Source organism: Arachis hypogaea, chromosome 17, assembly GCF_003086295.3.
Source record: "Arachis hypogaea cultivar Tifrunner chromosome 17, arahy.Tifrunner.gnm2.J5K5, whole genome shotgun sequence".
Taxonomy (NCBI): domain Eukaryota; kingdom Viridiplantae; phylum Streptophyta; class Magnoliopsida; order Fabales; family Fabaceae; genus Arachis; species Arachis hypogaea.
This window is the reverse complement of record NC_092052.1, coordinates 115,481,880-115,553,968: the sequence shown is the minus strand read 5'-3', so window position 1 is coordinate 115,553,968 and position 72,089 is coordinate 115,481,880. Positions and strand designations below refer to the sequence as shown.

General features: G+C 35.0%; 3 protein-coding genes and 2 long non-coding RNA genes across 7 annotated transcripts; 2 read left to right on the top strand and 3 right to left on the bottom strand.

Annotated features, from left to right (window-relative positions):
• Positions 1 to 19,076: 19,076 nt before the first annotated feature.
• LOC112764904 (uncharacterized) lies at positions 19,077 to 22,631 on the bottom strand. Its single transcript, XR_011874871.1, has 5 exons — positions 22,092 to 22,631; positions 21,877 to 21,931; positions 21,690 to 21,789; positions 20,055 to 20,185; positions 19,077 to 19,224 (listed from the first exon to the last, which is right to left on the bottom strand). It is a non-coding gene; the product is annotated as an uncharacterized lncRNA (long non-coding RNA).
• Positions 22,632 to 24,710: 2,079 nt separating this feature from the next.
• Positions 24,711 to 26,954, bottom strand: LOC112764903 (probable galacturonosyltransferase-like 1). The gene has a single exon (XM_025810729.3). The coding sequence runs from the start codon at positions 26,450 to 26,452 to the stop codon at positions 25,103 to 25,105; it is 1,350 nt and encodes a 449-aa protein (XP_025666514.1). The 5' UTR covers positions 26,453 to 26,954; the 3' UTR covers positions 24,711 to 25,102.
• A 19,827-nt stretch (positions 26,955 to 46,781) lies between these two features.
• LOC112763706 (uncharacterized) lies at positions 46,782 to 52,224 on the top strand. The gene is made up of 8 exons (XM_025809308.2): positions 46,782 to 47,237; positions 47,441 to 48,602; positions 48,669 to 48,726; positions 48,814 to 49,074; positions 49,149 to 49,496; positions 49,594 to 49,893; positions 50,039 to 50,114; positions 52,051 to 52,224. The coding sequence occupies exons 1-8, from the start codon at positions 46,782 to 46,784 to the stop codon at positions 52,222 to 52,224; spliced, it is 2,835 nt and encodes a 944-aa protein (XP_025665093.2).
• Positions 52,225 to 59,453: 7,229 nt separating this feature from the next.
• LOC140180848 (uncharacterized) lies at positions 59,454 to 60,266 on the top strand. Its single transcript, XR_011874870.1, has 2 exons — positions 59,454 to 59,671; positions 59,992 to 60,266. It is a non-coding gene; the product is annotated as an uncharacterized lncRNA (long non-coding RNA).
• A 699-nt stretch (positions 60,267 to 60,965) lies between these two features.
• On the bottom strand, positions 60,966 to 62,776 carry LOC112765340 (uncharacterized). 3 transcript variants are annotated; one of them, XM_072223353.1, is made up of 2 exons: positions 62,561 to 62,776; positions 60,966 to 61,959 (listed from the first exon to the last, which is right to left on the bottom strand). In XM_072223353.1, the coding sequence occupies exon 2, from the start codon at positions 61,917 to 61,919 to the stop codon at positions 61,224 to 61,226; it is 696 nt and encodes a 231-aa protein (XP_072079454.1). In that variant the 5' UTR covers positions 61,920 to 61,959; positions 62,561 to 62,776; the 3' UTR covers positions 60,966 to 61,223. The 3 variants fall into 3 exon arrangements, with proteins under 3 accessions (XP_072079454.1, XP_025667030.1, XP_025667031.1); XM_025811245.3 differs by having other exon boundaries at positions 60,966 to 61,919; positions 62,561 to 62,745; XM_025811246.3 differs by having other exon boundaries at positions 60,966 to 61,945; positions 62,561 to 62,735.
• Between the last annotated feature and the right edge of the window lie 9,313 nt (positions 62,777 to 72,089).

The following is a 72,089-nucleotide window of genomic DNA, read 5'->3' as shown; positions in this document are numbered from 1 at the left end:
TGATCAAAATAAATATATTTTGATGACTCTTTAACATTTTACTTTTTAATTGAGCCTTTAAAAATATTAATTTTTAAAATTATTGATTCTTTTCTAATAAAAATACAAAATTTTGTGAAAAGAAACATAAATTTTGTTTATAACAAACACAAATAAAATTTTGGAAAGAAAAAATAATTTTTTAATAAAAATACATTAAATTTTACATCATTTTTTTCCCTTCTCTTACGTTTTTTTTTTTTTTTGTTTCTTTTTCATTTACTTCTCCGTTAATAAAAAAAATAATAAACAAAAAAAAAAGGAAAAAGAAAAGAGGAGAAGAAAGAACAAGAAGAAGAAGGAAGAGGAGAAAAAAAAAAGAATGCAAATCATAAAGGAAGAAAGAAGATGAAATTGATTTTTTAGATGTATCTTTTTTTGTTTTTTGAGACATTTAAATGGGAGTTAAGTAAATTGAACAATGACTTATTTATTTAGTACTACTTAATACCAAAATAATAATAAAAAAAACTTAGAATGAAGTAGCACGCAGATAGAAGAACATATTAAATTTGGCAGCTGATGAATCTGCGTCAATTCACTCAGCAGGTTAAATGTTGTACTGCAAGTAGTTGGCAAATGCCGATCAAAGGTATTTGTGTTGTTTCTCCACAAGAAATGGCAGCAGCAGGATCAAATCGTGACATTATTTCTAACTTATTGTTTTTACAAAGACATGGACAGTGGTTAGGGATCTTCCTTAACTCAAAAGCAACACTGTGTGAGCTTAAAGCTACATACTTTGCTGACTAAATTAATTAATTAGCAACACATGGGTTCCCACCGCACCCTTAACGGTTTCTTAGTATTTGAGATTACAAATAAATTATTAAATCTATTCGTATCTCTTCTCCAAAAAGGGGCAGAAAGTTTTTCGTGTCTGCTATTTCTGTGTAATACTATTTATGTTCTAATTTCTTAAATAATGATGAATAATTAGGGAGTAGGACCATTAGTATTTCAAAGCCGGTGGATAATACAAGCTTTGTAGATTCATCAAATTGAAGAATTTCAGGAGGACCCAATGACTTTCCAGCTTGGAGCATCTTCATTCCTTTAATTCTTTCCATTATTTTTATATGCATTTATTTTCTTTCCCCGTACCTTCTTTGATTTATGTATAGCATTTAAATTTAAAAGGTATGTATATAGTATGGGCTACAGTCCAGTGACAATCACTTTGCTTCAAACTGTGGAAGTAGATATATGCATACAACATTCATATTAGGATGAAACATTTTCCTTTCATATGAAAAATGTGATATCAAAATCAGAACGGAAAAACTTACCACGTTGATTTTGTTTGAATTTTTTCTTTTCTTTTTAATTATTGAGAAATTTTATAATACTAATTGATCGAATTCAAAGTGGTGTAGTCAGAGTTAAGCTCCACTTTGGTCCCTGAGATTGGCAAGTTGCATTGATTTGGTCTTTGACTTTTTAATTGTTACAATTTGATCCTCCAAATTAAAAAAAGTACACTAATATAGTCCCTCCTCAACGCCGTTAGTGACGTAACTCAAGTCTTTTCACATTGGACATATTAAAATGACGTTGTACACATTTTGCCGGTAAAAAAGCACTAAATGATGTCATTTCAGGGTTTGAAACAATACCTAAAAGGGAGGGGTAAGGTTTTAGTATTGTTTAAACCCTCAAACGACGTCATTTAGTACCTTCTTTAGCATCAAAACGCATACGACGTCGTTTTAATATGTCTAGCGTGGCAAGACTTGAGCTACGTTACTAACAGTGTTGAGTTTTGGTGACGGAAGATAGACGAAGGACTACATTGGTGCATTTTTTTGAATATAGAGGACTAAATTATAGCAATTAGAAAATCAGGAACCAAATCAATGCAACTCGCCAATCTTAGGGACCATAGCGGGGCTTTACTCGGTTTAGTCGAAGAAATGGCGAGTGAGCAATACTAAAAAAGATTACATGTCCCATTTAAGCTAATTAAAATATATATATATACACGTTTTGCAAACTAGACGATGATATTGGTTTGTAGGACTTGCTTTATTCGAGGCTCAAAAATGCGTGATTCTAAAAATCGGACTGGATAGTCGCACCGTAAATCGAGAGCTTTTACTGTTCGAGTTGTCACATAAAACCGTTGTGCCAAAAATCGGACGCAAACCGTTGAACTGGTCGAAAATCGGTTGATCGGACTGGATCGAGAATTGGCCGGTTTTTATGAAACGACGTTTCGTGTGCTTGCCTTATGCACCCCACCCTTTCTCTAATCCCATCATTCCTTCAGACTTTCTTAAAGCAGAACAAGTCTCTAGCTGTCCAACTCAACTAAAGAAAAACTCTAGCCTCCACCACTGCCGCATGGAGTGAGCCACTGTCACCGTCCGTTTCAGTCAGAGGCTTCTCTCTTTGTCCTGTTGGCATTGTCCAAGTCCAACCCCTGTTTGCTCTCACCAGTTACAGGCATGCAGCTTCTTCCTTGAGCTTGGCATTCGTCATCTTTGTCTGGCCTCCCATCGCACTCAACCGCTCTCCGTGATACTCTACCCAGAAGGTTAGTGCTCACTTGTTCTTTGTTTTTTTATACTCTGTTCAGATTTCAAAAATCATTGAATGATTGTTGAATATTTTCTATTTTTATTTTTATTGAATGATTATTGATTAGCTTTGCCTGCTCTGCTGTATTGCTATTTTGTGTTTTGTGTTTTGTAATGGGTACTAGAATCAAAATCAAAATAAACATCGGGGCTCCCTTTATGCAACTTGTTTGTGAAAGTGGTTGAAAAACTTGTTTTCGATTGTGAAGTTGTGTCCCCTCCTATGTTGATAATTGGATTTTTGAGGGATCTATCCATTGATTTTGAAATCTAGATAATTGTATGCAAATATATTTAGTTATCTAGATAACTGAATGAGTATTACGAGAAATGATTGTTCAATGATTTGTTTTTCCTAGTGTTTAGTTAGAGTGGAGATTAGTAGATAAAAAAAGAGCGCAGAGCTCCTCAATTTCATCGGACGATAAGGCACCAGAAGTTGATAGCATACCCAACAGTTTTAGAGGATCTTGTCAAGTGTTTATGTAGCACATTTTTTAGAATTGGCACATTCAGAAATCAAATCTGCAAGGAAAAGGAACAGTTGAGTGATCCTTATGGTACTTGTTCAGATTCCAAAACAAGAAGAGATGCTGGTGCATACAATAATCTATTTGGATTAAAGGCTCTAATGTTGATCTCAACCAAACAACAAAGACCACTATAAGAAAAACGCTTAGTACCGTCGAAAAAACAAAAAAAATAGACATTAAGTTAATTATTGTCAAATTTACTGTTGGAAACAATCAGACGGTATAAAATTTGCCGGTAAATATTTACTGTCGAAATTTTTTGTCCGACGGTAATTACCATCAAATTCTTGGACAAATTACCAGATTACTGTCGAATTCTTTGACAGATTACCAGCTTAGAAAACCAATTGGTTACCGACAGATTTTTCTAACGGTATTGTTGGCACTAAAAAATGTTGTTTCGCGCACTATTACCATCGGATTATTCCTACAGTAATTTCGACGGTAATGTGAATTTCTTTTTTTTTTAATTTGAAATAAATGGTCAATTTTAATTTTAAATTTAAATTTTTTCACACAATTAGTGGTCAATTCATGAATGATGAAAAACTTTTATTTAAAATAAATACAATGTTCAAATAAATTAAAAGTCAAGTACATCAAATAAATATAACGAAACAATAAAAAGAAAAACTAATATCTACAGATCCAGGTAGTAGTAGTAGTAGTCGTCATTGTCGTCGGTCCCGTGGCCCTGAGTCAGCGGCGCAGAAGGTGGTGATGTCCGTGTGCCACCAGCAGGACCGTTGCCACCTGCAGTAGGACCGCTACCACCAGCAATGACAATGTCAGTGGCATGTATCTGGGCTTGGTACACCTCCATCTGAGCCTCCATACGCTGTATCTGCTCTAGCGACTCCCTCCATTCCAGCCTGAGCTCATCTGTAGACGTCATGGGGGTGAGGATCTCCTAATACCTCTCCCTTTAAGCTCCTGCACCTTCAGCCTCAAATCCACCCCTTCCTCGGGCTTGACGGCTCGACTGGTAGCGAAGCCTGACGATGTCCTCAACGTGGAGTAGCAGAGGCTATTGGCGAAGAACGACTCCATCTCGTATACGCGGTTCTTGTTTGGGGCTAAGGCGGTCTCATGCCAAATCGCATCGGGATCGATGATTGAAGTTGCAAAGCCATCGGCGGCGTCCTCCCCACTTTGCTGAGACTACTGAGTCACGGCCTCTAGTATCTGTGTGTAGGACTCCTGTGTAATTAACACAAGTTATTGTGATTAGTACAACAGATATACAATTTATAATCTCTAATAATTTTATAGCAGAAGATAATCAGATGTATGTTTACTCACATAATGGTCCTGAGACTGCTGATAAGCAAATATCTCTTTGTTCTCCTTCAGTGTGTGGGTGTACTTGAACGTCTTCGCCAATGTCACCTCGCGATCTAATGACTTAGACTACACATGTTGCATTGGAATACAAAATGATTAGGATGCCTAGTAATGATATGTAAAAGAATATAACGAAACTATTAACAAAATTAAATTCACTACATACCAGCCTAGCCTTGGTCTTCATGAAGGTCGCTGAGCCGCCTGTATATCTGGATGACCTGACCGATGCCTTGTTAGCTCTGTGGATGAGATGCCGATGCATGAACCCCTCATCGGTCTCCCAAAGAGCTAACAGAGCCTTCTTTATATCTGGTTAGAGCTAAGTCATCTGGTTGTCCCGCCCCTGACGAACATTATCCAGCATCTGCTGGAGCCGTCAACCCATTCTATGATTGAATATCTTCCGGATGGTCAGGTCATGCTCAACACTTAAAAACTTTAAAATTAATTAAGATAGATGATATAAACTAACTAAAAAGGTTTGAAATAGAAAAAAAGACCAATTACCGCCCATTTCTCAAACCAGCATTTTCTAGTCTCAGCGAGGATCTTCATATAGCTGGGCTAGGGCTGGTCGTACATTAGCTTGACATTGGTCATCTCCTAAGTACACGCGTTGTTGTTCGGCGCAAACTTAACAACAACCCACAAACAAGAATCAACCTAAATCCACTAAACTGGAATCATAATAATTGAAACTTAAAATAATAACCAGGCAACCAAATCAACCTAAATCCACTAAATAGGAATCAATGTTCAGGAACTTTCAACAACAATCATAATAATTGAAATAGAAAACACTAACCAGGCAACCAAATCAACCTAAATCCAATAGAAGAAAATCAATTTTCAGGAACTTTCAGCAATAAAGTTAATCATAATGATTGAAACTTAAAAACACTAACCAGCATTCAAACCTAAATCCACTAAACTATAATCAATTTTCAGGCACTTTTAGCGATAATCATAAGCAGGAAATACACGAGACTGAATGTGATACTTACCCCGTGACGCCATTAGGCCAAATAGTCAACCGTACGATAGGCGGTGATGGAGGGGCACGGCTGCTGCCTCACTTCCTTGGATGGACTCCGGGGCAACGACATCTGTCATTGGAGGCGGCGTCGCCGTGGATGCAGGCTACTGAGCGGTCGGAGGCGTCATCATCATAGTAAACGGAGGCACGTAATCGGGGGTACCGGAAGAAACCCTCGCTCTACCCCAACCACGGCTACAACCATGACCAGCAGCCTGATCCTCAGCACCTCTACCTGTCGTCATTTCTGCAAATATCAAATTATCAAACAATCTCAGCAAGAATTTCTCAGCAAAACAATCATCAACGCAACAATTAACACAATTAGACAATTTCAAACACTTCAACGATTCAAAACTGAATGTATTGAATCTAACCTAACTTAATCAACCTAAATCCACTAAGATTAGAAAACTAAATTGAACTAACTTTGAAATTAGTTCAAAATTAAAATTGAAATTCTAATCAAAGTTAAACTAAAATTAAACAATTATCAAACAATCTCAGCAACAATTTCTTAGCAAAACAATCATCAACGCAGCAATTAACACAATTAGACAATTCCAAACACTTTAACAATTCAAAATCAAATGTATTGAGTCTAATTGACAAACCCCAATTTGACGGTTTGTTTTGCATTGAATTTAGAGTATTTTGATAACCTTTTGTCACATTTAGCCTAGGAGTTAGCATGATTTTGTTATCTCCCCCATATTTGTGCTTAAGTGTAAAAACATGCTTTTTAAGCCTTATCTTGATGAATTCTAATTCTTCTTTGATTCCATAAAGATGCCTTGATGTGTTTGCTAGTAATTCCAGGATTGAAATAGGCTAGGCATGGATCAAAGGAAGCAAGGAAGGAAGCATACAAGTGGAGAGAAGCATAAAAAGTCAAAGAAGCAAAGTCAGCCATGCACGCGCACGCGCACAAGGCGCTCGCGCGCACATCGAAGAATTAGCCAGGGACGCGCACGCGTACCGTGCGCGCACGCGTCGATGAGGGCACATGACCTCACTAATGCAACACGTGCCTGGCGATTTGAGAGGGTTTCTGAACCCATTTTTGGCGCCAAATTGCTAAGGGAAAGGAATAAAAGGATGAAGGATTAAGGGGAAGGCATAAATCATCACCTTTTAACCAATAATCACTTTTAGTTTAGAGTTTTTAGAGAGAGAAGCTCTCTCTTCTCTCTAGAATTAGGATTAGGAATTAGGGTTAGATTAGGATCTCATAGTTCTAGGTTTAATTCAAGTCTCCTTCTACTTCTACCTTCAATGGATGATTGCTACACTTTGTTTCTTCTCTCTATCCCTATTCTCTTGTTGTAATTTCTCTTATTTTGTTTCTAGGTTTTGTAATTGAGATACTCTTGTTCTCTTTATTTCCTTTTAATAATGCAATTTGAGGTAATTCATGATAATTGTGATTTCCTTGGTTGTTGTTGTTGATCCTTTGTATTCAATTGTAATTAGAACTCATTCTTGTTGTGATTGACTATACTTTTCTTTTGTGCCTTCCAAGTGTTTGATGAAATGCTTGGTTGGATTTTAGTATAGATTTTGTTCCTCTTGGCTATGGTAGAGTAATTAGTGACACTTGAGTCATCTAATTCCTTTGTTGATTGATAATTGGAGAGATTGCTAATTGGTTTGGAGTGCACTAAAGCTAGTCTTTCCTTGGGAGTTGGCTAGGACTTGTGGCTCAAGTCAATTCATCCACTTGACTTTCCTTTAATTAGTAAGGGTTAACTAAGTGGTAGCAATGAACAATTCTCATCACAATTGAGAAGGATAACTAGGATAGAACTTCTAGTTCTCACACCTTACCAAGAGCCTTTTATAGTTGTTAGTTTATTTTCATTACCATTTACTTTTCATGCCTCTTATCCAAAACCCCAAAAATAACTCACAACCAATAACAAAACACTTCATTACAATTCCTAGGGAGAACGACCCGAGGTTTGAATACTTCGGTTATTAATTTTAGGGGTTTGTTACTTGTGACAAACAATCTTTTGTATGAAAGGATTATTGTTGGTTTAGAAACTATACTTGCAACGAGAATTCATTTGTGAAATTCTAAACCGTCAAAAATCCATTCGTCAAAATGGCGCCGTTGCCGGGGAGTTGCAATGGTGTTATGTTATTGGTTATTGTACATATGTGAATAGTGTAAATAGTTTGTCTTTTGCTTGTTTACTAGATTTTGTTAGTTTTATTTTGTTTTTCCATAATGAATTCTCACTTTGGCTATGAGTTTGGCTCTAATTGTGTTGTAGGGGATGTGAACTTCAATGCTAACATGTACCAAGGATGGAACACTCCAAGATGGGAGGAGCCTCAAGGAATTGATCACTCCTATTGGCACCAACCTCCGGACACTTATAGGTATAATTCTCATCCTAATGCATGTCAATTCAATGGCTATGGTGACTCCTTTTATGACAATCAACCACCACCATATGCCTATGAATCTTATCCTCAACATGATGCTCAACCATACTCACAAGCCCATTTCTACCAAGTACCTTTATGTGACCCTTATCCATCATATAACCAATCACCCATACCACATCCTTGTGATCATTATGAGCAAGAACCTTTAGAACCACCACAACCCTATCAAGATTACTACCATGAACCACCTCAACCATCACCATCTCCATACCTTTACCAAGAAGAACCACCTTCCTACCATGAACCCTCCCTCCAAAATAATGAACCTTCCTATTCACCCCAAGCCCCAATAGACGATCCTCTCACTTTGTTACTCCAAGGACAAGAAGCCATGAAGCGGGATACACTTGAGTTTGTGACCAATTTGACCAAGGTGGTGCACACTTTAGCCCACCAATGCTTGAATACTCAAGGTACTTCCGTGACCACATGTGGAAAGTCAAAAGAAGAGCAAAGCATGAGGGTGAAATTGGAAAATTTGGTGGAGAAAAAGGAGTCAAATTTTGTATTGGAGCAACTAGAGGAACCTATAATCATTGAAGAAAGGGGAGAAGTGGTTGAAGATCTCAGAGATGTTGAAAGTCCATGGGAATGTAGCATCATGGAGAACTCTTCCAAGAAGCTTGATATTGATGTTAAGGAGGGTACGCAATCTCCAAGACATATCATCGTTGGAGACTTGGAAGAGGTTTATCAAGAAATGGATTCAATCATGGATGAATTTCTCTCTACAATGGAATCCTCTCCCATTGGACATGGAGTTGAAAGTATAAAAGAGTGTGCACAAACTCCCATACCCTTGGTGAGCAATGAGAAAAAGAGCTACCAAGAGAAAAACGTTGACATGGTGTATATCGAAATTGAAGAATATGAAGAGGTTAACCAAGAAATGGATTTATTCATCAATGAATTTCTATCCAAAATTGAACCACCTCCCATTAGGCAAGAAATCAAAGTTCTTGAAGACAACACCATGCTATGTGATAAAAGGGAAAATGTTGAAATCAAGGAAGCCCGCAAAGAGGTGGAAATACACAAAGAAGAGTACAAGGAAGTAGACCTTGCATTGTCTAAGTGTGGGGAGGCCTCTCTCCCCAAATTACCATCCAATACAACTTTCAAGTGGGTAAAATTCTTATCCATAAGCTTTACTTTCTCGCTTGAATATGGTTTGCTTGAAAATGATGGTCAACTTAGAACTCTTTGTGGAATTAAACGTAAAAACGAGTTGTGTAGTGGTTGGAAAATAGGTGTTAAGCTTATCAAGGCCAAGGCCTCAAGGTATAGGGATGATGTTGGGACAAGGATTGCTTTATATGGATCTAGGAGGAAGCATTGGTGGAGTAAAGAGAATTCTCTGTGTCAATCACCTTTATGTCAACCGCTCATCCGACAAAACCATGAAACTCAACTAACGGATGGGTGTGAAGATAAGATATGGGATCCCGGTTCGCTATATGAAGACCAACTATGGGGACTCATATCTTGGGTAGAACTGTGCCCGAGCTTGATGAATATGGTTGGAAATTCTGTCAACCAATTGAGAAGCAAGGATCCTTGGAGATTCAAGGATGAGTACAAACATAAGCCACCATGACAATAAGCATCTCAAAATGTCCAACTTAAGGACTTAAACTAAAAGTGCTAGGTGGGAGACACCCCACCATGGTAAACTCTTTCCACTCTTCTAAATTTACTTAATAAGTGATTCGAGTTACCATTGTAGGTAGATGTTTCATACAAATTTGTTTGTACAACTTAATTGTTAGCTTAGTCACATGCATGTTGTGTTTAGTAGTAGATGAATAATACCAAAAATTGCATTTTTGTGAATTGTATGATGGTTGAGTGAATAAGAGTTGTGAACACTAAGGGGAGCAACCAGCATGATAAAAAAAAAATGGCATGGACGCGCGCGCACAACGTACGCGTATGCGTCCCGGTGCGGATGCACCACGAGTCCCACTCCCGAGAGTTGGGCCTCTCTTAGGCCAGCCTTGTGCCTCGAGCCCAATTCATTCCACGCTGACGCGCACCATACGCGTGCGCGCCTATAAAGCTATAGGGAAACGCACGCGTATGCGCATCTGCCGCGTACGCGTCGACTCGCTGCTAGAACTTCTGGGCCAATTTCCAGAGAGTTGCGCTGGATCTGGGCCTCTTTTACGCCCCCAGCTCAACTCCACTGACCCACGCGGACGCGCACCTGCCGCGTCCGCGCCGATTTTTTTGCTGCAATTGATCGGGCCAAACCCCAGAGGGTTAAGCCAATTCTGGGCTAGCTCTAGGCCCCAGGCCCAACCCGATCTGCGCGAGCGCATGCATCGCGCCAGCGCGCCATTTCACAATTCGTCAATGTACGCGGACGCGCACTCGCCGCGCGCGCGTCCTTGCGTGGTGCCACCAAACTAGGCCACGGACCAGAGAGTTGGGCGTGCCTCAAGCCCATTCTAGGCCTCAGGCCCAATCTCATGTACGCGTGCGCACAAGGTACGCGCACGCGCCCCAGCCTATTCTGCCATCCCATGCTAAAGCGCACTGCATGCTCACGCGTGGATTTCCATTCCCCTCCATGCACGCGGACGCGTACTTGCCGGGTGCGTGCAAATCTAGTGGCGCGACTCCCAGGCCATTCTCCAGAGAGTTAGGCCTGAGTTGGGCCAACTCTAAGCCCCTAGCCCAACTCCATGCACGCGTGCGCGCAGGGTACGCGCACGCGCCCTTCCCTATTTTGCTCACCCCCGCTTAAGCGCGTTGTACGCGCACGCGTAGGACCCACGTTTTTTTCAATGGACGCGGACGCGCAAGGTGCGCGCGCGCGCCGATTCAAAAATAGGGATAACCCTAGCACGCGATGCACACTGCGCAGTCGCGCACCCCATTTCCCCAACCTCCATCTTCTTCTTCTTCTCTCCCCCAACTGCCGTCGCAGCAGCGGTAACGGCCGCCGACCACCACCGTTCACCATAAATCCTCTCTCTCTCATCCATTCACTTCCTTTTCCCTTCTCACCACCACCCACCCGTCCTCTCTCTCCCTCTGACCTCCTCTCTCTCTCACCGTCCCTTTTCCCCTCAGTTTCTCACCGTCACCGCGCCACCATCTCCGCCGCCGCGCCATCATTACCGCCGGCAACTCGGCCTCAACCTCTCTCTCTCTCTCACCCACCCATTCCATCTCCGCTGCCGCAGCAACTCTCGCCGCCGCTCCTCTGCCATAACCGCCACCGTTGACGGCGGCGCAATTTCTGATTCTGTGGCCCCCTGCTCCCGAATTCCCTTTCCATTCTTAGTTCCCTTCTGCCCCCAGGTTCCTACGCAACTTACACCTTTCTGTTTTCCTTTTCATCATCTGTTTCTGTTCGTTAGTCTATTGCATGTTAGTTATTTAGGCTTAGAATTTTGTATGTCAGGTTAGATAGATATAATTGCTGTTAGGTAGCTAGGGCTGGATAGATGATTCTAGGCCTGATAATTGTTCCGTATGTGCATATCTGCTGCTTGCTTCCTTGAGTACGGTATGTTGGTTTTGGGTTGATATTCCATGCAATATGTGTTGCCAAATAGTATCTGTTTGCTGCTGTGCGTGATTGATGTCATTTTTGTGCTAATTGTGCTATTTTGCTATCCGGGAACGTCCAATTTTAAGCCGGAATGCTGTCCGATTTTCAAGGAAATTAGTTTCATCTTGATCTTTATTTCAGTTTTGGGCACATTTCCGTTTCCTTTTTGACTTCCCGGATTTGCACAATCATTGTGAACATGAACCGCAACTTCTCGTTCAAATTGAGCCTATATATCATCATATCACTAATCCACTTTTCTAACTTACTAATCCCTTAACCGTTTCACTTCCACTCACCTTTAACCCTCTTTAACGATTCTTTCACAAATATGATGATATTATTGCCTTTTGAATATGAGATGTTGCCTTTAATGAAAATTACAGTCTTGGTTCATTCACTTATGCTTACTTGTTCACTTTTACATATTCAGCGCAACATCATGATTGCTCTTTGATAATTGTATCCTGAACATGCCTTCTTTGTTACATGCTAAATGTTTTATATATTCTATCATATTTTTCAGGATGTCGGATAAAGGCAAAGCCATAGCCACCGCCTCTAAGAAGAGAAAACACTCTACCCCCTCCACTCCCTCCATCTACAAGAACTATGCTAAGAATCCATTGCATGACGAGGATAAAGAGAATCAGCAGTTGCCTTCTACCAATCCGGACAAATTCCCCAATCTCTACTGTGAGCTTCGGTTCTCTAGATATCGAACAACGAAGCTAAATATTGAGAAGAAGTTGCTCCTACCTAATGATGTGAGACGGCGCATTACCGGTCGGATCCTTGAGTTAGGTATTGACTTTGTTGACCGGGATTTGGGTGACATAAATATATCTTGGGTAAAGGAATTCTACTGCAACTTCTTCCGTCCGACCTTGGATTCAGTTCAGGTGCGGGGTAGAGAGATTATGGTCACCGAGACCGCCATTGGGGAGGCATTACATTGCCGACACATTCCGCATGACCAGTGTGCCCATCATCAGGCTGAGATAGCCATCCATACCATGACTTTTGATTATGAGGCGCTTCGGCGCGTGATTGGGATACCGGATGCTTCATGGGTTATGGATGCGGGCAACACCAAGCCAAAGGGGATGTTATTCACTCATTTGACTAGGGAGGCCAGGACTTGGCAGATGATCTTCGCCCACTACGTCCTGCCTACCACCCACTTTTCTGAGGTCCCCATGGAGATGCTTCTGCTGATCGGGTGTGTTATGGAGGGGAAGGATGTCTCTTTCCCTAGACTTATCCGACAGTGCATGTGGCGGGCGCATATTCGTGGCCTACTTCCATTTCCTACATTGGTCACGAGTATGGCAACCTTAGCTGATGTACCGTGGTCAGATGATGATGTGCGACCACCACCAGCTGATGCAGATGACAGGGAGGTTACTATCCCCTGGGGTGTTTGGGTGCACGAGAAGCCACCTGCTAGACGCCGCTCTCGGGCTAGAGCTGTCGTAGGGACACCTTCACCACCAGCCCCTACAGCTGGCCCATCATCTTCTACGACCGCAGCTCCTTCACCATCTACAGGCCCTCCAGCAGCACCTAAGCCTACCTATCTCCTGGTCCAGCGTCTCTTCCGGTTCTTAGAGCGAGAGTGACACCATGTCAGACGCCGTTTGGATCGGATGGACCAGGCACTTATCTCTCTGGGCGCTGAGCTACCTCCGCTTCCAGACTCCCCGACCTCTGATGAGCAGGATCATCAGGAGGAGGACGCGGAGGCACCGGTTCAGCAGGATGCCCCTGACACTACGGAGCCACCACAGACTCAAGAGAAGCCAGTCCCGCAGCCACAGTCAGAGCCAGAGCCTATCGTTGTACCTCCCACTGATCCTCCAGTTTAGCATCGAGGACGATGCTTGGTTTTAAGTGTGGGGAGGGCACCGGTAGCATTATTTGGGAACCGGTGAACTTTTTCGGCCTAGTTATCTCATTTTGCACATCTTTGTATATATTTTGATGCCATTTCTAGTTTGCTTTGGATACTTTTATTGCTTATTTTGGATCTTAGATATTTTGATGCTTTTGGATATTTTTAGATCTTTTGGATGATAGATTTCGTACTTTTAGTTGGATTCTTCTTTATACATTTTGTTTATCCTTGTTTTTAGTTTGCGGTTGTGATTAGAAATCATGTTTTAAGTGAAACTTAGGCACCCTTTTTGCATAATATATTGGTTCTAAGTGAAAAAGGAAAGGGTGAACTAAGAAAATTTTTGAACTTTTCAATCACAACAATGCTTAGTCAAACATTGAGGTTTTTCAAGAAGTTTAAATATAGGGCATTAACCCAATTGATTGAAGGAAACTTTTGGCGCAACTTGCTTGAATTTCATACTCTGTGAAGCATGTATTGAATTGAGAACACAAGCTTGTGAGACTTGAGCCTATTGATGTGGTTACATTTTATAACCACTTATTTTCCATTCTTGTGTGAAATTGTTCTCTTTCCATGATTGTGATCCTTGATTTGCTTGATTCTATATATCCGTTTATTTCTTGTGTTTGTGCATTTATATGATTGAGGCCATTCTTTCATTAGCCACTCACCCAAATAGCCAACCTTTTACTCTCCATTGCTAGCCAATTTTGAGCCTATGCTTAACCAACTTATTCTTATTCTAGCACATTACAAGCCTAAGGCGGAAAACCAATGAAAAGTCCTTGTTTGGATCTTTGATTGACCTAGGCTAGTGCGAGTGTTTTATTATTCAAAGTTGGTGAGGCTTGGGAACATTGGATGGGATAAAAAGGGGCAGTACACTTTATGTTTAAAGATTTGGGCACATATTCATGTATTGATTAAATGTAGAGACCTTATGCATTGATGTTCTCGTATTTAGTTTGAAAGAAGAAAAAGAAAAAAATATATATATGAAAAAAATGATGATGAAAAGAAAAGAAAAAAAAATGTATATAGAAAAAGAAAAAAAAAGAAAAAAAGAAAGAAAAGAGAAAAGCAATAAAGGGGACAAAATGCCCCAAAGTGAAGCTCAATAAGAGTCAATGCATAAGTGTTGTGAAATGAAAAGAAAATGCATGAGTATGTAAGAAAGAAAAAAAAAAGTGAAAAATGGGTAGTTAGAATAGCTCGCATTTGTATAGGTCATTAAATAGGTTAGGTGGGAAGGTCTATGCTAATCGAAGATTCAAATCCTAGTCCACTTGACCATAAATGATCCTACCTTGACCCTAACCCTATTACAACCTAAATGAAAGACCTCATGATGAATGTATGCATGCATTGAATAAATGTTGATTGTTAGAAGAAAATCAAATTTTGGAAAACATGATTAGAAGAGAATTGAGTGAATTAACCCTTAAACACTTGAGTGAATAGAGCGGACACACATCCGGTGAGGGTTCAAAAGTTCAATCACATGTGCTCACCCATATTATCTATATTCTTGCAAGTTTGAACTCCTTTTTGACAATTCAATACAATTGTGGTTTGGACTTAGTCCTTATTGCCTAGCTCTTGTGCTTACACATGCTCTCTTGGGAATTGATTTGTTTGAACTAAGCATTTCCAATTGCTTTAGAAAATTGCATTTAGGTAGGACTCATATAGTTTAGTTGCATTCAATAAATGTCATAACCCTTAGTTCCTTCTTATTTTAGCATGAGGACATGCTAAGGCTTAAGTGTGGGGAGGTTGACAAACCCCAATTTGACGGTTTGTTTTGCATTGAATTTAGAGTATTTTGATAACCTTTTGTCACATTTAGCCTAGGAGTTAGCATGATTTTGTTATCTCCCCCATATTTGTGCTTAAGTGTAAAAACATGCTTTTTAAGCCTTATCTTGATGAATTCTAATTCTTCTTTGATTCCATAAAGATGCCTTGATGTGTTTGCTAGTAATTCCAGGATTGAAATAGGCTAGGCATGGATCAAAGGAAGCAAGGAAGGAAGCATACAAGTGGAGAGAAGCATAAAAAGTCAAAGAAGCAAAGTCAGCCATGCACGCGCACGCGCACAAGGCGCTCGCGCGCACATCGAAGAATTAGCCAGGGACGCGCACGCGTACCGTGCGCGCACGCGTCGATGAGGGCACATGACCTCACTAATGCAACACGTGCCTGGCGATTTGAGAGGGTTTCTGAACCCATTTTTGGCGCCAAATTGCTAAGGGAAAGGAATAAAAGGATGAAGGATTAAGGGGAAGGCATAAATCATCACCTTTTAACCAATAATCACTTTTAGTTTAGAGTTTTTAGAGAGAGAAGCTCTCTCTTCTCTCTAGAATTAGGATTAGGAATTAGGGTTAGATTAGGATCTCATAGTTCTAGGTTTAATTCAAGTCTCCTTCTACTTCTACCTTCAATGGATGATTGCTACACTTTGTTTCTTCTCTCTATCCCTATTCTCTTGTTGTAATTTCTCTTATTTTGTTTCTAGGTTTTGTAATTGAGATACTCTTGTTCTCTTTATTTCCTTTTAATAATGCAATTTGAGGTAATTCATGATAATTGTGATTTCCTTGGTTGTTGTTGTTGATCCTTTGTATTCAATTGTAATTAGAACTCATTCTTGTTGTGATTGACTATACTTTTCTTTTGTGCCTTCCAAGTGTTTGATGAAATGCTTGGTTGGATTTTAGTATAGATTTTGTTCCTCTTGGCTATGGTAGAGTAATTAGTGACACTTGAGTCATCTAATTCCTTTGTTGATTGATAATTGGAGAGATTGCTAATTGGTTTGGAGTGCACTAAAGCTAGTCTTTCCTTGGGAGTTGGCTAGGACTTGTGGCTCAAGTCAATTCATCCACTTGACTTTCCTTTAATTAGTAAGGGTTAACTAAGTGGTAGCAATGAACAATTCTCATCACAATTGAGAAGGATAACTAGGATAGGACTTCTAGTTCTCACACCTTACCAAGAGCCTTTTATAGTTGTTAGTTTATTTTCATTACCATTTACTTTCCATGCCTCTTATCCAAAACCCCAAAAATAACTCACAACCAATAACAAAACACTTCATTACAATTCCTAGGGAGAACGACCCGAGGTTTGAATACTTCGGTTATTAATTTTAGGGGTTTGTTACTTGTGACAAACAATCTTTTGTATGAAAGGATTATTGTTGGTTTAGAAACTATACTTGCAACGAGAATTCATTTGTGAAATTCTAAACCGTCAAAAATCCATTCGTCACTAATCTAACTTAATCAACCTAAATCCACTCAGATTAGAAAACTAAACTAAACTAACTTTGAAAATGATTCAAAATTAAAATTGAAAATCTAATCAAAGCTAAACTAAATTAAACTAAAATTAAACAATTATCAAACAATCTCAGCAATAATTTCTCAGCAAAATAGCCATCAACACAACAATTAACATAATTAGATAATTTCAAACACTTCAACAATTCAAGACCGAATGTATTGAATCTAACCTAACTTAATCAACCTAAATCCACTAAGATTAGAAAACTAAACTGAACTAACTTTGAAACTGATTCAAAACTAAAATTGAAATTCTAATCAAACCTAAACTAAATTAAACTAAAATTAAATAGTTATCAAACAATCTCAACAATAACTTCTCGACAAAACAATCATCAACGCAACAATTAGACAATTCCAAACACTTCAACAAATTAAAACCTAATGTATTGAATCTAACCTAACTTAATCTACCTAAATCCACTAAGATTAGAAAACTAAACTGAACTAACTTTAAAACTGATTCAAAATTAAAATTGTAATTCTACTCAAACCTAAACTAAATTAAAGGAATTGAAAAAGAGTTGTTCAAGAACCTATAATGAAGAACAGAGCAAGAAATAAGAAAAGAGGTGGATGTTGCAGTGGTAGTCGCCAAAGTTGCAGTGGTGGCAGATGGTGGTGATGGCAGATGATGGTGACGACGAAGGAGAGAGATAGGGGGAGGGGAAGAATGAGAAGAAGGAGGGGTCGGCGTAAAGGGTTGACGGTGATAGAGAAGGGGTGGCAACTGCGGTGGTTTCTGCGGCAGCGACAAATGGTGGTGACGGCGAGAGAGAGAGAGAAAGAGATGATGGTAATGGTGGTGAGGGTTTGGATGAAGGGGAAGAGGGTTCGTGATTTGAATTTATGCCCCTTTTACCGTCGAATTTAACGTCAAAAAATTCTGACGGTAAACTATTGCGGGTCACCAAAACGCAGCGTTTCACTAATTGAAATTACTGTCATATTTTTCCGACGGTAAATTTGACAATAAAGGACGCGCCAATTTAATTTATTTTCCCTTTAAATATTATCATCGAATTTACTGTGAAAAAACAGAATTTATCGATAATTATTTAACCTTATGAATTCAATGTCGTTACCCGCTGGTAAATCCACCGCTAAATTCTATGGTATTCAAAATTTTTTTTTTGTAGTGAACGGTGTTTCTGATCCACAGATTAAAGTAAGTTATATAAAAGGTTATTACTTACTAGCTCTTCTTGGTTATTATGTTCCTCTAATATAATAAACTTGTTCATGTTTTTACTTGGAAAGCTTGTTTCTGTGAAATTAAAGGATCTTACTCATCAAGAGAAGCTTGTATTTTGGATAAACACATAATTATTCCTGCATACCGAATGTAAGATATATAATTTATTATCATTAATATCTTAGCCTATGTAACATGACGAGGATAATCAACATAATATTTTTTGGCTTGAATGTTGTGTAGCCATATTTAGAGCATGGCATACCACTACAACATTTTCAGGTTGAGGCAACATTTAAAAAGTGTTGCCTAAAAGCTGTTAAAATGTTGCTTTTGATCTATGACAACACTTTTGGACCTAAAGCAACGTTTTTGGGCGGTGTTGCATATGCAGCCGTTGCCTTAGATCAAGGCAACATTTTTTTGTTTCAAAAGCAACGCTTTTGAGAGCAACACTTGGTAAGTGTTGCCTTTGGTTGAAAAACAACACCACTTCAAAAGTGTTTGAGACAACATTTTTGCAGTGTTGTCTCTTCTCTCATATTTTGGTCACTACTAAAAAGTATTTTGGTCACTACTAAAAAGTATTTTGGTCACTACTAAAAAGTATTGCCTATTTGTAATAAAATGCAACTCTTTTACGTGTTGCTTATAAGTTAGAATTTGCAATCCTTTGAAGTGTTACCTATTAGTTTTGAATATGTAACCCTTTAAAATATTGCCTTTTCTTTAATTTTGTATATGCAACCTATACAAGTGTTATTTTTTTTTTTATATACAACCTATTCAAGTGTTGCTTTTTCTTTTGGATATGCAACCATACAAGTGTTGTCTAATATTCAAAATATGCAATTAATAAAAGGGTTGCCCTTTTGATAAAAATAAAAATTATTTTTGTAATAAAAATACAAAAATATAAAATTTACAATAAATTTTTTTGTTCATACATGTGTAATTATTTTAATTAATAAATAAATTTGTATACAATAGAAAAAAATTATAAGAGACAAAATAACTAATAATAAAATTCTAACTAAAATAGATATTAAAAAATTCAATTAGTATTTCAAATACATGTTCATCAATAATTCTCAACAAAATAATAAAATTCTTGTCTAACAATAATTGTCATAACAAAATAGTAATTAATATTTATTAAAAAGATGTCAATCTACTTGCATATTTTATATCCATCCATGCTTGACTTGTCCTATATGCTAAATCTGCAAATAATACACAACAAAAAATAAGTAACTTATCATTAAAATTAAAAAATTATAATAAGCAATTCATCAATGTAACTTGAATAAAGAGTATAATTGAGCATATCAAAGTATCAAGTTAAGAAACTTTTTCATCAGCTTCAAGAAGCTGTCTCTTCTCCATTGCTATTTTTTAACTAACAAGATCTTGCCGTGATAAAGGGCTGTAGAAATGAATGTAGGAGAGAAGGGAGATCATCATTATATCCAGTGCTATAGAAAATTCCAGACAGAAGGCAATAAATAAGGGCTAGCAGAAATAATAAAATTTTGACTTCAGCAATACTTGAAAATTATTTTTTTCAGACAATTTCAACAATGGAAACAAAGTATATAAGAATGGGATATTATAAAGCTTTTAATCCTTTTTAAGTGAATTTTATAATTTTAAATTTTCAAAAATAAAAATAAATGCATACATGACTTGTTTGCAAGTAAATTTTTCATTACAAAAAATATTTCCCAAAAGAGAATTGAAGGAGACAAGATCTTATGGATTGCTTTGACCAAGCACTATTGAACCGTTGGATTAGTCTTAGAATTGAGTAACAAAATTCATGGTATCAAACTATTTAGAAAGATTCATGATTCAGACTCAAAACTGGTTCCAATTTTTGTTGAAACTGTGCATGCAGTAGCACTTGGCATATTTTAGGTCTAGCATTGCATATTAAATAGTCATCAGTGGATTTTTCATACCCGACACCACCACAAAAGAAATATGAACAAGGAAAATCCAAATTCCAGAAATCGAGATCTGGATATGCCACTAGTGTATAAAAATCAGTTACCGGGTTCCAAAGAATCAGCATTGCGTCATTCTTCAACAGTACGAAGCCTCTGCATGAACCGATAATCCTAGTGCTTTCATGCTTACAAATTGCATGAAGATGAACCCTATAATCATGATGAATTGATGTTCCTGCTATTTTTACACGATAAGCGTTAGAATAATCACCGGATAAATCATGGGACAAATATAAGAGCTTATTATTAATATTGTTGGTAAGATCAAAATGCGATTTTGCAAAGTGGGAATCAGATAACAGAGAGAGCCATTGCTTAGAGACGCATTTGAATTGAAAAACGGACTTCACTGGTAACCTTAACAAAATTCCTCTTAACAATTTCGTTGGGAGATCCATAGGAGAAAGCTGCTGCTTCTTTTTAGTGTCCATTTATGGTTTGTTTCTGAAATGCAAATGAATATATACAGTCATACATATAGATGAAGACCAATGAGCCCTTAAATAGACATCAAATCTGTTGTGGATTAAATCAACAAGGAGCTGAAGTTTAATTAGATTTTGTTTTAGACAATTCAAATTACCTATTTTTTAATCCTTATAATTCATTTATATAATAGATTACCTATTTTTTAAAATTATTCTTTTCCAGACAATTCAAATTACCTACAATGATAGTGTGTTCAAATTTCACTTAATCCTCGTTTCAGTATAGATCCTAAGCTATTCATTTCACAGTAGCTTAGTAGCAAATGGATTATTATATATAGATTGTTAATTCTCCAATACAAAATCTTTTCAGAGACATTAAGAGAAGCTCAAAACTTTCATCTTCTATTTTTTCCTTTGCCCGGATTTAGTCACTACCATTATGCTTGAAAATTGAAACATTTCAAAATAAATAAATAGCATTAATGACAATTATGATAACTAATAAATAATAGTAATTACTAAAACAAAAAGCACATTGTTAGTGACAGAACAAAGTAAAACAGATTTCATTAGTAGTAAAGACCGCAAAAAGCACACACCTTGTTGAAGAAACACATCTCTTTTGCTACCAATTTTGTTCTTCTACAAACAGACCAGCATGAATTTCATAACTACCATTTTCTATAAATTTTATGTATAGCAAAATAGAGAAGGTCAGAGAGCTGAAGGTGGGAGAAAGGCTTGTATGAAGAGTAAAGACTTGTGAAAGAAAATACAAAAGTACAAGATCAGTAAGAAAATTGGAAGTGATCCTTCCATTATTTTTCTCAAATAAGTTCAAACTCACTACAACAAGTCACCAGTATTAGAATTAGGGATCAAATCACCAAAAACACTAAAACAAAAAAGGGAAAAGAAAGAGGCAGCATCATACCGACTGTGATGGCAGTATAGATGAATCCCACACAAGCCAAAATTTCAAAACTAGAAAAAACCAAGCCAATCCCACACAGTCAATTACTAAAAACAAAAACTCTTTAAGTAGACCAATTAAGTAGGAGCAAAATCCTCATAAGAAGAACCTCAGACCACAGAAAAATCCATTTCTTCTCTCCCTTCCTGTTGCAAAATCTCATTCTTCTTACCTTTATAATTACATTTATCTCCATTAAGCAAGGCTAATAACAATTCATTCTTCCCTAAAATTCTTTTACTATTTGCCAAATAATAATGCAAATTTCTAATTACCTGTATATCACAAAATTTAGCTTCTTCAACAATCAATTTGGATGTTATTTCTGCTACAATGTTTGTACTTCTCCTCATATTTCTTGCTTAACAACTCTGCCTATAAAATAGCAGCAACTGAGGGTTTATTCTTCTAATTTCTTAAACTTAAAATTAAATGACATATTTCAAGACAAAAGGAACATACCTCACATTTATCTGCAGATAGCATTTCTGTAATCTAATTGAGTTACATGAAATTCCTAAAATATTAAGGAAAAGAAAAACAAGGTCACATTTCTCACTATTTTTGCATAAGTAGCTACTTCTCCCAATTTAGAATACGGAGGAGTGGAGCAGAACTCAGCGCGAGAGAACGAAGAACAAGGTGCGAGCAAAAGAACATAGCGGAGCAGAGCAAACCTCGGCGCGAGCAGAAGAACATGGTGGAGCAAAGCAGAACTCGATGCGAGGAGAAGAACACGGCGGAGCAGAAGAACACGGTGGAGTAAAACAGAACTCGGCGGAGCAGAGAGAAACGCAGAATGCGCGCATCAGTGTTGTGAAATTGGGAAAATTGTGTTACAGATGGGATTAGGGATTAGGGATTTAGGGTTATTCATGATTTTGATTCTGAACGCCATCCAAGCGTTTGTCTGGGAGAGATTAGAGACCAACGCGCCTCCGCAATCAACCATGAAACTCACACGCGCCGCCCGAGCAAGCCTCCATGGAGCTGGCGCATCCACTCGAAAGAACCTTCCAGGACAATGGCGAGAGAAAGGAACGCAGAACGCGAGTCAATGTCGTCAAATTGAGAAACTGACCTAGGGTTGGGGTTAGGATTTTGATTCTAAAATAGTAGGATTTGAGTTCTGTTTCTAAGTAATAGACTAACAGGAGTGAGGAGGTGATGAATCAATTATCGCTTGTTTTCTTTCCTATTTTTGGTTTCAAGGGGAATTAAAATTTGGATGAAAAAAATTTAAGCAACGCTTTTCACCAGAAGTTTATTATATATTTAAAAGCAACTCTTATAAAGAGTAATATATAAATGTTATAAATGTTGTTTGTTTAATTTATTAAAGCAACTTTTTTTATATGTTTTTTAAATTGATCAAAAATAATACTTATTAACAAAGTGTTGTATTAGCCTTATTTTTTTACAATAAATTTTAAGTGATGCTTTTAATCGCTTTAGACAACACTTTTTAAGTGTTATATATTGCACATGTTGTAATAGCTCAAAAATATTGTAGTGTACCTGAAAGCCTAAAATAATTTATTTTTCGAATAGTATTCTATAGCATATTAAAGCATTGGTTTGATGACTTTGATCAAATTAACTAAGATTATGCAATGGTTAATTATATATTATGTTAGGCAAGAATAATAGTTGGGGACCAATTTGTTCAGCGAAATAACAATGGAGCACTTCACAATAGGCAACCAAATTTTTGCAGATTTTGATAATTGATGATAAATTTTTATATTATTATTTTGTGTTTAAATTTTTTTTTGTTAATTGACTTTTGTATTTGTATTTTAATAAAATCATAACACTTTAGTTTATATAGTATTTCAAATTTTGATTATATCTTAAAATTTATATTAGACTATAATTATATTTTAGTGTATTTATTTATATTTTATTTATTATTTTATTATAAAATAATTTTTTTAATTGAATCAACAGTTAAATTAGTTAGACCAATAAATCAATAATTAAAACAGTTTAATAATCAATCTAATTTTCAGAATATTGTAAAAATATATTACCACTACGTCTGATTTATTTGGAGATAAATAGACTTCATTTTAGACACACACACACACACACACATATATATATATATATATATATATATATATATATATATATATATATAACTAACAAGTCTTAACTTCAATTTATTTAAAAAAATACTAAAAAATTATCAAAATTTATTTTTTATTATTATTAATGATAAAAATATAAAATAAAATATATTATTAAATTATTAAATTAAAAAAATTAAACTAAAAAATTAAATTAATAATTAAATAATAATAAAAAATAATAAATTATGATCATTTTACGGGATTCTTCCATGCTTAATCTTTGTAAACTTGCTTCGCGTTGGTAGATATCTTGATGTCCTCCCAAGTTTTCGTTCATTATATTCCACCACCGACACTGCCTTTTCTTTTTGCAAATTTTCAAATAAAAAAGAACATATAAAATTAAGGTGGCTACTCCAATGAAGATTTAATGATTATCATCATGTGAAGATACATCATTTTGACCATTGGATGATAGATTGTAGGGCTTGATTTGATTTGAAGTAAAAGTGTTACTTTTATTTAAAATGTTGCTAAATAAATAAGTTACACTTTTTGAACAAGGATCATCATGAGAAGATGTTTTTGCCATCTTCATGGGAGTAGTTGCCTAAAATTAAAGCCTTTTTTGTGTAAAGGATATAAACAGTGGTTATTTTAAGGTTGGGAACGGGAATAAGGAAGAACAAGTGGGAATGAAATGAATTGGAAGAATAATAATATCTTACAGGTTGTCAAATGATGGATAGTCATGTTCAATAGTCATTGACCATGTTACTGTAATGTATTATTTGAGGATCTGGTGGTGCATACAAAATAATATACTAAAGTAAAAAAATAAGAATCTCATTATTATTAAATTTATTATTTTTATACATATGTAAATTTTATTATTTTGATTTAAAGTTGACTAAAATTTATTTTTTTTTATTTTATAAATCTCTTTATTTCAAAGAAGTTTGATATTTATTTATGATACATATGAATTTTTTTTTTCTTTTGAAATGCATATATACACAGCCACGTATTGAAACCATATCTCAGCTATAGCCAGGAATCGACCCATGTATGGTTGTCTCAGGAGCAATGTCATTGCCACTTTTGCACATAGCTTGGCCATATATAACAATTATCAGCAGCACAGCTAGCATGTATAATAACGATGATGGAAAAATAAAACGACTAAACGAGAAAAGAAAGCATAAAATTCAGGAAATAATATGAATAATTGTCTACACATTTCTTTATTTTATTATTATTTTTAAGAAGTATAATTCAGGCATCCAGCTTAAAAATAAGGAGCTCTTGAGAATTATTATGATATGCACAGTTATTGGATACAACAACAGTAATATAACAGAGTAGACAATTATTAATTGGATCAATTATCTATCCGTCACTGCTGGAAAATGAATATCATACTATCATCACTAGTCACCTTCACCTTTCATATCTGAATCTTTGTTACCCTCTCTGCACTCTTCCTCCTTCTTCAAATCGCATAATATGTACCTATATATGTATTTATGTATATCTGTATATATGTATAGATCGAATAATCCAAAATTTTATAAACACGTGAATGATAATCGAAGCATGTTAGATAGCTAGCTTCAAGAATCAAGAGAAAATGGAGTGAGCAACAGATCATAAGGTGCCCAAAGAGCATCCAAAGGGCAAGGCCTATTAGCGTCCAACCTCACCCATGGCTTACCTTTGCCACTCCAATGCAACAAACTCACAGGACCAGGGTGCAGATCTCTGCACAAACCACGAAAATTGTCACCACCCAAACCATGCTGGTTCCACCTATGATCCACAGTAGCAATATTTCCAGCGAAAACAAGAAGAAACGGTGGCAGAGAACCAAGCTCGTAGATCCTCGTCCTCTTCTGCACCTCCATCCACTCCTCGATCTTCCTCGTGTAATCTCCATGGCGCCACCGATCCAGATCGATCACCATGACCCCTGTGTTGAAGTAGCAAGGCTCTCTGTTCGCGAATGTAAGCGACAGAGAAGGATTCGACCAGAATGTTTGTGTGAAGTATGCTGTGAAATTCGCGTTGCAGTATTGCGGCGCTGCAAGAACCGCCGTTTGGCCTAGTGGGGTGGCTGCGAGTTTCGCAATGTCGTCGACGAGTATGAGGTCGGAGTCCAAGTAGACGACGCGGCGGACGCAGAGTGGAAGGAGATTGGCAAGGTAGCTGCGGGCGTAGTTAAGAGGGCAGTCAAGTGCGGAGCGGATTGAGGTGGAGATGAGGCCGGAGACGGTGGCGTTGTCGAAATGATAAAGGTGGAACTTGAGGTAAGGGAAGGAGTTGGAGATGGCGGCGCGTAGGAGTGACGCGTTGGAGGAGCAGACGAAGTGGAAGAAGATGTTTTGTGGGCAGGAAGAGTGTTGGAGGACTGAAAGGATTGCAGCCATGGATCCTCGGATGTATGTTGTGTCTAGAGTCATTGCCACGTGTACTGCTTCCTCCGAGCATATGTACGTGTCCGTGTCCGTATCGGTGTTAGTGTCATCGCTGTCGGTGTCCATGACGGAGGGGCAGTCCGGGGAGTTGTAGAATTGAGGTGCTTCCTTGAACTGATGGGGAATAATGGTGGCGTTTTTGGCTTTGTTGGTGGTGGAAGAGCATAAACATGAACATGGAAGCAATAAGAGACCTGTGAAGAAGAGTAGTAATGTTTTTGGTTTTGTTAATCTAGATTGCATAGTTTTGTTAATCTTTTGAGAATGGAAAATGGCGTGTGGGTGTGAGACTCTGAGCTGGGTTTGAATTTTGGGATCTATGAGGTGGCTTATAATTGGAGAATGTGGAGAATGAGGTTTCAAACACGCTTTTGGTCTCCCTCTAGTAATGAAAATATCAATTAAAAAATGTGGAGAAAAAAGAAAGAGTAGCTGGATGGGGTGCAGGGTTTGGGAGGCAAAGTCAAGAATATATGAAGGGTGGTACATGTGGGTAGGGTTCACATTGCTGGTTATGGACTTGTCGTGGATGGTTTGCTAGCATTTTCAGGTTTCGGATTGGGACCCTCATCTAAGCTTCTCTGTTTTCTTCGTCATGCCATCATTAACTCATCATCATTGATATGTCTATGTAGACTGCTATTCTAACTTGAATTTAAAATATTGAGGGTATACCTTTTACTTTACAGGGTAGTAGGGTACATATCCTTGTACCGTGATCCATGGAACGGCAGAGAATGTATCTCATTAATGTGGTAATAAAGTCAGTAAAAATAGCGTCGGTTGATGATAAAAATCAACTAACAATTTTTTTTAAAAAAAAAAACATTATACTTTTCTATGTAAATGTTCTTAAAGTTTGATTCTAGTCAATAATTTATTACATGCACAGTTCAGGAATAGCCAAATTGATTACGGAATAAAAATGTGTTTGGGAATTAAGAGAAGCTTCTCCCTTCCGTACAGAGTAAACATTACTTGAATGAGACACAAAACTGGAAAAGAGTATCGCTGATGTCCTCTCTTTATATTTGCTGGGTTTCTTTTTCTTCGCCATAGCAAGCGTTGTTTTTAAGGAGACTTCCCTCATAGGAACACGCATTCAATGTTGTTGAGGGTTCATGGTCATACCATTTATTTTCCTTTCAGTTTTTCTTCCTCTCTTGCATAGGCAAATGGTGAACAATCACATCTTCATCTGAAAACTATGTCCCATCAACCGAATCTTCCTCCAAGCACTGTGAATAAGTATAGCACATAAGCATTAACTAAATTAAAATGAAATCACCATAGAATTGGTTAAATCAAAGGATTTTGTTAGGAGTATTGACTGAAGAATTTTTAAGCTTTTTATAGCATAGATACCACATGGTGACCAGATTTTGTAGCTGTCGCCTGTAATCTACTACAATAAATACACAATAATAAACATTCACGCCGAAAATATTTGGTAACAAAAAATTATTAATTATGTTATATATAAAATTTTTTGGGAGCCTACTTAGATAAAGATGCTGAAAACGCCTTTTTATAAAGATGTTTTTTAATAATTAAAATTTAACACATATAATTGATTAAATCGTGTTATTTTTGTCAAAATTAGACTAGACAAATTGATTTGACCGAAAAATGGTGAATCAAATCTTGAACGAGTCTAAATTAATATTATTTTTTATAGAAAATGACTACAATACCCTATTATAGAAAATGACTAAAATACTTCTGTTCGTGTCTGAAAATAGATTCCGAGGTATAGCCTGTTATGTTAGGTAGAGTTTGTTTTCGGAAACAGGACACAGAGACATGGACAATACATATTTAAAATGTGTTTGGAAGTAGAGACATGGACATGGAACACATTGTCTTCGAGACAGTTTTTTATATTTTTGTGTCTACTTTTTTTACGAAGGACAATGATAGACACGAGATTTGGAAGAGTGGACACGGACTTTTTTATAAATTTTGTTTTCCTTTTTGTCCATAGATATTTTTTATTATTCCACTATTATCTCTTCTTATTTTTCCTATAATTAGTCTTGAAACTTTTGAAAGATAAATATTATTAGAGGTAAAATTGATCTTTTAAAATGCTAAAAAATAATTTATAAGTTGTAATTGATTTTATATAATTTAAAAATAAATCATTTTTTAGATAAAAAAATATTTTTCTAAATAAAAATAAATTTTTATGTGCAAAAATTATTTTTTTCATGTAAAAACAGATTCTTTTTTAAAACTGATTTTTTATTTAAAATTAATTTGGCTTATTAACCTAAACAAAATTTTTTATTAATCAAACTCAGATCTATTTTTTTATTAATCTTAACCATATGTATTCCTACATATTAATAATGAATTTAAAAAAAAATAAATATATTTATAATTTTTATTTTAATATAAATACTATTATATATTTTTTTATTAAAATTTTTGGTCTCTTCAAACATTTTTTCAAGTTTCGTCTGTATTCCTACGTACTCTCATTCTCTATTAAATTAGTTTGTACTTGATATAGAAAATTTGGAATCATATGGTTATTTTAGTCATTTCATATAATATTTTAGTCTTGTCCATGTGTATCCAAACATAATACTGGACATTACATTAGTGTTTTGTACATCGTATCCAAACACAATAGACAAACAATAATTCTTAGTGTCTCTATTGTCTCTATCTCAATGTCATGTGTCTTTGAAAACAAACGTAGCCTTAGTGCTTGAACTTGCTTTCCTTGGGAGTGAGAGGAAGGAACATCGTCTTCTTGTAAGGACGGCAGCGTTGGGCACCTACAAAGGGACTCCAACGCTGAAGTTAGTAAGAGTGTGAGTAATAGAGATCATATTCAAAGTGAATAACGTACCTCTTTCATATCAGGAGTGGATATATTTATAGAATTGCTGTGTTATAGGCGGTTACTTAGTGGGCCTAATTATGTGATAACTGCTCTTTAGTGAGCTTCTTTAGAGAGATTTGCGGAGAGATTCCTGTGCCCATTTGGGTTAGCACGTAGTTACTTGATTTTATGGGATAAGTCCGTTAGGAGAGCAAAACACGTACTCTCCACATACTCCTGATATAGCATGTGTGTATTTAGTTTTAACTAGATTCCGATTTATAGTTTGACCTGAGCCGAAGTATAGCCAATGGACGGAACATAGCCTCCAAGCTTGATCTGTGAAAATTTTCAATTAAACAGGTTGAGCTTCCGAAAAATGAAAAAAAAAATTGGTAGTGAAAAAGTGATATTGAAAGATTGTAAACGATCGAACAGATGAAATAGATAAACAAATAAATAAAGATGAATAAAAAAGATTAGAATGTGAGATAGTTATGGCTATTCAATGAGTGGTAGCCCCCAAACTTAGTCCGTTAGTCGATATTTATTAAAACTAATTGAATGGTAAGAGTTGTTCGAACAATATAATTATGTAGGGGGATACTTTTCTGCTTGAGAACAATTTTTCATAGATGACATATAGTATTTGATTGATGCGACTGAAAAGTTCAAAAATATGTATTCGTTGACCGAATCGATTGTATGATCCGAGGATGCAATGATCAATTGTCTTGAGAATTTTTCTAACCCACAGCAACTTATTGGCGAATTTCTTGCCCAAACAATTAATTATTGAATATTGAGTGAATAATAAAGATTTGTAACATAAATAAAATGGATTGAAAGTAAACATGCATAAATTATTGTAAAATAGAAAAATAAATTGAGATAATTACTAATTGAGTTTATTTTTTGATTGGTAAAAAGTCATTTTTTTCGGATTGATTAATAGCCAATTTTGTTTTCCGATGGATTGATTGATTGATTTTGATATATGAAATGATAAGATACATACATAATGTGAAGCAATTCGAATATATAGAGTAGTAGATGCCTCGTAGGAAGCTATGATGTATTGAAAGTTGACATAAAAGATTTATATGAGCAAATTAGATTATACATATACATAATTTTACCGAAGTAGAAATGTCAACGGTGACTTATAGGTAAGGTTCATAAGTTATAACTCGGTTTGAGTTGGAGGAGAAGGTGAAATTTGCTCGCGTACGATCGAGGTCCATTCTCATAAGTTGAAGGTGAAAAATTGAAGACACATTAAACATGTCCTGTTCCAATCGCCAATACATTAAGAATAAATTTTGTTAAATACATATTCTGAAATGGATAAGTACTTTTTTCGTCCCCAAGGTTTGGGGTCGAAATCAAAATCGTTCCCGACCTTTTTTTCTTATTAAAATCATTCTCAACATTCAAAAACGCTTTAAAATCATCTTTTCCCGAATTTTTGGACTAAAATATCCTCATCATCATCATTCTCCTCTTCACCTTCCTTACCCCACCACCTCCACTGCCACCAACATTACCACCACAACCACCATCAACAATTCAACACCAACACCACCACTACCACCACCACCACCACCACCAACACAAACACCACCACCAACACCAACCAACACCAACACCAAGACCACCAAACAACAGTAATAACACCAGACTACCACAACCACCATCAACACCAACACCACCACCACCACCACCATCAAGCCCCTCACTGTAACCCCCCACCACTCACCCTCTCACCCCCTCACCGTGACCCCCTACACCCTCACCCCACTTCCTCACCGTAACCCCCCACCCCTCACCCCACTCCCTCACCCTCTCACCGTAACCTTCCACAACTCACCCCCTCACCCCCTCACCGTAACCCCCCCACCCCACTCCCTCACCGTAACCCCCACCCCCTTCCTCATGCCCCTCTCTTCATGGTCATCATCATCATCATCAACAGATTTCATCAACAACAAATTTTTTCAAAATTCAGAAATTCAAATTTCAGCAATAACAAATTTCATCAACAACAACAGATTTCATCAAAAATCCAGTTCACAGAAGAAGAAGAAAAAAAAGAAGAAGAAGAAGCGGTGATGCGGTGCGATACGGTGCGGCAGGACGGTGGTGCGGTGGTGCGACGGTATGGAAAAGAAGAAGAAGAAGAAGAAGAGGAAGAAGAAGATGTTTGTGCGGTGGTGCGGTGCGGTGCGGCAAGACGGTAGGACGACGGTGCGGTGTGGTGCGGCAGGACGGCAAAGCAGCAGGGCAGGGCGGTGGTCCCCCTTCTCTCCCCCCTCCTCCCCCCAACTTTTCTCGCGGTCTCCCCCCCCCCCCCGCCCTTTTTTTCTCTCCCCAGTCCCCACCCCCTTTTCTTCTTTTTTATTTATTTATTTATTTTATATTTATTTTATTTTTTAATTTTTTAATAATAAAGGGTAATTTGGTAAAAAAAATAAAATTGAAGTAAAAAAGGACGATTTTATAGCGTTTTGTAACGTTGAGGATGATTTTAATAAGAAAAAAAAGTCAGGGACGATTTTGATTTCGACCCCAAACCTTGGGGACGAAAAAAGTACTTATCCCTATTCTGAAATTATTGGCTAATGTTAAAATTAAGCTCCGTCATTCCGAATAATTGGAAAAAATATGAATAAGACAGCATGAACATTGAGTAATTAGTTGAAGCAGTAATTGCTAATAATAATATTATAAACAACAAATAGAGAAGTTTTCAATAATATATGAAAACAATTGAAAAAGAATAAGAAAAAATGTAGCTTATTAACGTGTCAATAGGAATAAGTAATTATGTATTATGCTGTTTTGCTAAAAATCAATAAAAAAAAGTGTCATTACCATGGTAAGTCGCTTAAAATTTTTATAGTCAGCAACATAAGAAGAAAAAAGAAGAATTCGGCATAATAATAAATATTATTATTAGAGCAAAGCAATGTAAAATAAGGAATAAAGCGAATACTTATTCACGAGTAATACGTGAATTTAAAATGAACATAAAAAAATTCACTATCACCGAAAAGATAGAATAAATGATAAGTTAATAAATTGTAAAAGATTGTTAAATTTGGTTAAGAACTCGAATATAATTCCAAATTTATGAATTTCGGTGGAGCATAAATTAGTTTATTCAGCCCCTTTCTTATTTCTCTCGTTTTTGCTCCCGTCAGTCAGAAGATTGGCCATTTTCTTTGCCTCCACTTGGAGAGTGATGTTCATTGCCACCAGTTCATCATGAGTAAGTGGGGGAACAACATCATCAGCCGTGGACCTGCAAAAATAATAACAAAAGGTTGTCGTGGGGTTATTTAATTTCTGCCCCACGGTGGGTGCCAAATGTTCCTGTGTGAAAATAGACTCCGAGGTATAGCCTGTTCTATTAGTGCTTGAACTTGCTTTCCTTGGGAGTGAGAGGAAGGAACATCGTCTTCTTGTAAGGATGGCGGCGTTGGACACCTGCAAAGGGACTCCAACGCTCAAGTTAGTAAGAGTGTGAATAATAGAGATGATATTCAGAGTGAATAATATACCTCCTTCATGTCAAAAGTGATATTTATAGAATTGCTGTGCTACATGCAGTTACTTAGTGGGCCTAATTATGTGATAACTGCTCTTTAGTGAGCTTCTTTAGAGAGATTCCTGTGCCCATTTGGGTTGGCACGTAGTTACTTGATTTTATGGGATAAGTCCGTTAGGAGAGCAAAACACGTACTCTCCACGTACTCCTGATATAGCACGTGTGTATTTAGTTTTAACTAGATTCCGATTTATAGTTTGACCTGAGCTGAAGTATAGCCAACGGACGGAACAACTTCTATTATATATATTAATTTTGAGAATCCTAAATTTTAGTCCTTTATTTTTCTATCGTAGGATTAGGATTTAGAATTTTTAAAATTAATATATATATATATATATATATATATATATAATAAGAGTATTTTAATCATTTTCTATAATAAAGGTATTATAGTCATTTTTTATAAAAAAAATAATATTAATTTAGACCAGTTCAAGATTTGATTCACTATTTTTTCAATTAAATTAATTTGTCTAGCCTAATTTTAACAAAAATAACATGATTTAATCGATTATATATGTTAAATTTTAATTACTGAAAAATATTTTTAAAAAAAGAAGTTTTAGGCGTCTTTATGTAAGTGGCTCCCAAATTTTTTTGACAACTAAATTTAATTAAGTTGGTCTAAATCCAACAAAAATCAACTTTATAACAGAGAGAGTATACATACATGTTGGCGCCACTGCTCACTAACGCAACAAGACGTTTTGAAGTCGCCACATTAATATGAAAAATTGTTCCTTTCTCAAAACCACAACAAAGAAACTTCAAATGACGCTCAAAATCTCTCAAAAATCTATAAAAATTTCGCAAAAACTCAAGAAAATTTTGGAGCTACGTTCGAAATCTTCAACAAGAAACACCGAAAGAGAAGACGAAAGATCATTGAAGGTACTCAAAAACTAATCTTCCATATTTTTTCACTTTTCTCTTTTGCATTTTTTTTATCGCGAAACAATAAATAGTCTTATTTCTATGTATTTAATAGATTCAGTTTATGTTCTCGCAATAACATAGATATTACTGTTCTTTTTATACTGTTTATTTTGTGATAACTGTGTTAGGTCGGTGTACGAATGTTGTTGTAGTGCTTCTGGTATCATTTAACCTATATTAATCACTTTTTCTGATCCAAAATTGATTTGCATGTGTTTTTATACATGTTTGAGTGATTTGTATGCTTTGAACTGAGTTTGTGTCTAATAATCAGTAAGTACTTTTAGTACATTTTGACTGAATTGTGGTGGAATTTGTATTTTTGTCCTGAATTTGGTGTAGTTAGGGCATAAAATGTTGTTGTAGTGATTCTGTTGTCATTTTTGCATGTTTGAGTGATTTTCATGTACTTTTGTGCATATTTTTGTGATTTGCATGCTTTGAACTGAGTTTGTGTCTAGTAATCAAGAAGTACTTTTGGTGTGCATTTTGTCTGAATTGAGGTGTAATTAGTGTTGTTGTCCTGTATTTGGTGTAATTAGGCCATAGAAGGTTGCTGTAGTGCTTCTGGTGTCATATTTTGCATGTTTAAGTGATTTTTATGTGTTTTTATGCATGTTTGAGTGATTTACATGCCTTAAACTGAGTTTGTGTCTAGTAACCAATAAATACTTTTGGTGCATTTTGACTGAATTAAGGTATAATTGGTATTTTTGTCTTGGATTTGGTGTAATTAAGCCATAAAATGTTGTTGTAGTGATTCTGTTGTTATTTTGTGTATGTTTGAGTGATTTCATGTGTTTTTTGTGTATGTTTGAGTGATTTGCATACTTTGAATTGAGCTTGTGTCTAGTACTCAAGAAGTACTTTCGGTGCATTTTGACTAAATTGAGGTGTAATTGGTGTTGTTGTCCTGGATTTGGTGTAATTAGGCAATAGAAGGTTGTTGTAGTGCTTCTAGTATCATTTTGTGCATGTTTGAGTGTAGTAATCAAGAAGTACTTTCGGTGTAATTATGAGTTAACTATAGTGTTGTTATCTATTAACCTAATTTTTTATTTATCACAGCAAAAATGACAATAAAAAAAATTGTTGAGAAGAGCATCTTAAAAAAGAAGCCACCAATATATAATGTAAGTATATATATGTTAAAACAACTCTATTTTTGTTGTATAAACATAATTATATAACATAATTTTCATTTATTTACAGAAAACTCATGATTTATAGCACTTCACAAGATCGATATTAGATATACTCAACAAAATGAGTGATGAGAAGAAAGCTCTTGTGGATGAATTGGAATTTGGTGCGATAAGGCATATCCCGAGCTTGAATGTCATCAAACATAAACTGCTGAAAGAACTGACTAATTCCTTTCATTTGTATAATAGCTCTCTGGACATACAGTACAGGAAAATCAAAATCACCCCTGCCAAGACAAGAGATGCCCTTGACTTAAATGCAATCGGTAAAAATTCTTTTTGTAATCTATTGCATTAGTCAAATTTCGGTGTTGTTTTTATATTACTTTTGTGTTATTAAAATATTTTTGCTACTATTGTAGGGGATTTCTTTCCAAACAAAATTATCTATAAAAAAAATCAACGAAGAGCAAAAGAAAATTGTTGAAGGCTTTAAAAGTTCTTCTTTGTCATTTTTGACAAAGTCTTTAATTGAGATGAGTGTGGATGAACCAGAAAATCAATTAAAATTCAAGAGGACATTCATCCTATTTATCCAGAAGTGCTTCTTGTTGCCAACAACAATAAGCAAAATTTTTCTGGTTCACATGCTACTGATTCTTCATGTGGACACTATATAAGAATGGAATTGGGCTGCTCATGTGCTCAACTTCTTCATCAAAAGAATCAGAAGTCGCAAATTGAAAAACAAATACACAGTTGATGGTTGTCGCTTTACACTCATAATTATATATTTTCATGAGTCTAAATACATTAATAGTCTAGCAGATAGAACTCCCAGACTACCATGGGTGACACATTGGATAAGGGAGATGATGGTTAAGAGGATAGAATGTGAGACAAATGATGAAATGGTAATTTGAAAAAAATTATTTCCTTAAATTTTGGTGCAATTATTTAAAATATATTGTGCTAATTAAATAATTTTATGTTTTAGAGCCTCATAAGAAGAGCATAGCTGAGGGGAGAAGCAAAACAAGAAAAGACGAGAAAAAAGAAAAAAAAAGAAGCAAGAAAAGAAGAAACCTGTTATATTGAATTCTTTTTCAAAAAGAGGAAATAATTTTGAGTATCAGTTTGATTTTGAATCTGATTATGAGGAGATACCAAAGAGAAGAAAGCAACCACAAAGAATGATAAAGAAGTAAGTGTTATTTTTCAGTGTCATTTGTAAATATTTATTGTGTTTATTTATCTCGTGTGTTTGCAATTTTTTAGGATGGAATCCAAAAAGAGAAAATATGTTATTATGGATTCATCTTCACAAACAGAAACAGACTCTGATTTTGAGTAAGATTCAGAAGTTATTATCATAAAATTTTTATTTATTTTTTATCAACATTTTCTATATAAACAGAAATGTTTGTATGTATTTTGTCAAAAGCAAAGAAATCCAGGAAAAAATAGAAAGAAGGATGAAGAAAAAAAGTGATAAGCCTACAGAAGGGTATGTGTTACTTTTCGGTGTTATTTATAAATATTTATTGTGTTTATTTGCCTGATCATTCTTTATTTTTCTAGGATGTATGCCAAAAACAAAGATGTTCCAGGAAAGGCAACGCCACTGAAAAAAGAAAGCTTGTTCAATCTAAATAACCAAGAAGTGGTCACGATTCAACAGAAGTTCACTACGATTCTTCACAAACGTAAGATTCAATGTCTTATATTGTTTCTTTGTTAAAATTTCTTAAAAGCTGATATAATTAGTCTAGTTTTACTAAATAATGTTTATTTTGTCCTTAGAATACCACCTGTAAATCTCTCAAGTGAGAATAATCATGTGTTTCAAACACAGTCAAGTTTTCAAGGGTGCGTAAATGCACCAATTGATCCCATATAATTTTTTTTACCATTTCTTTATTTCTTGTCCTATCATAATGTGTTTTTTAATTTGATATCTTTTTTTAAAAAAATTCATTAAGATGTTTTTCAAGAAAAAAAAAAGACAAAAAAAAAAGGAAAAAAATGAGTTTGTAGCCTGCAACTATGTAAGTTCTCATACAACAAAAGTAGTGTTATTAATCAATGATTGAGGTGTTGTGTTGACATAATTTCAGTGCATTTCAGATTTAAAGTACAAGATGACTAGATGAAGCTAACCTTGTTCAAGGAGCTATACTAGTTAAACAAGCAAGAATAGAGAAGGAGTTGCAACTACAGGAAAGGATGGAAGATTCACCAAAATATGACAACTGAGTAAAGTATTCAGTTTAGTTCATAATAATAAGCTTTTATATTTCATTTAATTTTTTTGACTTAATTAACACCAAATTTTATTTATGAGTAACTCAACTATTAATATTGGGACTATCCCGAAGATCAAATGCTTGTGCTACGAAAACAAACTTAGTCCCAATCTAAACCATTGAATATGTGAGTTTTTCAATTTACTTTCCTGTTTTAATCTTTGCATTAATGATTTACCAAAATTTGTTAAGCATCGTACCTGTTTGTCTTCATTAGAGTGCCACTTCGAGCAATTACTCCTTTAGTAGAAACCTTTATCTCCATCCTTCCACATACTCAACAACAAACTACTACACAATCTCCCATAAATAAATATTTGCAAGAAGAAACTATTAAAGTGTAAGTTCTAGTTAAATTCATTTTCAAAGCATAATTCTTTTCGGTGTTTTATTAAACAATTTTATGTCTCATCCTGCAGTCCTCCACAATCTCATCAAGAAGCTCTTGAGGAAGCTCTTCCAGAGAAAACTCAGCACAAAGTCCCTCTTAATACATAAGTTTTAATTAATTTTTTTTTTAACAATTTCGGTGCATTCTTAAACAATATTATGTGTCATCCTACAGTCTTCCACTGACTCAAGATCTCAAAGCTAGATTACTGATGGTTGCAAATGCTGCATTGGATGATGACTTTGGTGCACCATTCTTTAACCTTGGCATAAGTCAATCAACCAATGAAGCTACAATTACCTAAGAGGATGAACCACCATGCGACAAGGGAAAATCTCCAAAAATTAAAAGTCAACAGAGCCCTATATTGGTTGATGAGTTAAAAAAGCTGGTAGAGGTTATGAATGTTGGGATTGCAACAACATTGTAATATGCCAAGGAGACAAGTCCACAACCAATATAAGATGTGTAGTCAAGTCTGAGCATTCTTGAAAAGTTCAAGACTCAAGTAAAGCAAAAGAAAATAACAGAAGAGCTTAATGACAAATGCTATCATTGGTCCACAAATATCAAGAATTTCAAATATGAGAATAGCAATGAATGGAACATCATATTCAGGTTGGACCATAAAAATCTATTGGAGGGAGCTAGATATTACTTCGCATCTTTAAGACCAAAAGAATTTATAGAAAATCTGGTAAATTCTTCTGCTATAACACTAATGCTTTTTTTATGAGTTATTGTGCTATATATGTAATAAATTTTGGTCCTTTGTTTTTATAGGTAGTTTCCGCAGTGTGTCTAATTTTCAGCAAGAAAAAATCTAAAAGATAGGATAGATATACTGTGTGCCATTGGATATTGTGGTAAGCTCTACTATTATTAAACTTTAACCTCAATTTCAATGCATTTTGTAGAATAATATGTTGATGAAGCATGGGCACAATTATATTGATCCAGCAACCAAGAAAGCCTACCACATTAGTGAATATAAGAAGTACCTATCTTTTCTTGACAAAAAAAGTTAGCATCCATCTATCTTTTCTTGACAAAAAAAGTTAGCATCCATCTATTTGTAAGTTTTCATTTCAAAAACTTCTTAAATAATTCTTTCATTCGGTGTCATTTAGACTAAAATATTGTCCTATTTTTTCAAACTTCAACTATTTGTCCCAATTTGCCATGGAGGACATTGGTGATTGTAACACCCTAACTACCAAAGCTCACGCTTCCGGCTGCGCGACTCTGATAGCTTGGACATTATGACGACTCTTATACTATTTAATACTAAAATATGAGCCTATTTAAAACTTTAAACCGCAACACCGCTCCAAAGTACTTTTATTATGTAACGTACATCCATACATACAATACAACTTACAAAAACTCTCAAAGAGTACATACATATATATACATAAATAACTTTACCAGCATTAGCCAATACAATTCCTATCCCTCTTACAGAATACATATAGATAAAGGCAAGGGAACAATAAGCAATAACTAAAGCAATACAAAACATCACAACGTCAACTAGATAAGCTCTTCGTGACTTCTGCGTCCATATCCTGAAAGGGAAAAATTGTAAAGGGGGTGAGAACATCATCCTCGAAAGGGTTCTCAGTAGATGGTTTTTGGGAATTACTGTAATATGATACGTGAAGGTAAACCGTACCAGTGATTAATAACCGTCTTATGCCTCTTTTTTCAAAAATAACGGTTTACAATAAAAGTAAAGTCTGAAATCTTTTCTGAAAGAGGGACTGTTCAATTATGAAAAACTCAAAAGCCTTTCAAAAGGGTTTATCTATGCTGAACCAAATTAGCGTTTCATACTTTTCCAAACCAAAAACACAAAAACGAAACCAACCATTGGTCCATCTCATTTCAACTGCGGCCCTAGGCCCAAACAATCCAACAGCAGCCAATCCACCACAATCCAACAGAGTTTCAGTCGCAAACACAAGTAGGAAGGTTCAAGCACAAACAAACAATTACAGCAAGTAGAACAATTAGCAGTTAATCACAAGAAATCACAAAGACAAACCAAGTACAATATGCACACCCAAACAATGTCATATAAATGCATATGATGCATGCCTGTCCTAGTGGCTGATGATATCATCTGTCGATTATATAGCCAACCCGACAAGTCCTGGTAGCTAACCATTGGACTGTCCCTCTATTGTGCATCCCAACTCGAGTTATTTCTCGATCATCATCATGATCATAATCATAATCCATATCCAACACCCTCACTGGTGTATATTCACGGGGGCGAGCTCATCCAAGTGCCCGGCCACACTTACGACATAGGGTCAGCAGAGTATCGAGTCTCCACCTGGAGCACATGGTGGCTAGCCACTGCTTTCTTCCAGGGAAACTCATGCCTCAGATAGTGGAAGTGCAAATTCACAATTATCAATATTTCAGCATATATACATTCATTCTCAGCCATGAATCAACATTCATCTCAGCCATCCGGCTTAAATTCATAATTCATAGTCAGCCATCCGGCTCATAACTTATTTTGCAATCAGCCATGATTCATTATCATACACGGCCATTCCGACTCATAACAAAATAGCACTTCCACCATTCAACATCATCAAATTCATAAAATCGGCATTTAAGCCATAAATCACTTTTTCTCAATCATTTCACTTTGAAATCGAATTTCAACTCTTTTCAGTCTTGGCTTTAAAGATCTCATTTCTCAAATCATCTCAGGCTCATAAGCCACTTTTACTCAAAGTAAGTTCCCTTTTTAAAACAAAGCCACCCTCGGCATTCTCTTTCCAAAACTTCCACAACCATGGCAAGTTAAGGATTCATTTTGAAATATTCACAATCATCCATCCAACAACAGGATTTTATAACAAAATTTTCTCGGCAGAGTCTCAAGTCTTTAGGGGAGAATAACATAACTCATTTCGTCAAATTCACTTAAAATCATTAAAACATTGGCTTCCTGATTTGAGTAATAAAATAGGATCTAAGCCAAACTGAGTCATGTAATCAATTACTCCTTTCAAAGCTGTTTCCTTTACTTAAGCAAAACCAGCTTCAACCCCATGATAAATTCTAAAGCACTTCAAACTGCTAAAAATTGTTTCTCTTGCAAAAATTCAAAATTCAAGGAGTACTTAAAACTTTTCCCAAAACGTTTTAAAATGAAACTTGTCAATAGACGTTCAAGTTCTTTCAAAGTCACTGAAACTCCTCTAATTGAAACCCTCCAGTCAAATCCAAAAACTTAGCCCTTTTTACATTTGAAACAGCTTTAAAACATAAGTTTCATCTAAATAACTTTTTCCCAAAGAGATACAATGCTTTTCTTAAGAAACAAGACTAAATCACAATTTCCTCTTTAATAATTCATTTTAAAAACATGAATCATCCTTTTCTTGATAATTCAAATAAAATGGTAGAAGTTTTTAACTCATAATTTTTCTAGACAACATTTCAATAAAGTCCCAGATTCTACCGGAATTTTGGCAAAACTTCCCCTAAAACTTGGACTTTGCCACCTGGTTTGGGTCCCAACTAAACTGTTCCACAATCCTTTTCAACAGTCCAGATCCAAAAATCAGTTCAAAAGCAAGCTAAATCCAACAGTCACCTCATTTTCATATTTCAAGGAAACTGTTTCAAAATCAATTCATTATCAGCCGATAAAAATCATTTCCAAAGCTTTAAAGAAATGGTTCAACAATTCATTTATCAAAATCAAATCAATTAAAGTTAACCAGGCTGAGTCCAAAAGTGTATTCTATTTTTCACATTACCTCACATCAATATCTATATGTAATAATTCTAATATATAAAATATAGTTTTCGGAATTTGCCCCTACCTCAAAATGCAAAACCATAGTCCAAACTCCTCATAAATTTCTTTTTGTCTCAACCCGAAATAATTGGCAATCAAAACTTTGGCTCTGCTTGCTCTCTCAAAAGCAGAAATAGCTACAAGCGGCACAAGCAAATCAGATTCTAACTCCTAGAACCATCAACATCGTAAGCACTTTATTACACGGAATAGAACACTAATGCAGGGCTTTCGAAACATAAATACTTACTGAAACTAAGAAAGAACGCTTGAATCAAAACAGCGGCGTTCTCCGAGCCAGTTCGGCGGCGGCCCGATAGCCACCTCAAGTGACAGCGGCGACGAATTCCGACCACGACAACTGAAACCAACATGCAGTGACTATAGTATTCTCGGAATTCAAAATGGACCAAAACTAATCACAAGACCCTTACCACGACTAAGAAGAAGTGACCGAGCCAATTAGCGGCATCCCCGGCGGTGGTTCCGGTGGCCACGACACTGCTCCTGGTGACCAGAACAGCGGCAAAGTTTCCTCCTCCTCCGGCTGCAACAGCAGCGGTGTGTTCCGGCAACTACAGACCTCCGGCAACAGTGCAGAAGCTTCAGCTAAGCACCGCAGAACAGCAGACCAGCAGTGGCGGAGGTAGGTGGCAATGAAAGGCAGTGGCAAAGGTAGACTTCTCCTCCATCGCGTTCTGGCCCTCCGGCGGCGCCGTACAGGGCGATGGCAACGACCCCCATTCACGGCAGTGGTGGCTTCACCCTCCCGAGCGCGTTCTTTCTTCTTCGTCTGTGGCTATGGGTCGCGCTCCCTTCAGTTCGCAGTTCTGTCTCTGACGCGGCGCAAGGATGATCGGCGACGACGGCCAGATCTCCAGCGACGGCACGAGGATGCATAGCGGTGGCTTCTGCAGCAGCTCCTCGCGAGCGCTCTCCCTTCTTTCCTCCATCGATGGTGACAACGACGGCGCTGGCAGCGAGGAAGACGATCGGCACGGTGACGGGCTCGACGGCTGCGTCGCCCTCCTCCCCTCTCGGATCTCCCTTCCTTGCTTCCCCCTTCTCCCCCTATCCCTTCCCTTCTTCGTTCCTTTCTTTTTGCAACTATTGCTGCTGTGTGTTGCGGCTGGGTTTGGGAGCTGAGTGTAGGTGGAAGGGAACCAGGTCGGGTAATGGGTCACTGGGTTAGGGTTTCATTATTTTGAAAATTAGGGTTAGGGGTAATTTGATAATTTCAAATAAAATTAGAAATAATATAATAACTAAAACCCAAATTAAATCCAACACTAATTGTATATAGAAAATACTATTTGCTCATCAATTTTATAAATTATTTTTAATAAAATGTCCAAATCAAATAATTAGAAATAATATAATTAAATCATTTATCTTTCCAAAACAGCAGTATCAATATTTTAAAATATTAATTATTTAGTCCAAGTCATATAAAATCCTTATTGTTTCATAACTATCAACTTTATAGTTTAAATATAGAAAATAATCTAATAATTGTAAAATTGGATAATAATCTAACTTATTCCAAATTCAATAAATCAAAACTTGCTTTAATTATCTTTAATAAAATAATTTCTGAAATTAAGACTCAAATAATTATATGATTTGAGACTTGATCATAATAAGACTTTTCAAAAGTTCTGGGTCTTACATTCTACCCACCTTACAAAAATTTTTGTCCTTGAAAATTAAGGTAATACATAAGATCGTACATAGTCTTAGTACTTTTAAATACTTTTAGAAAAGTAAGAAGTCTTAGCATTTATGTATAAATGCTCAATTACCGAATATCCATAAGATTTAAATATAGGGGTAAGGCATAGTGTAAGGCAGAAGATACCAGCTAGGCTCGATGCAAAAGGTCACATAATCTCAAGACTTTACAAAAACTTGAGGAAACAAAATAGGGTGTAAATCAAGGTAGGCTTTCACAAAACGAAGCTGTTAAAGGCTACAAAGCATGCTAGTATTATACGGCGGACATAACGTTCGCTCATAGACCTCGTACCCATTTCAGAACTTCAACTTCCCAACTCCACCAATCACTTTATAGCCTCATAGCTGATCATAAGCCTAACAGCCACAAGCTCATAACGTCGTACACCTACCGCTTCACCTTCTATATACAGATATCGCGTCTTAAAGAACTAACGCATCGTATTACTACGCCTACAGATCGCACATGACATCAAAATAATTCTCGAGTCTACCCAGAAGGATACAATGTTCTAGAAAGGAGAGACAATGTCAAGGATAATACTCATAGATCTGAGAAAATGTATCCAATTCCAAGTAAACAAAGATGCTTAACAATGAAGTATGCTAGAAATAAATCAATTGACAACTTCAAAGATAACCCTTAGATCAAAGAAATTTAATAGGATCAATAAGAAGAAAATCAACGCATTAGTTTGAAACAAATTCAAGTTGAGTCGAAGAAGTATGAGATTTATAGAAGAGAATATCTCAAACCCAAGACAAAGCTCACTGAACTCAAGAGCACGATTAAAATACTTCCGAATACATTGTTCATAAAAGAATAAAAAACTTGCGGAAGAATCACTTCGCAATCTAAAAGAAAAGTTAAGTAACAAATTTCTCAGTTCTTCAATTTCTCATCTCTTACTGATTTTGATCCAGATCTGAATCATGCATATGTAATTTCTTGCCTCTGGTTCATCCTCTCGTGGCCTGCACTGTCATTGCGTCATCCTCTTCTCGTCAGTTCCATCTTTTGCTCATACTATGGCTTGGTGAGTTCCAGTTCTCTTGTTCAGTTATTTTTTTGATCCTTCAATCCTCTTTAATCTTTACTTGATAATTAATCTATACTTAATTTTATGTATAGTTATTAGTTAATTTAGGTTTTTAATTGGTTATTTAATAGTTAGGTTTTGAATTTAACTTTGTTGTTTATTTGAACTTTAGGTTTTGAATTTAGGTATAAATGAGTTTAATTGCTCCTTTAATCCAAAGTATGTTGTATTGTATCTTCAAAACTGAAAGGATATTTTGTTGGTTCATAGCTATCATACGGAAAACGGTCTCCTTAGTATAGATTCAATACATCAAAGGTGGTAATTAGAAGCAAGTTAGTTTGCTAACATTTTCATCTCCTTTTGTCAGATTAGCCAATCTTCCTAAAGAAGTGAAAGAGGACTTTGAGGATCCTCATAGTAGGTAAGTTACTCAGTAGTTAAGACTTCTTAATTCTTACTAATAAATTTTCACTTCACATACATATTCTGCTTCATTCTATGACCTCGAATATATTGTTATATTTTTGCACTACTCCACTGCTCTGTACATGAAACTTTTAAAGCAACAAATGACTTGTTCTTCATCTATCCACCATGAATTATTAGGTACAATTTTACTTGGAGTCATGGGAAAGAGAAACTTGAAATTGGGAAGCCTGGTAGATCTTTCATCTATTTGATATAAGTTCTTCGATGGATTCTCTTTGAGAAGATATAAATTTGCGTTGGGATACAATTTTGCTTTTGGCTTCTTCCAGACATTTTTGTCGTATAAGTTATTTTCGTACTATGGAATTGTGAGTGCTGTGAAAGTAAGTGGAGTATGAAGCTTATTTCGTTTCATAATTCTTCAATTATAATAATAATAAGTTTTACTTAAGATTTGGTCGGGTAAATTTTTTATTTTTTAAAAATTTGTTTTTAAAATATAACTTTTAATTATCAAGTGTGTATATATTGGCAAAATTTTCTTATTTTAAAAACAAAAACCTGAACTAATCTAATTTAAATATTTTTATTGTTGATAACTCTGATTTATACTAACTTAAAAGTTAAAACAAATCAGCCTAGTATCTTTAGGATCTTTGACTCAAATTGCAACATATATATTGAGCGTTATAGATATCCCTAAGATCTTGTTAATTAATTTAAATTATCACAACATTAGATATCTCTTTTATTCATGGATGATGATTCATATGTAACTTTTAAATATTTAATTTGACTTAGTTTTATTTTAAATATTTAAAATAAATTTAATTTTATTTTTCTAATTAATATCTCTTTTGTTCATATGTAACTTTTGTTCATTAGATATCTCTTTTGTTCATGGATAATGATTCATATGTAACTTTTGTTCATGGGATATAAGGGAATAGTTCATTGTTTAGATATACGACATTCTCACTTTTAGATAATTTATACCTCAGTCAATAAGCTCTTTTTTCCTTATAACTTGTAATTCAGTTTAGGTTGATGCCTATCTATAGCTACACTCATAGATGCCAAGTTAAAAATAGAAGCATTGGCAATTCTGTATCCTATGATCATACACATTTCCTTAGATTTGTGTTTTCTGTAGGTATCCATCATATTGTGGATCAAATATATGGCCCAGCAGTGCACTACTAGAACTCGAAGTGGGTATGGCCTGAAATCCGAACATATTTTACATTTATAGTCTTTATTTTCTGATGCCTAGGTTTATAGATTGATGTGTTCATATAAATTTTCCTTTCCTGTGATTTTATCTGAATGAATGCATAGATGATTTGTAGAATATGAATTGTGTACATGCAACAAGCAACTTATATATTCTCATTTATTTTTATTTATCGTTTGCAGTTTTTTTTAATGGGTGTGTGGGCTCCTTTTAAATATACAGCAGATGTATCTTCTTTGGTTAATTTTTAATTTCTAAATAGTAGTGTGCTCATTTTATTTTTTTTTATCAAATTAAGTGGTTGTTGTAATTCATTTGGTTCAAAACAAGGGTATCATGGTTTTTCTAAATTGAGAGTCTGCTAATTGTGTAAATTCAAAATAATTAAAAAAATGAGGAGGAACTGAAGCTAAAAGCTCTTATTTACTACAATATTGGTTAATTAGTTCTGGATTCTGTTTAGGTTTTTCTTGAATGCTTTCTCTCACTTTCTAGTCTCTAGGTATTCTACATGATTAAGAATCTTTATCAATCCTATGATTCTGGTTTATAATAATTCAGGAACCAAGCAAGGCTACAGAAAAATCTAATGTACCTAGCAATAATAGTTGATTCTCAACCACAACCACATTTTGTTGGACTGCTCTCCAAATTTTGCTTGTTGCCGCTATCGTCAATCCCTATTTCAGCAATTGTTTGAGCTTCAAAACAAGTAGGATTTTCTTATCTATATCTTAATAAGTGAATGCATGTGTTAGATTATATGTTGTACTTGATTTTATGCATTATTGTCAAGAATTCTTTGATCTCTTTTTCTAATTGTTTGGTAGAAAGTTTGGAGAGATACTTCTCCTATATTTAGTCTTGAGAGTTTATCTTACATACCTTCTATAATTGTTATAGTGTTATGCAAATTATAATGCCTTGTTCTGCAACAATAGTTTAGTAAAATGCTCCTTATTTTAGTTTTTTTTCTTCTCATTTTGCAGACATTTTAAATTTTATAATATTAGTTAGTCATGGATAAGAGTTGGATGCTCACACTGTGAACTTCTAAGAAGTACTTAGATGGGTTAGATGAGTTTCTTGATTTTACATTTCATAATGTAGTTGAAGGAACTTAGATTCTATGCCCTTGTAAGAATTGCAATAATTGTTCTTGGAAAAATTGAGAGGATGTTTACGAGCATTTAGTTTGTGACGGGTTTGATAAGGGATACAATAAGTGGATATTTCACGGAGAATGTAGATCTTCAAAATATGCTGAGAAGGATGGATCTGAAATACAAGATAACTTGGATAAATTGTTGGAAGAGACCTTCATGATGTCGAGGAAATTTGAAACGAGTCAATTTGATTACGCATTGGATGAGGATGAAAATGAAGAAGAGCCTGATGAAGAAACTAAGAAGTTTTACAAGTTGATCCGTGATGCTCATCAAGAATTATATCCGAGCTATAAAGATTTTAAAAAGTTATCAACTATTATTTGTTTGCTCCACATAAAGAACCTTCATGGTTGGAGCAACGTATCATTTAATATGTTACTACAATTACTCAATGAATTACTTCCTAAAGGCTTGTGTCTACCATCAACATATGAAGAATGCAAGTACATCATCAAGGACTTAGATTTCAATTATGAAAAAATTGACACTTGTCCAAATGACTATATCTTATACTGGAAGAAGTTTAAGGAATACACTACTTGTCCAAAGTGTGGTGTTTCTAAGTATAAAATGAAAAAGGTCCAAAGTGCTAAAAGAAAATTTTCTTGCAAGGTAACTTCTCGACCAATTCCGCAAAGATTTTGAGGTATTTCCCTTTGAAACCGAGGATCAAGAAACTATATATATTTTCGAAAACCGCCGATTTGATGACGTGGCACAATAAAGGTCGTAAAAATGATGGAAAACTAAGGCATTCGGCAGACTCACCAGCTTGAAAAACTTTTGATTCGTTACATTCATATTTTGCATTGGAGCCTCGAAATGTGAGGATGGGTTTAGCAAGTGATGGTTTTAACTCATATAAAACAATGAGTATTAGATACAGTATTTGGCCAATGGTTCTGACGATATATAACTTGCTTCCATGGGATTGCATGAAACAACATTCTATGATGTTGTCTTTGCTTATTCCCAGTCCTTCTTCTCCTAATAGAAATATTGACATATATTTACAACCTTTAATCGATGAGTTAAAGGAGTTATGGGAGAATGACTTTGAGACATATGATGCTTCTAGTGGGAAGTTATTTCGTGTACATGCTGCCTTACTTTGGACTATAAGCGATTTGCCTAGTTACTCTATGTTATCTGGTTGGCATACAAGTAGAAAATTGGCATGTCCTATTTGTAATTATGACACATGCTCTAGATTCTTGAAACATAGTAAAAAAATGTGTTACATGGGACATCGAGAATTTTTAGCATCAAAGCATCAGTGGCGAAAGGACAAGAAGAGTTTTGACGGTATGACAGAGCTAAGAACAGTTCCTGTGCCACTATTAGGGCCTGATATATTAGAAAAATTAGGCAATAGGGAGAATTCGTTTGGGAAGACTATAAAGAGGAGAAGAAATGATGATGATCTCTGGACTAAGAAAAGCATATTTTTTGAGTTACCATATTGGAGTACTAATTTGCTTCGTCACAACTTGGATGTAATGCACATTGAAAAGAATATTTGTGAAAATATTGTTGGAACATTATTGAATTTAGAAGGAAAATCAAAAGATCATCTCAAAGCAAGGCTTGACTTGGTAGATATGGAGATACGACATGAACTTCATCCAAAAAATATAGGACTAAATAAGATATTTTTGCCACCAACACGTTTCACAATGTCTTCAAAGGAAAAAAGTGTCTTTTGTTGTGTTTTGAAAAATGTGAAGCTTCCTAAAGGGTATGGCTCCAATATTTCTAGGTGTGTTCAACTGGAACACCACAAACTTTTTGGTCTTAAGAGTCACGACTACCATATTTTGATGCAAGACTTGCTTAAAATAGTAATTCGAAGAGCCTTACCAAAAGAAGTTGTGAGAGTTCTACTCAAGTTTAGTTCATACTTCAAGACTTTATGCTCTAAAGTTATCAGAATTGATGTTTTTGAACAATTAGATATCGAAATTGCACAAATTCTTTGTGAATTATAAAGAATATTTCCACCATCATTCTTTGTGCTAATGATCCATTTGTCTATGCATCTAGCATATGAAGCAAGACTTGGTAGACCTGTCCAATACCGTTGGATGTACCCAATTGAGAGGTGATTTATTTTGAAACCGATATCAATTCCTATACTCTTTATTTGGTGATATTTATCCTTCTAAAACTTTATTACTAATATCTATAGGTTCTTACTCAAATTGAAGAATTACGTCTGTAATAAAAGTTGTCCTGAGGGATCTATTGCAGAAGGGTATTTAGCAGACGAATGTTTGACATTTTGTTCAAGATACTTGAATGACGATGTCCAAACAAAATTCAATAATCCAACAAAGAATCTTGACGGTCCAATACGAAATGGGGTGATGATAAGTCTGGATCCTCTTATGTGGGAGCAATCTCATCGTTATGTATTGTTCAATTGTATTATCATCGCTCCATATATCAAGTAATTAATCATATATGCCTCTTTATTTTTTAATATTATCATACTTAAATTTGATACTTTTCACATTTATGTAGACAACACGAGGAGATTGTTTTTAGTGATGCTCATACTAGCCTTGGAGATAAATGGGATAAGACAAAAGACCATTGTCTTACCTTTACTGAATGGTTTGAAGATTTTGCTAGGAATTCATTTGTTAGTAAAGAGTTGAAGTGGTTGTCTAGAGGGCCAAATGTTGCTGCAAGAAGATTTTCTGCTTATATGATAAATGGTTATAAGTTTATAACTGAAGATTGTGAGAGAAAAACACAAAATATTGGAGTTATGGTTATTTCATCCACTGTCAAGTTTAGAAATGAGAAAGACAAGGATCCAGAAGTGAAAAATGTCACTTATTATGGAGTTTTAAAAGCTATACTTGAGTTAGATTATCATGGGAATTCTAAATATGTGCTATTTAAGTGCGATTGATTTCAAAGTAAAAAAATACAACTTTGGGTTAATACTTATAAATTTTAGAAAGCCAATTTATGAAAATGATCCATTCGTGTTTGCAACTCAAGTGAGACAAGTTTATTACACAGAAGATCCAAGTGATACTTGGCATGTTGTTACCAACACCATTCCAAGGGATTTGTTTCATATATACAGTGACTTAGATAATGATGACATGAAAAAGTTCAAGGATGGTCCTCAAATAACAAGTTTTATGCTTTATCAATCTACAAGTGTTGAAGATGATGTTAATTGGATTAGGGATGATATACCTGGAACAACAATTGATACATGCATCTTAGATAATCAACCAATGGGAGAAGAGTCTCAAGATAATCTTGATTTTAGTCATAAAGATATATCAATCATATGATTTTCTTCCTTCTAGGTAATTTCATACTCTCAATCCCCTTTATTAATAATTATTTTGTTGAATTGTGAGAATCTTGTAACAGTTTTTTTCTTTCAGGTTCTGCTGGGGGATATGGGTGCCGGAAAATCCAGCCTCATTTTGCACTTTAAGGGGTCAATTCCATGAATTTCAGGTTATTAATTATTATCTATCACATCGATATCAATTTTCTATATTCTGGTTGGTTTGCATGTGAAAATTTCCCTTTTTATTGGCTCTGTGTACTGAGTGTAAATCTCCTGGCACAAAATAATCTTTTGAAAAGAAAGTACTTTGTGAAGTTGTCAAACTTTTATTGGATGGTGATTCCAAAATAAATATTTATGGATATGAAGATTATGTTGCTGAATTTCTTTTATTTATGATGTTGACCTACAAGCATGTTTGGGAGATTAACAACTTTTCAAAATTGGACTTAGAATGCTATGACTCTAAAACATTCAATGCTGGAAACTGAGTAGTACAACAATCACCTTGCTTTATTGCTAATATATGCTTCCAAAGTGTATCTGAAATTTTGCTTTGCAATTTACTTACATTGGTCATAATGGTTTTTCTTGCAGGAAGATAAAACTATATCCCAAAGGAAACGGCCCTGGATTTGGCAGTCATTTTTCTTTATATTTAGCCTTATCTAACCCATCAACACTTTCTCCCGTTTCAAAAATATATGCACAGATAATATTACGTATACTTGACCAAAAGCAAGCCAAGCATCACTTTGGAAAAGGTAGAGTTTAGTTCATCTTTAAAATTGTATGAAATTTCCCTGATGCCAGGGACACAAATTGATAGTTTAATTAATATTTGACATACAAAAACATTTAATTCAATCCAATAACCTAAGTTCTCCTTTTCTCTACTTGTAGCTAATTACTGGTTTAGTTCCTCAAACCATGAACGTGGTGGATCAAGATTGATTCCACTCAGTTACTTCACCAGTCAATACCAGGATTTTCTGGTGAAGGATAGTTGCTTGGTGGAAGCTGAGGTCCAAATTCTCGGGGTGGTTGAAGCATTGTCTTGAGTTTGTCTATAGAGCAGTAACAATGAACTACCGAAACTTTTTCTATGTAATGGCTTACTTTTCTGATATGAGTTATATTAATTGAGTGCTTAGGCAGCTAGGCTTTAGAATGTGTTATGTGTAGTATATTGTGTATTTAATCATATAAGCATATTGAAGAAATAAGAAAATTGACTTATTAGACCAATTTTAATGTTTAAATATCTTGAATTTAATTTGTAAAGTGGGTGTAGAACATGTAATTGAAGAAAAAGATTTTAATTCAATATTTTGTGCATTTAAAATGTTACTAAAGATCTATTGTAATATTTTTTGTTGTTAGCAAAGAAAATCTTTTGTAACATTTATTAGAGTATTTCTATAGAATATCTATTGTAATATTTTTTAAAGTGTTATAGAAAGACTTATTGTGACATTTTTAAGTGTTACATAAAATATTTAGTGTAACATTTTTTAAGTGTTACAAAAAATATCTATTGTAACATTTTTCTAAGTGTTACAAAAAATATCTATTGTAACATTTTTCTAAGTGTCACAAAAATTATCTATGGTAACATTTTTTTAAGTGTTACAAAAAATATCTATTGTAACATTTTTACTAAATTAGTAAAACTCTTTAGTAACATAGGGTATATTTAACATTTGTTAAAATGTTACTAATATACATAAGTAACATTTTAATATGATTTGGTAATATTTTTTAAATTTTAGTAAAAGTCAAGTATGTAGTAGTGGAAGCACCATATATTTCCATTAGTGCTCAGCAAACAAGGTATGAATCTTCTTATTATTCTTTGCTCTTGTAGAGTTATTTAATAATTTTACTCTGCTATTCAGTTTTTATCCTATTAAACATATTTTATTATGTTTCTTAGTTAGGTTTGTAGAATATACGTCTTGAAATGGCTAGAGATGATAGAACCGAAAAAGATCAAAAAAGGAAAATATTCATGGAAGAATTGGAAACAAGTAAGTATCATTAAACATTGATCATTCTCTACTTCTAAATTAGCATATATTAACAAATTTCTTTCAATTGTAGGAACAAGTTGATGGCTTCAGACACGAATATGCTTCATTTGTTCTCTTTGATGAAATAAATCAGTTGAGAGATAAAGCCATTACGGAATCTGAAATTATTAGAGTCTTCAAGCCATCCTCTGCAATATTAAATCCTTTTTGTAGGTTTTCATCAAGAGATATAGAGAGTCAATAGGTTGAACATTGTAAACTGTTTAGAATTTTTCAAGTATTGAATTTTTTGTGAATTGTTTAGTTACAAACAGGTGTAAATATTTATTCAAAAGCTTTTGATGAATTTCTTTGTCATATTAAACTTGTATGAACCTGTCTGTACTATGTTGGGATCATGTTAATTTAAATAAATCTAGGTTCACAGTTACTAGATTTAATATATTAAAAAAATAAAAGCTGCACCAAAATTTGTCACATTGACACCTGAAACTATTACCATGAAACAATGGAAGAAAGTAATTTGAAAACCAACAGTGACATGATAAATGTAACACCACACAATCTAGAAAAGTAAACCTTATTTTTATTTCAAAATAAAATATTACATGAATTGCACTGAAAGTCACATGAAATGCACAAAAAATTATTCAATTAAACACCAAGATTCTTATTTCCTTAAATCACTGAACTGATAATTTATAATTTGTCCATAATAAAGGCTTGAATTTGACTGAATCACAAATCCACCAACTAAAAGGTTTAACTGCAAAAGGTAAATCATATATTAGCACAACTATTCACATGCACAAGAGACAATTTTTCACCTAATTAAAGCACATCAATTTTACCTCACTTAGAACTTTCTTTTTCTTTTTCTTTGATGCATTTGCAATTTGTTTTCCAGTATTTGATTTCAATCTATTTTTGGCATGTCCTATTGTTCTCACACGTGACAGATTTTGAAGGTCGTTAATATCATCCCAAAATGCATCTTCATGCGATAACAAATATTTTTCTTTACTTTTGCCTTTATATTCTTATATCTCAGTCATCACATTATCATAAGCACGGTGCAGAATCGTAGTCAACTTCTCAGATTCTGATACAAATTCACAAATATTGTGTGACCGAAAACTCCAATCATCAAATGTCTTACTTCTTGACTCTAATAAAGGCTCATCGTGGCTGCTCTTGATATGTGTGCGCCTCCTCTTTACATTTTTACTCCATCGTTCCAATATATATCTTGGTGCCACTTTATCTACTCGTTCAAAGCTTAACGCACTCAAAGAATGACGGCACAATATCCCTCTTGACTCAAATAATAAGCACTGACATTTTTCTTCGCATGATATCGCGTCATATGTAACCACAAACTTATTGAATGTTGAGTTTGAAACATGTTTTACAACTTCATATGTCGTAAAATCTAGAGCGGACTCTGTTGATCTTGTGATGCAATTCATCTTTCCTCTAAATTGTGCTTAAACTTCCCTGAATTTCTCATGAGTATACACATGCTGAAATTGAACTTCTATTGATAATTTTGTTGCACAAGGTATAACAGTATGAAAATCTGCAACATTAGATTCTCTCTCTTTTTTCTCTCTACTTCCTAGGCAATTATCATATTATTTTTATATATTAGATCAATGAGCTATTGTCTATAATAAACTTATTTAAAAAAGCATGCATGCTCTCGCTCCTTTGTGTGCTTCTCATTCCAATCCAAAAGTGGTGATCAAGATAAACTAGAATCCACAAATGGTGATCTTCAAAAGGCTCTAAAAATGATAAAATACATAAATTAGAAACCAAATGCACCGAAACGTATATAGGTTCGCACCTTTATTACTGAAGCAAAACACATAAATATCCAAACACTAAAAATAACATCAATTAATTATAATAAAGTTACCTTACCTGAAAGTCACTTATTGTCTCTAATACCATACTTCATAAGAAAATCATTCCAATTTCCATCAAATACATCTTTTGTAAAAGAGTTTCAAACAACATGACTCATCTCTTGTTTAATTTCTTCATGTCTCTTGTAGCTATTTAATTTCTGTAGAATCTTCTTCATAATATGCTAAATACACCACATATAGATTGTTGTGGGCATACAAGTCTCAATAGCCCTTTGCATCAATTCATATTGACCGGTAAGAATGCCTTTTGGAGTATTTTCTCCCATGCAATGAAGCCAACATTCAAATAACCATTTGAATGATTGAATATTCTTATTTTTCATCAAAGAACATCCAATAAGTGTAGAATGATCATGGTGATTCACATCAATAAAAGAACCAAAAACCAAATTATACCTGAAGTTAAAAACACATAAACAAAATCAAGATTGCACTGAAAAAAGAATCTAATATGAACTGAAACTTGTTTAAAAAAGAACATAAACCATAAACAACAAATTACATGTTTGTATTGTACATGGTATAAAATGAAACAACATCTACAAAATACTCACAAGTAGCCCTGCTTCTTGTATCCTGCTTTTATTTTCTCTGTATTTTCAAATTTCAAATCAGATAAAAAATAGAAAATAGAGAGAACAGAGAGAACGCAGAGCAATTTGAAAAAAAAGAAATCTACAGAGAAAGAAACCGTTTACTTAAAAAAGAAGTTATATATAATGGCGCGTTTAGTCAAAAGATAGTTAGAGATAGTGGCGCATGGATGTAAATTAGGTTATATCAACTTAGTTGAGTAATAAACTTAGTTGTAGAGTATTATTGAAAAAATATTAACTAAAAACTGCCAAAATTTATTATTTTTGACTTTATTTAATAAACTGTGATAAATAAATACTATATAAAGCAAATTTAAACTGTGTGAACAAATTGTTTTGTCTCACTACCATTTCTTACTATTACCATATGACTTGAAGTGGTAGTAAATGAGTAAAAGTTTACATACGTGTGCGTGTGGTACTAGTGTGGAGTGATTAATAGGGTGTTCATGGATCAGATCGTATCCGCAGATCCGCGGTAAATATCCACATCCGATTCAAAAATTGTAGATATGATCTGATTCGCAGATTGATCGGATTGAATAGGATCCGATCCGCACCCTTTAAGGATCGGATCGTGGATATGTGCTCTGCATCCGCGTATCCGATCCGCAGATCTGCAGATCCGCACAATAATAATTAAAATATATATATATATATATATTATATTTACTTGTTTGTATGTTTTAGTTAGTAGTTATTATTCATATATTGTATTATTTTATTTTTGTTATTTAGGAAAAGATTTATTAAAAATATTACAGGAATAAATAGGTTTAAAAGTGTGAAAGAAAATTGAGGGTATACCCGATATCCGATCCGATCCGCAAATGTGCAGATCGGATCGGATCCGACACTAAAAAATGCGGATATCATATCCGATGGGGATTATTCTGAACTGATCGAATTTTCGGCCATATCCGATCTGATCCGATCCAATCCGCGTACACCCTTAGCGATTAACGCTATTTTTATTTTAAAAGAAAAATTTTGAATTATATTAGAGTGTAAAATATATATTTTTGTCCCTAATGTTTTTAAAATATTTAAAGAATATCCCTAACGTTTAATTTGATTTAATTTTGTACTTAACGTTTGAATTAACTTTCAATTTTACCTTTATCGTTAAATTTTGATAGTCAACCGTTAGTCAACATTTTTATTCCAACTTTACTGTTAATTATTTTTTTTTCATTTTCAATTTCAACCCTAATTCTAACCACAAACCCATGCCTCTTAACTTTGAATCCTACCACCTCTAACCACTGCCAATAGCCCAACACCTTTCACCTCCATTGCAACCACTCCCATAACATCCATGCCAATATCTTGTAAGCTTCCATAACCTTTCTTCACTCATTCCCTACAAATTTATCAAAAAATTAAAACTTCAAAAGAACCAAATTTGAACTTCATATGCATAATTTGCAAGTTTTTACATGACCCAAATTGCCAAAAGTTCAAATTTCAGACACAAATTACGCCAATTGAAGCTGGAATTTCCAATCAGTAAAAGCAGGTAACGCAAAGCATTGAGGGTTTGTGTGGTTGGGGGAATTATAAATAATTTCTAAGAATTTTAAGATGGAAATATCATATTCCCATGTTTGTTTCAAAGTTTAAAAAGCTATTCCCAAGCAAGTTTGATTCCAGAGAACCAAAATACCATAATTTTAATTTCCACCTTCTCCCTGGGTATATTTGATTCCCATGAGAATGAAATCTAAGTAATAAAATAATACTTGAACCACACACACCTTGAGAGAAATAGAAAGATATGGCAAGCCATAGATGTCATCATGGACAAAAACGAGGAAGAAGTGAAGGATGCAAAGTGGGAACACCCGCAGAGCTAGAGAGAGATAGCTCAGCGGGAGTGACAAAAATGATGGGAGTCCGCGCTGTTGTGCCTCTAGTCACGATAATACATCGAGCGCTGCTGTTGCCGGAGAACAATGTTGTGCCGCTACAAGTGCTGTTTGAGGCTACCATTGCTGCTTTCCGCCTTGCCATGCGACGCCCTGTGCCACCCACAGAGTTGCTGCCGACGGCGTCCGCTCCTACTAAAGCAGTTTGCTGTTCTGCATCTGCACCGTCCACCGCCGTTTTTTGTTCCTGCTCAGCTACACCTCTGCTTGCTGGGATTGCTGCCGGAGGTGACAATGCGAGACAGATTCAGGAGGTGACATAAGGTGGAGATCCAGTCATAGGGGTGGAGAAGAAGAGGGAGGAGGAGGAGCAGCGATGATGCTCGAAAACGAGAGCAGAAAGGAAGAGGAAGGAGGAGGGGCAGCAGAGATATGATGGAGAAGATATGTAGAGGAAAGTAAAAGAATGATTTTTGAGTTTGATAGTCTGAGGAGAGAATTGAGTGGATGATAGTAAAAAGGATTTAAGGGTAAAATTGGAATAAAAATGTTGACTAATACTTGTCTGTTTATAATTTAACAGTAAGGATAAAATTGAAATTTATTTCAAACATTAAGAACAAAATTAAATTGAAATAAACGTTAAGAGTAGTTTTGAAAAATTTCAAAAAGGTTAGGGATTACCCTAAATTAGATTATAACTTGGATTCTAAGGGACCTCCGAGTAGACAATGAGCTTTAGCACATGATTAAATTAGTATATTGATATATACTTTGACTAAAGCATGATTGTTAAAAATCAAGGTTGTGAGAACTGGACCAGTCAATTAACTGATAAGATAATTGCTTCACTTGTTGAATGGTTCGACCGGAGTTCAATCAATTTAATTAAATATTAAATAAAATTATAAAAAATTCAACATATAATTTTAAATATTTAAATTCAATAATTTCTAACCTAATAAAATTCAAAATTACACAATTTTACCTAATAAATTATCTATAATTTATCAATAAAAATTTGTAAGCAACTTCAAAATATCAAAGTTTATAACTAAAGCAGATTAAATCGCACGTAAATGACAAACATAATGTTTAACATACAACTAAAAAAATTTTAACCATTAGAAAATCAGCAACAACAACATCATTCAATTTTCAAAATCAGTAACATTTCAGAAAATCAGCAACTCAGAATAAAAAAACATCAATAAAATCATCATCTATAACTCAGCAACTCAAAATTAAAACCAGCAACTCACAATTAAACCTAACTCAGCAACATAGAATCAAACAAGCAAAAATAAATTGAAGATAGAGAGCTTACTAGCGCGAGGAAGGAAGGGTGGTGATGATGACGGAGATAGCAAGAGAGAGCTCGAAGTAGGGCTGTTGAGCTTGGCAATGCCACAAGCTCGACCTTCATGCGATGGCGATGAGAAAGGGAACGATGAGAACCGCCACAAACGATGAGAACCTAGTATTATTAACAAAAGTATTAACAAATCTGAAAATTAGCATTTCAGTATTATTACCAAAAGTACAAATTACAAAACAAGCAAAAATAATTTCAAGCAATAGTGCTTACCGGCACAGAGGGAGGAAGGGAAGTGACGCTGCCAGAAGAATGGGAACTGTCGGCGAAGACACGCACACGCACACGCACATGCGCACACGCGCGCGCACACACACATAGAGACACAGAGAGAGAGAGAGAGACACACACACACACACAGACATATAGAGAAAGAGAGAGAGAGACACACACACACACACACACAGAGAGAGAGAAAGAGAGAGAGAGAGAGCCGAACCGCTGAACAGAGCTTCCACACACAACGCAACACCCACGGTCTATCCTCAGAGGAGAAGAGTTCGGCGATGATTGAAGAGGGTTGGTGGCTGCTGCAGCTACGTTCGAAGGAGGTTTGGCACTGGGGTTCTCCAATTTGAATTGTCAAAGAGAAAGAGAGGGGTCAAGTGCCTTCATACGGGTATTATTATTGGGAAATTTTTTTTTTTGGTTGCTAAACGATGCCATTTTGAGCTATAACCACTGAACCGAACATCTTTAAAAGTCTGGCCAGTTTCGACGGTTCGCCAATTAATTACCAGTTCGGTTGATTATCAATATTTTGTCATACGATTTTTGGAATCAACCAAATCGATCAAGTGATCGGTTTTTAGTTAATCCGATTGAAACCGGTCAGTCCAGTTTAATTTTCAGGATCAGGTTAAAAGCTATAATTTAGAAATTGACTTGTTTGTGTCTTTCTTTACTATATTCTTGGTACCCAACTACCCATTTCACATAAAAGTAGGAATGGCCTATGACTGAAACATAGTTAAATCTAAGTTAAGGGCTGAAAGGAAATTTACTTAAAGAATCATACAAGTAATCTTATAACTTGTACTTGTCGTTTGTTCTTTGTATATAGACAAGATCTTAAACACTTATCACGATATTGCGATTTGCGAAGGAAAATGTTAATGGTTTAGTAATCGTGAGAAATAATGAAATAAAAATCAAAGTGACTAATACCTTTATATTTTGATCATTTGCATGTAAGTCAGCAAAGTCAACTATTTAACATTGTTCTCACTTCTCATTTGCTTTGCAGAATACTAAAATTAACTTCTCCTTTGGCAATTTGCCATATGCTTAAAGAATATGGGCTTGGAGTGAGTTGGATACAATGCATGAAGAAAATTTTAACGCTACCCATAAAAACAAAAGCACGAATTGCATATAATTGGGCCTTTCCGCAGTCAGGGCCCACATGCTACAATTTATGTTGTTGTTCCCAATACATTACACCTGTTTAACTCGTGTATTAATGACCAAAAAAACGTGTATTGCACCTTTTATCATTTGTTTTTTATTTTAAGTAAATTACCATTTTTATCTATTTGAAAGTTTAGAATGCTGATAAATCTACTCACAAATAAATAAAACTATTATTTCTACCCGTGAAAGATAGACTTTTGTTAACAAAACTATCCATCCTAAAAAATTATTTAAATTTTTCAAAATACTCTCTAATATAACGTAACTCTAACTTCTCTTTTTACTCCACACCACCACTTTTCCAATCCCAAACCCCACTACCACTCAAATCTTTCTTCACTGCCGCTCTCATCCCCAACTATCACCATCACTGCCGTCATCACCACCACTGCCCTCACCACCTTCTCTAACACCACTGCCATCACCCCCCTCCGACAACAGCCTCCCGCGCCAACGTTTCAACTTTGAAGCACTGCTCACGGAGCTTTGAAGTTGGGATTGAGAGGTTCGAAGATTCAGCAATATGTTGTCGTTATAGTCTATTTTAATTTTTAATTTTTAATTTTTAATTTTTGTTGCTTCATTCTCTAATTCTGCATCTCCATAATTGACTTATTATTGAATTGTAGATATATGATTGTTGAATTTGAATGTTTCACTTCTATTGTTGGGATTTGAATGTATTTATAATTCTGTTGCTAACAATATGGTTCGGTTGAGACATTGTTATTTGAATTTGAATGTGAAATTCTGAATCTGAATGCTCCTTTTCAAAATAAATTTTCCAGCAGTGATAAATAACTTCTCTCACTCTCTTTGTTTCAGTTTTCTCTCTCACTCTTCCTCCCTTGTTCGATGGTAGTGGTAAAGAGAAGGATTTGGAAATGGTGATGATTGGCTGTGATAGTAGTGGTTGTGGATGAGAGTGGTGGTGAAAAAATATTTGGGTGGGAGATGTAATGTGAAATAAAAAAGAGAAGTTAGATTATAATAAAAGGTATTTTAGAAATTTTAAATAATTTTTTAGAGTTCGGATAGTTTTGTTAGCAAAAGTCTATCTTTTCTGTGTAGAAATGATAATTTTTGTTTATTTGTGAGTAAATTTGTCAGCGTCCTAAATTGTCATGGATAGAAATAATAGTTCACTATTTTATTTTTTAAAACATTTACAATATGCACAACGCGTATGACATGATTGACATCTGAGTGACAAGCGAGAAAAAAACTCAAAAAGTATGTAGAAGATGCAGAAACCTTCAGACGTGCTATAGAAACATGACAGATTACAAGGTAGTGAGGTACGAAAATGAACAATGATGTAAAACAGACCATAAGATGAGCAGAAAAGTAAGTGGAGATCAAGATGTGATGGGGTATAACAATCATGAATTCATAATACAGTGCAACATGTCCACTGCGTCATTCTCCAAAAGCTACTTCGTTGATTTGTTTTATCATAAACATATCTGATCCTAGTGAACTACAAAAAGGCTTGAATTTGCTTTCATCAAACTAAGCACAAGTTATTTTTTTATGTTATATATATATATATATATATATATATATATATATATATATATATATATATATATATATATATATATAAGGAGTCAAATACAGAAGAACAATATAAAATCTAAATATAGATATTATATAATGTGCGCAAATCCACAATCAAGATAGTGAAAATCAATGAGTGGAACGTTGAATCCGTAAAGCTAGTAAATAAAGAAAGTAGTTCATAACCAGATAATTGCTGATATAATATAAGGATATGAACATTAAAATGACAATGAAAATAAGCATAACTTCACTAGTTCTACTACCTTATATATCGAGAGCAGGTATAATCACAATCAAATCAACATCTATGTGTACATGTGCGTTGGCTTATCATGCAAGTCAAGTCTCACAAAGCGATCATAAAGAACATAACTACAAGAATAACAGACAGTACTATATGAACAAATTTGTTTAGTAACCCTGAAGAAGAAAAAAAGGACGCACCAGAAGATTTATGAGAGCATAAATTTGGTTCTGGTGGCAATCTATCAAATCTATTGCCAGATAAAAGCAAGGACAACAAAGAAGACGACAAACAGAAGGAGCCTCTTCAGGTAATAATCTTGTTGCCCTTGACCAGCATGCAGAGGATATCTATGAGCATGGACACCGTGAAATGAATTAGAGTATCCATAAGGATAACCAGCTGCTCCACCATACATGGACCCATTATGATATCCGTGCAATTGAAAGTTGAACAAGGATGGTATAAAACCACCAAATGCCGCAGACAAGGTGAAATTCCCAAATCTTGCAGTCGCCATTGGTGCAAAGCCTCCCAAGCCACCCATTAGACCAAATCCATGTTGATGAAAATGGTTTGCTTCGGGAGGAGGAGCTGCAGTTTCAGGTCTCTGACCGGTAGGACGATGAGGGATATTAAGACCCGGAATAGTTTTTGATCTCGGGTCAGTTGATGTCTTCCCTCTCCCATACAATGGAACCAGCTTCTCCTCCTCAATGGCGGCCTTGCAGACGGGGCATTCTTGCGATTGCGAGTGGAGGTGAAGCCACTTGTAGAGACATGGCCAGCAGAAGAGGTGGCCACACAAAGTGATAATTGGGTCTTGTGCTAAATCGAAGCATATGTTGCATTCAAAATTGCCAGCATCATTGTTGTTATTGCTGTTGTTCGAGTACGAAGGGCTTGGGGGAGACTTGCTCGTTGATTCCCCAAACCCACTTGCCATCTGCAGAACCCTAAACCTTCAGATTCCTATGCAAATTTATCTACAATCTATATTAATTACGTATGAATTTCTCCTACTGTAAACATATTATTATTTGGAATAGTGCTCAAAGATTTTATATCCGATTCATAATTCCTAATTCCATTGTTTTAAAGCAGCAAAATACATTTCAACAACAGAGAGTGAGAGACCATGTAAAAGCTCCATTGAAGGACGGAAAAGAAAGAACCCGTAAATTGCAAAAAAATTAAATTGAAGGACGGAAAAGAAAGAACCCGTAAATTATTATTTGGAATAGTGCTCAAAGATTTTATATCCGATTCATAATTCCTAATTCCATTGTTTTAAAGCAGCAAAATACATTTCAACAACAGAGAGTGAGAGACCATGTAAAAGCTCCATTGAAGGACGGAAAAGAAAGAACCCGTAAATTGCAAAAAAATTAAATTGAGAATATAATTGATACATGAATATCCATGAAAAATACAAAGGAATTAGTGTGAACACATTCAAATTAACAATACCGCAGATCTGGTTTCATCAAAATCACAGAACGAGGGAATTAGGGCTAACAAAAGGGCACAAGGAAACGAAATTGACGAAGAAAGAAAAGGAAATCAGAGGAATAGTTGAAAACAAACCTGCAGACACCAAAAGAAGTAAGAGAGGGGAGATATCAGAAACGCGATCGATCCCGCATGTCAAAAGTCAAAAATGCAAAATGGAAAGCAGGAGCTTCAGTTAATTTTTATTTTGTTTGATATGCGATTTCTTCATAAAACAAACTGGAAAAAATAAATGAGTTCAATTTAATGCAAATTTATACAGCGTCTTTATTGTATTTATTTATCTTATCCAAAATGTGTTCTGTAAAATACTTTTTATATTTATCGGTTGAGCTAATATATGTTTTTAGGCAAAAATTAAGATAATTATTAGTAAAAAATTTTAAATATTTTATTTTAATAAATACATAATATTTATATTGAAATTAAATTTTACACATTTTTTCGCAACAACTTTTTTATTAAATAATTTTAACATATATCCTTAAAATATGTTAGATAAATATTATATTTTTTAAAAGATTCGGTATATTATTTATCGAATAATATCTACATAAAAGTGTTTTTCGCTTACAAGTTTTACAAGTTTTGAAGAGAACGAATCCGCTAAACGCGTTGCTTATGTTACGTACCTTTCACACGCTATATAACAGACTTTTAAATCAATCCAAATCAATTAACGCGCGAATATATAACTTCTAATTTTCAAAAGATTTCGTTTCCTTTTTCGAGTTTCTTGCCAAATTTGTTCGATCTCCTTCATGTGTTCTCTCTTTGCTTTCTCATTCGTTGTTTTACGTGCGTAACACTGGTTTCTTCTTCGTCATTCACGTGAGTTTCTCTGTTTGTATTCTTGTTTCGTTTTTTTCGATTTTCATGGTTTCTGAAATCAAGCTTTGAACTCTTTTTGAAGATAATGGATGATTCAACTTCAGATTGTCAGCTGAACCAGGGTGAAGTGGATTTTGAATTTAAATCGAACGAAGTTCCTGAGGTGTGATTTAGTTTCAATTAATTATTGAATTTGAATTTGATGCAGTTAGTCGTTCATGATTTTCTAGCTGAATAATCCATGAACATTGACTGTGAAATTAATGCGTAAACATAATCTGTGAATTGAATCTAATGTACTAGTTTTGATTAATTTTCTGCATTTTATATCAGACGTTCGGGTGTAGATAAGAACTTTTGGGTGTATTTTAGGGGAAGTTTGGGCGTATTTATATTTTATGGCTTTTCTTGTTATTTTAGTTGAGTTGTTGTCGTTCGGGTGTAGATTAGGAATTCTTGGGTGTATTTTAGATTTTAACATGGTGTATTTTGCAGCCCCTATGTGTTGTTGATGACCAATTTGTTCCCAAGGTTAGAATGACTTTTACCACCCTTGAAGATGCTGCAAAATTTTACAAGGACTATGCCAAGACTACAGGTTTTTCTATAAGAGTTCGGAGCACAAATAAGAAGGAAAACGAGATTAAGAATCAATTGATTACATGTAGCAGAGAGGAAAAATAGAAATCTAAAATATCTCCGACCGAGAAGACAAATCCCACAGCTGGTTTAAATTGTCCTGCAAGAATTTATATACACACATTGAAGGATGTTGGTGCTTGGATCATTTCGAAGGTCGTGTTGCATCATTCACACCTTTGCTGTCCAACTAAAGCAGAGATGCTCAAACAGCACATGGAACTAAGCATGTCCGTTCGTCGTACAATAGAGAATGACGAGGAGGCTAGTATCAGACCAAGCAAAACTTACCAATCATTTGTTGCAATAGCTGGGGGTCACCGTGAGTTAAATTTTATCGAAAAGGATGTGAGAAATTACATCACGAGAGAAGTGCGGAATGTTTCGAAACAAGAAGATGCAAAGGAATTCGGAAAATATTTATTAAGAATGAAAGAGAAGAATCAGAATTTCTTTTTCGAGCTCGAACTCGAGGATGATCAATCGATTAAGCTGGCTTTTTGGGCCGATGCAAGGAGTAGAGCTGTCTTTGAGTATTTCGAGATGTTATTTCATTTGACACCACCTACAATACTAACAGGTAATATGATGTTCTTGTTTATGATGTTAAATTAATGTTGTTTTATGAATCTGCTGCAGAGGTGTATATTGGATATTTTTGGGTGTATAAAATCATTTTTTGGGTGTACGTAATGATTTTTCATTCTGCACTATCGTAATTTGTTTCAGGTATAATTTGGTTTGTGGTTCTTTTGTCGGGGTGAATCACCACGGTCAGTCAACACTTCTTGGATGCTCTTTGATGAAAAACGAAGAAATTAAATCATTCAAATGGTTATTTCAATGTTGGCTTCGTTGCATGGGAGGAAATGCTCCGAAAGGGATTCTCACCGATCAATGCGCATCAATGAAAAGGGCTATAGAGGCTTGTATGCCAACAACAATTCACCGTTGGTGTATTTGGCACATCATGAAGAAGATTCCAAGAAAATTAAATGGGTGCAAGGGACACGTAGAAATTGAACAAGAAATAAGCCAAGTTGTTTGGAACTCTCATACCAAAGACTCATTTGATAGAAATTGGAATGATTTTATGCTGAAGTATGGTCTTATGGACAACAAGTGGCTTTCAGGTAATGTTGTTTAAAATCTGCAGCAGAGGTGTAAATTGCATTTTTTTTGTGTAATATAGCCTTATTTGGGTGTATTATACAGATCTTTAAGAAGACCGTCATATATGGGTTCCAATTTATCTAGATCACCACTTCTGGGCAGGGATGAGAAGCACACAAAGGAGCAAGAGCATGCATTCATTTTTAACAAGTTTATTACACGGAACAGCTCGCTTATTCAATTTGTCAAACAATACGATAATTGCCTCAGAAGCAGGGAGCAAGAAGAAAGAGAATCGGATGCTGCAGATTTTCATATGGTCATACCGTGTGCAACAAAATCCTCCATTGAAGCTCAGTTTCAACATGTGTACACTCACCAAAAGTTTAGGGAAGTTCAAGCATAATTCAGAGGAAAGGAAAATTGTATCACAAGATTAACGAACTCCGCTCTAGGCTATTCAGTATACGAAGTTGGAGAACAAGTTTCCAGCTCAATATTCAACAAGTTTGTGGTTACTTACGACTCAGTAGCAGCCCAAGTAAAATGCCAATGCTTATTATTCGAGTCAAGAGGCATATTGTGCTGTCATGCACTAAGTGTGTTAAGCTTTGAACGAGTAACCCAAGTGTCACCGAGATATATATTGGAACGATGGAGCAAGAACGTAAAGAGGCGACACACACACATCAAGAGCAGCCACGATGAGCCACTGTTGGAGCCAAGAAGCAAGAGGTTTGACGAATTGGTGTTTCGTTCACAAAATATTTTCGAATTTGCATCAGAATCGGAGGAGCTGACTGCCATTCTGCACCGTGCGTACGATAACATCATGGTTGAGATGGAAGAACTTAAAGCCAAAAGGAAAGGGACATGTTCGTTATCTCACGAAGATGCCAACTTGGAATCCGTTAACGAGCTTCAAGGCCCTCCAAGGGTTCGAACAAGAGGATGTCCAAAAAATAGGTTAGGTTCAAAGTTGGACAAACAGATTGCAAATCCCTCAAAGAAGAAGAAAACGAAAGCTCTAAACGAGGTAAAAGTGATGTTCTTTAAACATGTGGTGATTGAGTTTAATTTTCTTGTTAATATTTTTGCTAATATGTGAGTTTATTATTTCCAGTTAAACCTCTTTGATGTTGCATCAGTGGTGCGTCCAAATTCCAGCCAATATCAAGGACGTGTTATGAATTATCAGTTCAGGGAACCAGAAGCAGGGGATAGTTTTTTGGGTGTATAGTTACAAAATATGGGTGTAAAGCTTAGTTTTTTAGGTGTATTTCTGAATTTTCTTCTGTTTGACATTTTACATATATATATATATATATATATATATATATATATATATATATATATATATATATATATATATATTTCAGATGCTGCTGTTTATGTTATAAATTATTGTTTTTTTTATTTTTTTATGGTTTAGGGTTTATGGTTTAGGGTTAGGGTTTAGTTTTTATGGTTTAGGATTTAGGGTTTAGGGTTTAGGGATTAGGGTTTAGGGATTAGGATTTTAGGGATTAGGGTTTAGGGTTTATGGTTTAGGATTTAGGGTTTAGGGTTTTAGGGGTTAGGGTTTTATGTTTTTAGGGTTTTAGGGTTTATGGGTTTAGGGTTTTAGGGTTTAGGATTTAGGATTTTAGGGTTTAGGGGTTTAGGGGTTTAGGGATAAAGCATCATGGGATAGAAGTTTGGGTGTATATTTAACTTTCCTTAGGTGTAAAATTTGATGTTATGGGTGTAAAATTCGATGTTTTGGGTTTATAGTAGGTTGGGTGGTTTAGAGTTTAGGGTTTAGTATTTAGAGTTTAGGGTTTAAGGTTTATGGTTTAGGGTTTATTGTTTAGGGTTTAAGGTTTTAGGGTTTATGGTTTAGGGGTTTTGGGTTTAGGGTTTAGGGGTTTAGGGTTTTAGGGATAAAGCATCAGGGGATAAAAGTTTGGGTGTATATTCAACTTTCCTTGGGTGTAAAATTTCAAGTTATGGGTGAATATCTGGTTTGATTTTTCCTTCATATTTTAGTACCTATAATTCAGACCTTTTGAATACAGTAGAGAGAATTTAATTATGGAATTTTTTTTACAATAAACTGGATTATAATTGGCAAATTTTTACAGCATGTGTTCAATTTCTTACAAGACTATATAACAGTTAGATTAATCAGTGTCAATATCATTAGAATCTATCTGACAATATGGACTCAATAACAATGAGGATGGCTTGGATAGTCTTATTGCATCACTTCCCCTAATGGCTTCAAATTTGTCTTGATTCATTTCATTGAATATAATTCGGAAAGCATATTCTACTCTATAGTGGTCCACCTCGTCCTGCAGTTTAAAATAATTTTCTTTTTAATCAACCATGTTAATTTAGTAAAGTAATATAAAGTTATATAGTTTTTAAACACAATTACCTGGGTCCAATTGTCCCACTCATACTTCCCCCTTTTAATGTTTTCGGGCTGAATTATGAATTATCTCAAGCCACTTCATTACATAAATAGCACAGTCATAGCTGAAAAACAAGAAATAAATTAGCAAATTACATATAGGAAAGTTTAATTTTCAGATTGAAAGATTTATATCTTGTCTTTTGGCCTGAGATGTTAATGTATGGTGGATGAATTTCGTGATCCTTTCTCTTTAGAGGTGCCCCCCAGCATATACTCTCATTCTTGAAATTACATATCCCTTAAAACACAAAACAAATCAGTAACATATGAATAAATTTAATAAAAGAATACACCCAAAGGAGCACAAAGTTACACCTTATATTGAACATAAATACACCCAAATATTAAAATACAAAACACAGAACCAACTTACAATGAATTTATTTATGTCCATTCTGGCATTGGATGGACATGTCTTATGATATGGGTCGAGTATATAAAATTTTTTCTTTCTTGTATCAGCCACCCATAACCACCAATGGTTTGAATAGCAAACAAGTGCAAAAATATGAAGCATGTCCACATTGAACAGTGTTTTAATTTATTTGGCACATAAGTAAAGAATGGTAATAAGAAGTTTTAGAAACGAAAACTTATATAAGGATGTGATGCTAATTTTTTAAGGTCCAAGAAGGGTATCAACATTGGGTAGTCTTCCACCTTGAATGGCTTATTGGTTTTAGGCTGTAAGAATACCCCATTTGGATGATTTCCAATGGTCATGTTCTGCAACAATTGTGAAACACCAAATGAATACAGAAAATACACCCAAATAAATACAAAAAATACACCCAAGATTTGTTGAAGTACAACTTACCACAATATCAGGGGGGAGACAGTATATTTCTTCTTGAAACCTTTTAATGTTTTGCTGGTTAAGGATGAGGCACGTGGCAGAGACAACCTAGGAAAAAAAAGCCCAAATCAATTTACATCAATCAACATTGCAGTTACTTTTAATGATAAAATCATTAATGTTATTCTAATATTACCTCAGCTTCTATATGTGTATCAGCTTTGAGAGATGCGAAGTGGACTTTTGACAAAATGTATCGATCTTAGGCATTAAGTATGCACATGGCGTCATACTCATTAGTGGCTCCATCTCCATATGTTTTCACACGTATGGCCTAGATGTAGCATTTGTCTTTCATTTCAGCCGTCATTTCATTTGTCTTCACAGGAGTTTCAAACTTTTCAAAACTTTCTTCGCCACTTTGCTTTTGAATCTGTGGACTTTTACCTTCTGTTTTCACCCCACTGCATGCAATTTTTTCCACCAGCTCCCCTAATTGTTCTATTAGTTTTGACATTTCAGGAGTTTTCGCCCTTTTCCCCTCTTGCGTTGCTGCACCCTCTTGCGTTGCTGCTTCTTCTTGGCTTGAATCAGTCAAGCCGAGGCTGAATGATGGCATCGGACCTTCTTTAGGAATGTACGATGCTGTCCGTGCCATCATCATCAGTGCAGCAGCATCTTCTGTGGTTGGATTACTGCGTGATGACATATAACGTACTATAAGAATAAGAATAGACGAATGATATTGAAAACAGAATTTTACTCTGCTGAACTTACATTTTAGATGGAGCTGATGGAAGCGTGGGTGTGCTTTCTTCAGTTTTTGGGGGTGGTTCTGGAGGGTTGCAGGGTTACATAAAATGAATCATGTTATAAAAAAAACTAATTATAGAACAATTGTGAAGATATACACCCCAACAAGGACCATATACACCCAAACAATAACCAAATACACCCCAAGATTATTCCTTACCTTTTTCTCATTTCTTCATTAATTTTTTCACTTGGAGACTTTGCAGGGGTTGGTTTAATTTCTGGCACAGGGGTTGGTTCAATTTCTGGCACAGGGGTTGACTGGAACAGAGGTAGATAAACTTGAATCGGAACTCTAAACAAGACAAAAATAAAAGGTTAATAAAGCCCGTGAAAATAAAATGGTTATAAGGTTGAAATATACTTGAAAAACTCACATTGAAAGTGCTTCAGTTTGTGACTGTGTCTCTACTCGCACAACCATCATGTTCTCTTCAGCTAGGTCATTGGCGGATTCTTCTACTAGGCTCAATCTGAAATACACCCAAAGAAAGTAAAAAATATACCCGAAGCATTCAAAAGAAACACAGGCTTTGTTTTTTGAGAACTTACGTAGTTGCAGTTTTTGCTTTTTTTTTTTCCTGTCTTTTTTTTTCTTGTATAAAACATTAAAGGGCTTTTTTTTTCTAAATATATATATATATATATATATATATATATATATATATATATATATATACAGAATTAGAAACAGAAGGTAATAAAAGATAAAATCAACCGGTATTAGAAAGAGAAATTACATGCTCTTCACCGGTTTGTTTATGCTGCTTTGATTTGTGTGTCCTTGAGACAAAGGATCATCGCTTCCTAAGTTTACCTCCGATATTTTAAACATAGAATAGATATCATTCAGTAAAAATACCATACGCTTAAATCAGGATAACAAGATTTAATTTTATCAAATAAAGGTTCTTACGTCTCGGATGAGTCATAGTGACCTTCTATCGATCGCAGGTCAGCTCCCTTCTCCCTGGGAAACCAGAAATAATTATTAGCAACGAAAACAACTTAAAATCGGTAATATACACCCCAAACATAACAAACCCCTGTGCAGCAGATTTTTCATTGTTTTTCTTCTTTTTAGATTCCCTTAAGAATTCTTCTAATTCTTCAGTTCCAATTTCAGATCTGACAGTACATGCATAAAACAACATGTTAACAAATATAATTTTGATGGTAAATGGTAATATAGCTTTACAAAGTATCCTACCCATGATAGGATTGAGTTTGTTCAAGAGATGAATTCTCAACAATGAGCTTGCTCTTTTTGGATTGCGTCCTGGGAAAAAAAAGTATGAATCAGAAAGATAAAATAAAATTGATCAGAAAACACTATCCAAAGAAGTGCTTACTTTTTGGCTCTAGTCTGAATTTTTTTCTTTGTTTTTTGTTTTTCTACTAGTGATGATTCTTCGCTTCTGAAAGTTAATAAGAAACGCTCTGTTAATACATGAAATTTTGAGAATAAACGGAAAAGAAAGCGATGATAATTTTAGAACATTACTCATCATTCGATTCATTTTCTGAATCGGAATCCTCCTGATTCTTCTTCCTTTTTTCGGATTCCATTCTGGAAGGCAAACAATCATTATTAAAAAATACACTAAAAGTGACAAAATACACCCAAGTATGTTACTTACTTTTTAGCTGTTCGGGCGGGTTGTTTCCTTTTTGGTTCATCTGAGTCTTCTTCAGTCTCAGATTCAGAGGAAGAATAGACTTCAGCTTCAGATGTTTCACTCTCAGATGATGATGAACTTGCCTTCCTTTTTTTGTTTTTTTTTTGTTTTTTTCTTTCTTTTCTTTTTCTTCATTTGTTTCAATTTCTCTTTTGTTTCGGCCATCTTTACAATTCCCTGAAACAGTAAAAATGTTAGTTAATAGCATCCACGTAAATAAAATACACCCAAGATATTCTTTTCACTTACCATATGTTCATCCATTTCTGCTCTCATCCATTTAACCAACTGCTCTCTATTCCAGTTGGCAATCCAGGGTTGTGGAGGTCTTTCTTCTCCTTTCTTGTCTTTGTTTTTTGACAGATGGAAGTAGACTATCATCAGGGCAAACAGGCATCCGTCGATTGACTTTTTCTTTTTCAGATTGTAATCAGTTATGCGCTTGATGATGAAATTCAGAACATGGGCTCCCCAGTTGCCCTCCTTTATTTTGTCCATCTTAAAAATTGGTGCTAGGTGCACAGGGGAGATTTTGTTTATTTTGGTTGGCAACAGGAACGCCATTTGTATATAGAGGATGAAAATCCTCTTGAACATGAGGCGATCCTGTTCATTTCCAACACCAATACTCATCATCTCACCCGTCAGACTTTTTAGAGTCTTCCCCTGGAATCTTCGAAAAATCTATTTGTTCTCTTCAGAAAGTTTCTTATAACTGACTTTCTGAGGAAATAGATCTCTTACAAAAAAGAAAATAACTTATACTGAAAATCACTTGAAATACACCCAAATATCACTCATATACACCCCAATATGACTCATATACACCTATGTTTGTTTCTTGATTATATGATAGCACTATAGTAGAATAAGATATTACGAAGAATGGAAGTATAGAGATTTTCTGTAATGAGTTACCTGATGCGTTGAGGCCAAGTGCAGCCCCTATTGTGTTGGGTTTAACTCTAAACGAACCGTAGCCGTTTCGAGTGTGTTTTTCCCCAATTTAAAGGAGTTAGCCAACTCCTTTAATAATTTGTGATGCACCCTTAGTGGCGGGATGTGCATCAGTCCACCGAAACCTAAATCCCAAACAATTGCTTTCTTTTCCTCGCTCATATTTCCAAATTTTTCACTCAACAAATGGGTTGCACACTTCAAGTCTTTGGTTTGTTGTAAACAAAGCAAAATTAGAGTCATTAGAATAAGATATATTTGTACTATGAAAAATTGATTTGATCTAAGACATATATTTGTGCTTACGTTTTTTCC

What these genes read in the sequence shown, in the direction of transcription:
- LOC112763706 (XM_025809308.2), top strand. Translation starts at nt 46,782, where the DNA reads ATGTCGAGGAAATTTGAAACGAGTCAATTTGATTACGCATTGGATGAG. An exon ending in CGAAATTGCACAAATTCTTT is followed by an intron (nt 48,603 to 48,668) that starts GTGAATTATAAA and finishes CTATGCATCTAG; the next exon opens with CATATGAAGCAAGACTTGGT. An exon ending in GTCAATTCCATGAATTTCAG is followed by an intron (nt 50,115 to 52,050) that starts GTTATTAATTAT and finishes TTTCAATTGTAG; the next exon opens with GAACAAGTTGATGGCTTCAG.
- LOC112765340 (XM_072223353.1), bottom strand. Translation starts at nt 61,919, where the DNA reads ATGGCAAGTGGGTTTGGGGAATCAACGAGCAAGTCTCCCCCAAGCCCT.
- LOC112764903 (XM_025810729.3), bottom strand. Translation starts at nt 26,452, where the DNA reads ATGTACCACCCTTCATATATTCTTGACTTTGCCTCCCAAACCCTGCAC.